The 63,713-nt window shown below is 35.0% G+C and overlaps 8 protein-coding genes and 1 pseudogene across 10 annotated transcripts; 4 read left to right on the forward strand and 5 right to left on the reverse strand.

Annotated features, from left to right (window-relative positions):
• Positions 1–523: 523 nt before the first annotated feature.
• Positions 524–2,609, reverse strand: LOC126771601 (heat shock protein 60A-like). Its single transcript, XM_050491580.1, has one exon. It carries the CDS (start codon positions 2,481–2,483, stop codon positions 756–758), a length of 1,728 nt encoding a protein of 575 aa, XP_050347537.1. The 5' UTR covers positions 2,484–2,609; the 3' UTR covers positions 524–755.
• A 2,000-nt stretch (positions 2,610–4,609) lies between these two features.
• Positions 4,610–16,290, forward strand: LOC126771632 (uncharacterized). Its single transcript, XM_050491630.1, has 6 exons — positions 4,610–4,796; positions 5,106–5,270; positions 5,397–5,540; positions 10,970–11,159; positions 11,569–11,739; positions 13,057–16,290. Exons 1-6 carry the CDS (start codon positions 4,786–4,788, stop codon positions 13,423–13,425), a joined length of 1,050 nt encoding a protein of 349 aa, XP_050347587.1. The 5' UTR covers positions 4,610–4,785; the 3' UTR covers positions 13,426–16,290.
• A 1,221-nt stretch (positions 16,291–17,511) lies between these two features.
• On the forward strand, positions 17,512–31,809 carry LOC126771572 (histone acetyltransferase KAT6B). 3 transcript variants are annotated; one of them, XM_050491519.1, is made up of 11 exons: positions 17,512–18,668; positions 19,458–19,622; positions 21,303–21,463; positions 21,573–22,900; positions 23,440–23,653; positions 23,738–24,135; positions 24,231–28,281; positions 28,396–28,526; positions 28,787–28,971; positions 29,652–29,775; positions 30,066–31,809. In XM_050491519.1, the coding sequence occupies exons 1-11, from the start codon at positions 18,123–18,125 to the stop codon at positions 30,347–30,349; spliced, it is 7,587 nt and encodes a 2,528-aa protein (XP_050347476.1). In that variant the 5' UTR covers positions 17,512–18,122; the 3' UTR covers positions 30,350–31,809. The 3 variants fall into 3 exon arrangements, with proteins under 3 accessions (XP_050347476.1, XP_050347477.1, XP_050347478.1); XM_050491520.1 differs by having other exon boundaries at positions 29,667–29,775; XM_050491521.1 differs by having other exon boundaries at positions 21,573–21,655.
• Positions 31,810–32,892: 1,083 nt separating this feature from the next.
• Positions 32,893–35,060, reverse strand: LOC126771657 (F-box/LRR-repeat protein 15). Its single transcript, XM_050491662.1, has 3 exons — positions 34,803–35,060; positions 34,259–34,725; positions 32,893–34,127 (listed from the first exon to the last, which is right to left on the reverse strand). Exons 1-3 carry the CDS (start codon positions 35,004–35,006, stop codon positions 33,974–33,976), a joined length of 825 nt encoding a protein of 274 aa, XP_050347619.1. The 5' UTR covers positions 35,007–35,060; the 3' UTR covers positions 32,893–33,973.
• Positions 35,061–36,892: 1,832 nt separating this feature from the next.
• LOC126771648 (odorant receptor 2a-like) lies at positions 36,893–38,755 on the reverse strand. The gene is made up of 3 exons (XM_050491653.1): positions 38,721–38,755; positions 37,714–37,931; positions 36,893–37,593 (listed from the first exon to the last, which is right to left on the reverse strand). Exons 2-3 carry the CDS (start codon positions 37,919–37,921, stop codon positions 36,893–36,895), a joined length of 909 nt encoding a protein of 302 aa, XP_050347610.1. The 5' UTR covers positions 37,922–37,931; positions 38,721–38,755.
• Positions 38,756–46,140: 7,385 nt separating this feature from the next.
• On the forward strand, positions 46,141–47,316 carry LOC126771647 (uncharacterized). Its single transcript, XM_050491652.1, has 2 exons — positions 46,141–46,392; positions 46,613–47,316. The coding sequence occupies exons 1-2, from the start codon at positions 46,152–46,154 to the stop codon at positions 47,314–47,316; spliced, it is 945 nt and encodes a 314-aa protein (XP_050347609.1). The 5' UTR covers positions 46,141–46,151.
• Positions 47,317–54,954: 7,638 nt separating this feature from the next.
• LOC126772027 (uncharacterized) lies at positions 54,955–56,533 on the forward strand. The gene is made up of 3 exons (XM_050492205.1): positions 54,955–54,981; positions 55,557–55,683; positions 55,830–56,533. Exons 1-3 carry the CDS (start codon positions 54,955–54,957, stop codon positions 56,531–56,533), a joined length of 858 nt encoding a protein of 285 aa, XP_050348162.1.
• Positions 56,534–56,985: 452 nt separating this feature from the next.
• LOC126771628 (odorant receptor Or2-like) lies at positions 56,986–59,455 on the reverse strand. Its single transcript, XM_050491626.1, has 4 exons — positions 59,338–59,455; positions 58,589–58,784; positions 57,906–58,123; positions 56,986–57,695 (listed from the first exon to the last, which is right to left on the reverse strand). The coding sequence occupies exons 1-4, from the start codon at positions 59,453–59,455 to the stop codon at positions 56,986–56,988; spliced, it is 1,242 nt and encodes a 413-aa protein (XP_050347583.1).
• Positions 59,456–62,856: 3,401 nt separating this feature from the next.
• LOC126772028 (odorant receptor Or2-like) overlaps positions 62,857–63,713 on the reverse strand; it is a 3,539-nt pseudogene continuing 2,682 nt past the window's right edge.

Here is a 63,713-nt window from a genome sequence, read left to right on the forward strand (position 1 = left end):
ACATCACAAGTTACGTAGTTAATCTAGCTTGAGTGAGGATAATAAAGGGTCAATTAAATACATAAAGCTTTTCGTTGAATATTTTATTCTCTGATATAACGTACATAATAATACAGACAGTATATTTTTTAATTTTTTATTACCTATAATACCTAGATAACACTGCTAATAATTAGGTCTCTATTGAGACAAATATAACGTCACGGTGCCTAAGTAGGTGCGTTTCATGTAGTTAAGTTCATGTTACTATCTCAGGTCGTTGACTTGGCTTTCGTTAAGTATTCGAGATATTACATAACATCAGATGTATTATTATTATTGAGTAATTTATTTTTATTTTACTTTACAGATAAGAGCTATCGCTGAAAATGAAGTAATTATATCGTTAAAACATTCGGTAATATTTTTAGTTTTCATTAATCTAGTAAATTTAAGTATGTTTTTCATAAAGTGAGTCTTCAAACTAAGTCTCATTATCTGTTATAGAATATTTGAAAGAAGAATAAACAAATAAAACAAAATATGAATAACATTTATTTATTTTTAAAAAATAACACCTTGCTCCACTGAAGCAAATATTAAACTAAATATTTCTAAGACAGCCGTCTCTATTCTAACACAATCAGACTCTATAATAAGAAAAATAATCATTCACTGCACAACTGTAGCTCATTCATTCATTGCAATACCTTTAACAGGTGATGTAACTAATATAGTTCTGTACACCTTAAATGCATATTAAGTCCTTAATAAATTTACATCATTCCTCCCATGCCACCCATGCCGCCCATGCCTCCCATGCCTCCCATACCAGCCATGGGGTTTGCTTCCTTTTCTTGAGGAAGATCGCAAATGACAGCTTCAGCCGTTGTAAGAAGAGATGCAACTCCACTGGCATCTGTTAGTGCTGTTCTAACAACCTTTGTTGGGTCAATAATTCCCTTCTCAATCATGTTTACATATTCATTGTTCAAAGCGTCATATCCAAATTCGGGACCAAGATCTTCTACTTTAGCAACTACTACTGAGCCATCAATGCCAGCGTTGCTAGCGATGGTCATACAAGGCATTCTAAGGGCCTTCTTAATGATGTCAACTCCAGTAGCTTGATCAGAGTTTGCAGTTTTCAGCTGTTCAAGGACTGGGATACACCTGAGAAGAGCTGAACCACCTCCAGGTACAATACCTTCTTCAACGGCAGCCCGAGTTGCATTCAGTGCATCATTGACACGATCTTTCTTTTCATTAACTTCGACTTCACTGGATCCACCGACATGTAAAACTGCTACTCCTGATGCTAATCTTGCAAGGCGCTCCTGCAATTTCTCTTTTTCATACTCTGAATTTGTTTCCTGTATCTGATCACGGATCTGCTCAGCTCTCCTGTCGATATCAGACTTTTTGCCTTTACCTTTAAGAATCAGAGTGTCATCCTTTGTGATAATAACTTCACCAACTTGTCCTAGGTCAGAGAGCTGGACATCCTCTAACCTTATGAGATTGGCATCATCTCCAAATACAACTCCACCTGCAGCAATGGCCATATCACTCAGGGTGGCTTTTCTGTTGTCACCGAATCCGGGGGCCTTTACAGCAGCAACTTGCAAGCCAATCTTCAACCTGTTCACAACAAGAGTGGACAATGCTTCACCATCAACATCCTCTGCAATGATCACTAAGGGCTTCCTCTGTTGGTTAGCTAATTCCAATGCTGGGATGATAGTCTGTACATTGCTAATCTTCTTTTCGGAGAAGAGAACTAGAGCATCTTGGAACTCGACTTTAGCTCCTTTAGAAGAGTTGATGAAATATGGTGAAATATAACCTCTGTCGAATTTCATACCTTCGATGACTTCTAATTCGTCATTAAGTGTTTTGCCGTCCTTGACCGTGATGACACCGTCGCGACCGACCTTCTTCATTGCATCAGCAATAAGTTTCCCGATGGCCGTATCACCGTTTGCGGAGATGGTGGCAACCTGCGCGATCTCCTCCGGTGTAGTGACGGGCTTTGACATATTCTTCAATTTTTCTTTTACAGAGTCTACGGCCATCATCACACCCCTACGAATTTCAATAGGATTAGCACCCTTTGAAATTTTCTCGAAACCTTCCTTTGCGATAGCTCTGGCAAGGACCGTTGCTGTGGTGGTTCCATCGCCGGCTTCTTCGTTTGTATTATTTGCTACATTTTGTACAAGTTTAGCTCCAATATTCTGGAATTTATCTTTAAGCTCTACACCTTTGGCGACAGTCACACCGTCTTTGGTTATTTTCGGTGAACCCCAGGACTGTTCCAAAATAACATTCCTACCTTTAGGACCCATTGTGACTGCGACGGCATCAGCAAGAACGTCCACGCCTTGAAGCATGAGGGCTCTTACATCAGCGCCGAATCTCACATCTTTGGCATATAATCTTGAGAACTGGTGAGTTTTATTTAAAGAAACAGTTTGTCGGACGACACGAGGCAAACGCAACATTTTTTAAGTTATATGGAATGATATATTGGACTTCACAGAATATTCAAAGTACTCTGAACTTGTACTTCTCGAAGATTCTCGTCGAAATCGCAAAACGTGATTCTTATGTGCCGGTTGTAGGTTATGTCATAGTCACAGATAAAGTAAAATAAAAAAAAAATTCAACGATTTAGCATTTTTGTTACATAATATTCTTAATTATTGTTATATGTATAGAAAGTAATTAAGATTAATTTGAATTTAAATTTATATTGAATAATGGGCAATACCAAAAACAAAAAAAGGAATGTTTTTGTTTTAGAGGACTTTTTTGCGATACGCGCATTGTTTGATAATTTCGTATTTATTTTATCCCTCTTTGTGATTTGACGTCACCCCACATACGTTCTTTCACTTATAATAATATTAGAACGATTATTAACATATTATTTTATGCTAAAATAAGAGCAATATTTTTAAGTAGACTAACAAATAATCTACCGAAAGTCGATCTTATGATTGCGGATTCTTTCACAAATCACGCGAAGTATATTAGAGAGCTTATTATTATTGTTTATTTTAATCTTTATATTTATTAATTGTTAATGCATAACTGTGATCTGTAATAAGTCCATACTCTTCATGGAGATACTAGTGCTTTCCGCTTTCGATAGAAGGTAATATTAATATAGAACATAATATACATTTTCTATATTTAATTTCACATACACAGTTCGGGGCGCGATAGTTACGATACAAAGTCACGGCTTATTATTGTAAATTTGCTTGTGATGAAAGTGCAAATAAAATTAGCAATCTCGAACGTGTTCCCGGCAAATATTAGCACAGCCGGTGTATAAGTCGTCTACAGTGCTGTCGTCTTCCAATATTGAATGTTGCTAATTTGCATATGTATGTAGAAGAAACAGAGTAGGTGATAACACACAACCTTGTGAAACACCAGAATTGACATATTTTACGTCAGAGCATGCACCGTCGACAACGACCTTGATAAGCCGATTTGGTAAAACTGGTGATCCAGTTGCATTATTTCCTGGAAAGTCCAATCAAAGGCTTTTTCTATAGCTTTTTTAAGTCTAACTACTAATTTTGTCTCTTAGACTCAACTGCTTCAGCCCATGGGTCAGGTAAACTAAAAGATCACCGGTGGTAGCTTTACATTTAATTCAATATTGTAACATGATGATTCAAAAGTGCTCTTATAAGCCAATTTGAATACAGAATTATTTGTATCATAAGTACTATATTAGACTACGTATTTGATTGCAAAGAAACATAATATGGTAAAAATAGATTTCAATGGTTTACTGTCATTAAGAATTTCAACGTATACCATTGGCGATACGGCGTTGTTCACAAATCATCTTCAAGATTAACAATAAACTTGCCATTAACGTTGAAATGCATTTTCATCGATACAAACTTTTATGACAACACTAACGATATTTAACGTATCAAGGCCATATTACGATCATTCTGAATTATGGATATAACAAACGAATACCTATTACTGCCTGTAAAAATTAAATGTTTGATCCTCAAACTAAAAACTTATAAATACGACAAATTTTACTGCTTCGGTATTTACATTAAAATGCACATCAAGAAAATATCTACTTGTTTTTGTTACTTGTTGTTTTGTATATATAGATATATATTTAAAAAGGATTTTTTTCCTTTTGAGTTCTATTCGTTGAATTAATATGCTACGGTACTGTAAAATAAATATATGAAAGATTTTTTTATACTAATCGGAATATAAATAAAATCAAGAATAACGCGAAAATACAGACGAAGTTGTATGGGCGAGCGAGCGACGTTGGGCAATGTGACATCACGCGTCGATCGGTCGCTCCAAAAAAGCATTTAAGAACTTTAAAAAATTGTAAAATAAATTTTTTGCATATATCGTAAAAAAATTCACCAGTATTTTTTATATTTTAAATATGGTTTTTTGAGATCATAAAAAATAAGCTCTTCCTAATAATATTAAAAGCAGTATTTAGGTAATAAAAAATAAAACAGAGAAACTCTGTCAGAGTTTCTCTGTCTACGATAAAAAGTCTAAAAGTGACAACTAAACGTCAATTTAGATTCACAGAATATAAATTCATATTTTTTTCCTATTGCTCGATGAGCTCGGAAAGTGTGAGCACGTTTTACTATTGTGAAGATAAACATGCGGTGATTTCTTGCGCGACAGTGTTAATTTAATTTTGCTAAAATAATACAATCACATACATTTTGTAACATATACTCGATATTAATCACAGTTTTATTTGTTGTATAATTATATTACATAATGGATTCTAGGTGAGCAAATTTTTTGCTTATTATGCTTCCTTCTCCGGTGTATTTAATTTGCATGAACTAGTGCGTCTCGAATTAACCACATTTAAACACTAAATAGGCAATAGCACTGAATTTGAATTTTCTGACAGTGTCGTTTAAATTTCAATACTTTTTTATTACTATATTTTAAATTTAATAATTCTGACTACATAATAAAAAAAGACAAAAATGCGATGTATATTATTGTTAAAGTTTCTTTAAAGTTTTGAGTGAAATAATTAAGTGCTAAACTAAATTAAATTATTATCTAAAAAACCATGTTTATTTCAGCTGCCTATGTGGTAAAGAAGGTATGCTTGTGGGTATAGGAAATCCCCTGTTAGATATATCAGCTATAGTCGATGAGGAATTGCTCAAGAAGTATGGTCTACATCCAGATGACGCTATTATGGCTGACCCTAAACATATGCCACTTTACAGGGAGCTTGTAGAAAAGTATGTGTAGATTTTATTTATAATATAATAATTATTTAAAATATCAATTTACTACACTTGATAATTATAAATATTTGTTGTAAATAAAAATTAAAAATTGTATTATGTATAATTATATATTTTTAGATATAATGCTGAATTTATAGCCGGAGGCAGTGTGCAGAACTCTCTCAGAGTAGCTCAATGGATATTAAAAAAACCTAATGTATGCAGTTACTTTGGCTGTGTCGGAAATGATGATTACGCTAAGATATTAAGTGAGAGAGCAATGTGAGTTGATTATAATTTGATATTATTATCTAATATTTTTTTAAATAATTAACGGAAATATATGAAGCATATCTATATATATATATATATATATATATATAATACTAAGAGAAGCTTGTTGGAGATAGCGATATATATATAGTATAGTTGTCTTAGTATTTAGTTGAATGAAAATGTATTTTATTCAAGTAGTCTTACATACTCGATTATAAAAAAATAAATTTATATATTCTATATGGGAGTCAAGTAATACTAATTCCATGCTTTCTTTTCATCTGTGTAATCATATTGAGTAATTAACCTACCTTTTTTTTTAAATTAATATATTCATAACTTCTTAATAGTCCTGCATCTCCTATATAATATTGTGATATAAAAGTTGATAAAGATTATCTCAAACGTAATAGTACTTGTATTGAGGTAGTTTTTATGAAGATAAAATCTTCTGAGAGTAACAGTATCTATAGTTTATCGATAAAGTTTTTGTCTCACTTATTCAATCACATGCTTGTAGTAATAGTTTAATAGTCAATTAATGATTTAGACTATTATTTAGTAACAACACAGTATATTTCGTTATTAAGCACTTTTGCAAAATTCCTTTACATTGTTTAATGTAATAAATTATAGAATACAATTATATAAAAGTAAACGAAGAATTTGCTTGCTTGATAGTTAAAAGGTTATATATAACATCTCGCTACGACTCACGAGAGCGGAACAGTCGTTTCTACGTTTGACGTAGTTGAAACCGCCCGCTTTCTTAATAAAAATAGTTTTCAGTTAATAGTAAAAAAGTAATGAATTTTTGGTTAAACTGCTATGACTGCAATAAAGTGAATTATGAAGGACTAATTTGAATTCTAGATTATTCGATTAAACCGTGATTATACGTTCCTGACTAAAAAAGGCGGTAAAATGTTTCTTTTTGTCACACGCATTTCATTACTAGCTTACCCTTTTTTTTAAAATAAAAAGTCGAAGATCCATCAGCATTTAGTGGCCTTATAACTATTTTTATATTCTTCTTATTTGTATAGCTATATCTTATCTAACGTTAAAATGCTCTTTAACGATGATGAAAAATATCAATATTTGAACGAACACAGTCAATTTTCGACCCGTAAACACGTTATGCTCTCGCTGATAGATAAGCAGATAACATTTGGCCGTACTATCGTAGCGGAGACAGCGACTATTTTATTTGTATTATCGCAATAATTTTATAATTAATAATAAAAATGTTAAATAATTGTGAAATCAGCACCAGCCCTACCTCTACGCGCTTCTTTGTTCCTCTTTTTTTATAAAAATAAATAGCCAAATGGCCAATTTGCCAACAACCTTGAGAACTTAGATGTAAAGTCCTTTGCGCCTCACTCACTCTCACTTCAAACCGAAACGTAACAATGCTAAGTAGGTATTGCTGTTTGGTGGTATCTGATGAGTGGGTGGTACCTACCCAAACAGGCTTGCACAAATCTTTACCACCAAGTAACCTAATCCTCACCTTAGAATCTTCATTATTAGAACTTTAAGTTCTGCAATAATGTATGTCTGAATCGTGTTAAATTATCACCATGCCTAGAAATGAACTCGTAAGATTTATTTCGAGGTAAGGTGATAACTGCGAATACTATGGTGACATTATTGTAGTCATATATATGTGTATAAAACATTTTTGCATCATTTTTTTTCGCTTACATTTTTAGGCCTTTTTACGCTCCATACCTTTTTGTAAAAAGGAGTGGGGGCGTTAGCCTTCGATCGGTACATCAAAGGCTGTCACTATTTTTTTTACTTTTAACGCATAAAACGTAAACGTAAAGCTCTTATAAGCAATAATAATAATGCTAGTTAAAAAACTCAAACATATACAAACTTATTTATAGTATTTTAAGTAAAGCTATTTGCGTAATAATAAAATAAATAATGACCGATATGTACTTTGCATGGAATTTTATTATCGTTATTGACTGAGAATGCTTATATTTTTAAATTTATCCTATAATTACATATCATAAGTGCTACTAAAGACTCAAATTAACAATATTAGATAACTATATTGATCCAAAGCCAACTATATGGGCAATGCAACATAAATTGATGTCATCTTTGCAATTTAATTATGAAACAGTGACATAGGGCGCAATAGAGTTAAAGAAAAAAAAATTAAATAATATTGTATATAATTATTGTGTATTTATAATTTGGTCGCTACTTCATTAGTGACTTTTCAAGTATGAATAATGAGAGTATATTAAAAATTAGGTTTAAGGCTAACTTTTCCGAATCTAATGTAATGCCGTTAAAAAATTAAAAAAAAAATCAACACTATTTTACTACTGATAATACTAATAAGGGCTGATAAATTCGAACAAACGGTGGTATAAGCTATGGAGTTTCATTGAAAATACAATAATAAGACCACGTAAAGCAAATAAATACAACTCACATTTTTTTAAACATAAAAAAAAAATACAAAATATAATCTCTTTTTTTGAAGTCGACAAAAATTAAGTCTTATTTGTATTGTTTATTTTGAAATTGTATGTTATTTTATTATTGTAGGTTTATTTTTTATGTGTTATGAGAGCGATGGAATGGAGGATATAGGAATTCTGGTAAACGTATCATTCTGTAACGCTCGACAAGAATACGTTAAGCAGACATATCAAATACATACATATATTTTGTATTACATAAAATAATAATAAATTTATAATAATTAAATGGATGAAATATTATAATAATAAACTGTTTTATTGTTATAATTAAATAGAACGTTTCGTATTGATACGGTATTTTGTAATTACCGTATAAAGTAGGTAAATTCTCAGATCTATTGTTAATATGGATGCCCTTGATTTTCATATAGCATAGTTGTTATATAACAATGGCTTATGCTATTTTAGTATTGTGGCCTTTATCCGATCTTATCGTATTATCGAGTTACAAAACTAAAACTATTTTAATAGACGATTTTATTTCATTAATAAATATAATATTCAGTGTTGGCAAAATTAGGGCTTAATCGTTTGGGTTAAAATTGCTTAAAATTCAGTTGCGAAATTTAGTCTATATTTATAACTAGCTGTCACCCGCGTGCTGGGGGGGTGGTGCTAGTACTTTGAAGACGGGTACGTCTTCAAAGTACGGGTACGTCACGTGTACGTATAAAATGTACTTATCACCAAGTAAAAAATATTATATACCACATGTGAAGTTAAATTTAGCTTAGCTTATGAAATTGTTGTTGTTTTTTTTTAAGTTGTTATGCAAACGAGTTTATTATAATACATTATTAGGTTTTTATGAATTTCCGGGATGGCAAATGTAAAAGGAAATTAAGGCGTAATATGGCGGGACGCCAAAAATTTGTCCAGTTCTATGGTTGTTTCAATAATAATTACATACCTATTGGTGTTTGTAACCCTTTGTGCGAGCCCTTCTGGCTAGTTACCAAGTACAAATATCCGCTATTCTACCATCATCGTGAATGCTTTGTACGACAGATTTCCGGTTCAGAGGACATTGCATCTTAAACCGAGGTAGCTAGAGGTACTTACCAAAAAATATATAATCATATATATTTAATAACTAAAATTCCACGAGGTCATGATTTGTACAGAAGCTATTTTTATTTATTTAGGCTTTAATAAAAATAATTCTTATTTTAAATAATTGCATACACAGATTCTATTAGATACATCGTAGTGTCGTTATCATTTTTATTTGAAATCTGATGATATGACGCGTTGATTTTTCTACAAGTGTTTCATGATTTCCATTAATAGATGATACAGCGTATGATTCTTATGATATTCAAGGTTAACAATAAATATATATTACACGTACTTTCCGTAATCCGTAACAGCCTGTGAATGTCCCACTGCTGGGCTAAAGGCCTCCTCTCCTCTTTTTGAGGAGAAGGTTTGGAGCTTATTCCACCACGCTGCTCCAATGCAGGTTTTCACTGGTGGTAGGGCTTTGTGCAAGCTCGTCTGGGTAGGTACCACCCACTCATCAGATATTCTACCGCAAAACAGCAATACTTGATATTGTTGTGTTCCGGTTTGAAGGGTGAGTGAGCCAGTGTAATTACAGGCACAAGGGACATAAAATCTTAGTTCCCAAGGTTGGTGGCGCATTGGATATGTAAGCGATGGTTGACATTTCTTACAATGCCAATGTCTAAGAGCGTTGGTGACCACTTACCATCAGGTGGCCCATATGCTCGTCCGCCTTCCTATTCTATAAAAAAAAAAAAAAAAAAAGGTTGGTGGAATAAACATGTGGCAGAATTTCAGTGAAATTAGACACATGCAGGTTTGCTCACGATGTTTTCCTTCACCGTAAAGCACGAGATGAATTATAATCGCAAATTAAGCACGTGAAAATTCAGTGGTGCTTGCCCGGGTTTGAACCCACGATCATCGGTTAGGATTCCCGCGTTCTTACCACTGGGCCATCTCGGCGATGTTACATACGTATGTTTAATACACGTACTTTACGTACGTATATTTAATTGTAAATTAAAAAAATATATATAAATAGAATTTGATACGATTATGTTTTACATTTTTTCTGGGGTACAGAAAAGAATAAAGGGTTAAAGACCCTTTATCTGCTCATCGTCAAAAGCGGGCAAAGTCGCGACGAAGATTAGTATTATTTAAATCGATATAATGTTTTGGCAGGTTCACTAATGTGTTGTGCATATGTGTTAACCTGCTGAGTTTCTTTCGCTGGTTCTTCTCAGGGCTGGATGTTTCTTTTCCGAACCGGTGGTAGTTTCTAATTTGACGTGTTTTATCGGCCTTAGGAAGGAGGTCTTTACATGTAAATTTATTGTATATGGTTAATACGATTGATGAAAAAACAGTAACTAGCTACTGCCTCTGCTACAATGAACATTTATCTCATGAAATATTTATTCAAAAGTTAATGTGAGATTCTAATTAAATGACCAGTAATTTTTATTCGTCTTCTTATTCCTTTCTTTTTTATATATTTGCTTAAACCATTCTAAGCATGACATGAAAAGTACACGTATTGATACAATCAAATTAATTGTACTTTTCATGTCATGTAAATCTAATCTAAATATACTTTATTCAAATAGAATTATATATTGCCGTTTTGTGAGAACTTTTGAATCGTCGTTTTACAAGATTAAACTAAATTTAAAGGAACTACCGAGAAGAATAAAATTAGTCAGAATTCGAACTCATCATCTATAGCCTTTTTTTTTAACGCTGGAAAAACGCGTTACGTGTTTCCCCCACGGGAACAGTGGGGGGTTATGTGGGTCTCGCCGGTGTCCAAGGCGCCGAGTGCGCCCCGAACATCGGATTACCCACTAAAAAACCAGCGGTACCCTTTCCGTCTTAACGAGGAGCGCCTAAATTCGAAAATGTTTTTTTTAGTGCGGAGGGTGTAACTGTCCACTACCAAGTGACCGAAGAGGCTCCAACAGGAACCTGTGCCGTCCTTGTGACGGGCACACATCGCTCGCTCTGTGCAAACCTGGCCGCGGCGCAGAAGTTCACTCCAGACCATCTGGCTAAAGAGGAATGTCGGAAGAGCATTGAAAGCGCAAAGTTCTTTTATGCCTCAGTAAGTTTGTATTTTTTTCAAATATTTTATTTAAAGGAAAATATTAACAAAGTCTTGAACGTATGACCTACCCACGGTGTCCAAATACCAGCCACTTGGAACATGATTGTGTTCGTATACATAGGCGCACTTTCACTTTTCCACTTGCCTGTCTCTCAGTATCCAACGGCAGTCGGACATGATCTGGTTGATAGTCGGGCCAAGAGGTATTGTGATTTGTATGTATTGACTTGAAATAAGTCGAATCCGGGACCCGAATCCAGTTAGAAAATTGAGAATCGAGCCGCTTAAAAAATTGTTGCAATATCAGAAATATTTTTCAATCATTATTAAAGTTAAAATCAATTTTAAATAACATTTATTAATAGAAAACTCTTTTTTTATAATCGTTTTTATAAATGAATTTCAGGGTTTCTTCGTAGCAGTGTCGCCAGAGTCTATAATGTTGCTCGCGAAGCACGCGCACGAGAACCGGCACACGTTCATTATGAACTTGAGCGCGCCCTTCGTGTCGCAGTTCTACAAGGAGCCCTTGGAAGAGATGCTGCCCTACGTCGACGTGTTGTTCGGAAACGAGTCGGTGAGCACGTATTCTATACATATTGTTTGTTCTTGAATAATATATTATATACATATATCACTTTACTTATATCCATTTAATTTTAAAAATCCGAGATGGCCTAGTGGTTAGAACGCATGAATCTTAACCGATGATCGTGGGTTCAAACCCGGCCAAGCACCACTGAATTTTCATGTGCTTAATTGGTGTTAATAATTCATCTCGTACTTGATGGTGAAGGAAAACATCGTGAGGAAAACTGTGTCTAATTGTCTAATGTGTCTAATTTCATTGAAATTATGCCACGTGTATTCGACCAATACGCGTTGGAGCGGCGTGGTGGAATAAGCTCCAAACCTTCTCCTCAAAAGGGAGAGGAGGCCTTAGCCCAGAATTCGATTCGAAACGCCATTTTTCACGAATACATTGATTATTATTTTAGACCTCAACAAATAATGAAAATTCAATTCAAGGTCAAAGTTGTTTATCTATTTGTCCCTATAAGGGTAATGTAACAACATTGTAACGCGTACGAACACATTCATAATCGCAATCACATACCTATAGATACCTTGTTTATGCTTTATCGTGTTTTTTCCCTTAACACTTTTACTGCCATGCTTATTTACTAAAACTATTTATTTAATATATAATAGTATTTTATTTATTTTATATTATATAACAATATATGAATAAATAATTGATGAACCTGTAACGGTCGGCTGACACAACGACATCGTCGGTCGATCGACATTCTTATCGAAATGAAAAATGGACAAATAATTTCATTATTTACAACCAAAGATATAATTTAATGTTAAATCGTGTACAGGACCATTATGTTAGTATTCATTTCTAACTCCAAAAATATATCAATTTAATAATAATAATAATGTCCTCCAGACCGATTTCGCCAACTACGCAGGAGATATTATAGTGCACAAGTGTGTGCGCAAACACAGGTGCACTCTCTATTCCCTAACTCTCATAATCCGATGGGACACGGCAATCCGACACGACCGAAAAGAGTTCAGGCGCAGGACCTACGGCTTTACGTGCTTTCCGAGGCACGGGATATCAATTTAACGCATGCATAAAAAATAAATTCCATTTATAGTTTACCAACTCATTCAGCTTGTCGCTCGTTATCTTCGCATCTAAAGCTACGTACAGTTAAGTTTTACATTTAGTTTAGTCGTGAAACATACGGATGAAATACGTTTGTGTACGGATTCGGATAGACGCCAGTGAAAGTGTTAAGTAAACATAATACCGAGTATGTTTTCTGTAGAATTCCTATATGATTGAAACTTATCAAGCTAATATTTTATATTACAGGAAGCAGATGCATTCGCAAAAGCGTTCAACATTACAGAAACCGATCTTCAAGGGGTGGCTTTGAAAATAGCGGCACTACCCAAAATAAACTCGTCCAGACAAAGAGTGGTTGTGATAACCCAGGGTAAAGACCCGGTGATCTTGGTAGAAGGAACCAAGGTGACCCTGGTACCCGTTGAAATACTATCCAGAGAGCAAATCGTGGATACTAATGGGGCAGGGGATGCTTTCACAGGGGGTTTCCTAAGTCAAATGGTCCTAGAGGAACCTTGGGAGACTTGTGTCAAGTGTGGTATATATAGTGCGACTCATGTAATACAACATTCTGGTTGTACATTTAGCGGTAGCAGTGACTTTAGAGCAAGTTAATATTCATAATTATTAGCTCAAAGACATATCGAAATGCAATACTAACGAAGAGTTATCAAATTTTACACAATTCGTACAATTATATATAACACATATTTTTTTACAGTTTATGTAGTTATTGGATGTTTTTAATTCATTTTAGTTATATGTAGATGTTCGATACATAAGATAGTTTTTGAATCATTAAGTTCAAGATTCATTAAGTAAATCAAATCCTATTTAAATCAAGAATATGCAAATTATTATTTGCACATTGTTATTAAGGGCGTAAAAGCCGAGATGGCCCAGTGGTAAGAACGCGTGAATCTTAACCGATGATCGTGGGTTCAAACCCGGGCAAGCACCACTGAATTTTCATGTGCTTAATTTGTGATTATAATTCATCTCGTGCTTTACGGTGAAGGAAAACATCGTGAGGAAACCTGCATGTGTCTAATTTCACTGAAATTCTGCCACATGTGAATTCTACCAACCCGCATTGGAGCAGCGTGGTGGAATAAGCTCCAAACCTTCTCCTCAAAAAGAGGAGAGGAGGCCTTTAGCCCAGCAGTGGGACATTCACAGGCTGTTACGGATACGGATTAAGGGCGTAGCTACCGCCGTATCAGCCGTATCAAAAACACGGGGCCCCCTAGTAAAAATTCGTAAAATGTTATCCAAAATGACACTGAACCTTTAATACCGTAGGCTAAATTTTCCGGGAAAAAATGAAAATATTATACACGTGTGAAATATAAACTTGAATGGGTAGTTTTACTCGTTGACGGAAAAAAAACAAAAAAGTCATCGCCGCGGATGAAGGGCCCCACGCAAAATTCACGCCACTGATTGTTATTGAAAATTTCAAAAATAAGGTTGCACCAAAAAGTATTGAATTGAACGTCTGGTTGAAAATCTGCATGATAGTTATAAACTAATAATTTTACAAATACTTAATTATTTAATAACCGTGTTCGAATATGTTTACCGAGAATTGAGTTTAGCGTTAGTGGCTTAATTACCTAATAATTACACATTTTATTCACACTTATAGGAATACTAAAGCAATTAGCATGTAATCTAACAGCTCAGAAATAAACATCTAAATATTAATATATGTAGAAAAAACTTTATCGACTTGTCAAGCATATTGTGCGCACTGAAGAGAGAGCGTAAGATTATACAGACAGCTAAAATTCATAAATAAAAGAAAACATAAATTGTGTATAAAACACACTGTCAATTTGATTTTTTTTTTATTTGAATTTTTTATTACTATATAAGGTATACAGGTACTATACCGCCAAGCCTAACCTAATAATTATAAAAAAAAAACAGTTATATAAGTTTATACTTGTCTAAAGAATTTTAAGTTAATTAATAGCAATAAATTTTAATCGAATTTCGGCCACTAGGCGACCATTTGCAGTATTGATACAGTCTATGTCGCCAACTTATTAAACATTTCTAATATGCTCAAATAATATAGTGTTTGAAGATGCAACGCCCCTCAGCTCATTGTAACATAATTGCACCATTCAATTCCTATTGTTTTATTACATATGATAATACCCTTGGTGAGGTATATAAAGATTCAAATACATGTTAAACCTTGATGTTTTGTGTTTCTAATAATAATATTAATCCTTATTATTGTCATATAAAAGTACTACTAATATTTGTTGTGCAAATTAAACAATTACTCATTATTGTTCAAACATTTATATAGCTTTTATCTTGTGGATACAAGAAATTAAATTTGCATATATTTTCAGTAAATCAACAAAACTTTACCATGATTAAAGCATATAGTGGTCCTTAGTTGAGTCTCAAAGCCCTCCTCGCCTTGGGTAGTTAGCAGCTTATTAAATTTGAATTAACCAAATTTTATTGTCTCAGCTAATAATTAATGATAATAATAAAAATTATTTTAAAAATAAAAAAAGGTAAATACCAAATGAAATAACTTTGAAGTTTCTTTCTCATGGGTTGCACGACATCACCCAAAGCAGCTCCTTACATTGCCTATATGGATAATCTGGGACTGCTTATATATTAGTATTGTAAATAGATCTGACATCAGAAATAACGAATAAATACTGTTTATGTGACACAATCCAGGAAATTGTTTTACATTAAAATAATAATGACATATATATTTGGATATTTAGTTTTTTTAAACAAATTTAATTTGTACTGACGAATTTCAACAAAAAAGCTTTTGACATTCATTTATAAACCATCTTTACATAAATGACTTGTCAAAAACAAATTCAAAATGGTAAATCTATAACAATAACAACATTAACAAAACAATCAACTAAAGGAAAAGTAATATATGGCTTACAAACTACTAAATGATTTTTTTTAGGTTTTTTAAGCATAGTTAACAAATTGGAAATATTTCGATTGTTAATAACCATAATAATATAACAGTTAATGTGTATCATTTGAAAGATACCTCATTTTGTTTTAGGATTTTTTACTTTAAATGTCTACCTGTGTAAATACTATAGAATATTTTATGAGATGAACTTGCCAATTTGGCACATTCCCCTCATCACCTAAGAGAGGCATACATCTATACACCTCGACAACTGTAAATTTTTTAAAAGCATTAATAATTTTACTTATGCTACGTGTTACACGAATTGAATATATGTCTGGATTTATCCTGCAGACAAAATTGGGGATTATATTTCGATCTTTAGCCTTCAGTAGTACATTCCTGTATTTCCTGTAAGGTAACAGTAATAAATATGCGTATGAATTTAATTTAGTTAAAAATTGTTTATTCGAAATGCAAAACCACTTGAAAAGTAATAATATTGTTGTACTTATGTTTATATCAATAATTAATTGATGTGAATAAAACTTTTTCTACTATGTTTTGTATTTTTTTCCCGAGCTTTATTATCATAAGTAAGAGAAGAAATTATTAAGCTTTGAGATTAAATTTTAAAATTAATAACACATTTTGAGCAAAATTATTAGTACGTGATTAAAGAAAGAATACGTATATTTAAAAAAAACAACAACTATATACATTTATTGGCCAAAATATTTATGTGAAAGGAATTAATTATAATATTCACAAAATCAAAGTAGGTTAGCAAAAAAAAGTTAACTTACCCCATTTTGAACTAAATTCCGTGTAAATTTAGTTGTAACGAAAGAATTGTTGATACAAAATATTTTTTTAATTACGACCTTTTTTTAGTATGAACTGAGGCAAATATTTAAATCGCTTTTATTTAAATTTATTATTACATACATACATATCATTTAAGGTAAAAATGCTTAATTTTGTTTTCGAAATAAACTTTCATAAAAAGCCCGCTAATTTTACTGAGAGTGCTCACAGATAATAAAATAAATTTGCTGTTTTGTATAACGAATTCATATAAATTTTGTTATACTTATCATAATTGCCGAAATAAAATGAAGAAATTGTACAGTTAAAATGATTTTTGTTGGTTTAAAATTATTTAACTATGCTAAAATAAATAAATTATCTATTAAATTATCTTACGATAATAATTTTATTGAACTGATAAAATAAATGGAAATAATCAATTCCCAAATAATAAGGATTATTATATAGGTATTACTTATTTCTTTGTGTGGAAAAATTGAGCAATTGTTTGCTCAACTTTGCAATTTTGAAGACATATATTAGAAATAATCATTTCTCTTAAAGATATATATTTGGTTCTTTTGTAATACAATTTTAATTATTTTATGGTTACATTTTCTTATTTAAATAAAATAAAGATACAGATTAACAAGTAATAACATTAAAATCAAAGTTTACTTCGTTGATTCATAAGTAGTAGTGCTAACTTTTTTAAAGTACTGTACTATATATATGTATATTAATAATACTTATATTGCAAACAATAATAAAAATGATCAGCTTAAATGTCTTAAGTATAATTAGATCACGTATTTTTAGGACATAGTATCTTTATAATTATGCTTAAACTTGAATAACCATAGACAATCAAAAGATCATTAATTATGAAGTAAAATTCAATTAAAAATGGCAATACAATTGTGACGGACAGGATATCAAAATTATTTTTTCTTATAGCAAGGAAACTGATTGATAGCCATTTTGAAGAGCCTTTTGTTAGTGTTTTGTGAATGTTTTCAACAAAATTTTGCAAAATTTGAATTACATGACTATTATTATGCATCATTATAACGCAATATAGTAATAAAATATTAATATAATAGAAACTACATAATTGTGTTGTTTGTTTGGTGAACGCGCATTGTGAAAAAAGAACCGGAACGAACTTTGCCGTATTTTAGTTTTATTTTCATATTTGTGAAACTTAGTTCGTTAATTGTGATGGTGGAAGTCTTTATTTGATAAATATAGTGAACTAGTTAATTGTAGTAACATTATTTACGTCGCGTGTATTTGTTCGCTACGTAAATTGAGATCGCCACAAGATGGCCGCCGTCGGATGCTCGCTCCGCCAAAACCCGCTCGTGAGGCCCGATGTGTCATCCACTGGCGACGATGTTTGGGACATGCTGTAAACTGGCGTCCCTCATCGCGGCCGAATTTACCGGTCGCTTCCGGCGAAGTTCCATTTTATAAAATGGAATTTCGCTCGAGGCGCCAAAATACGATGGGTGTTGACACATCTCTAGCCGCAATACCGTACCGTTACTTTGACGGCCGAACAAAATAATTGTTGACAAAAATGAGCGAACCAGACGAAGTCGGAAAAGAAGTGTGGAAGCGATGGATTCTTGAGGCGATACATAAGATAAGGTCTCAAAAGCAGAGACCGAGTGTGGAGAGGATATGTCATGCGATCAGACAGCACCATAATTATCATGAAGATGTTGTGTCGGAGCGGTTGGAGCGGGCAGTGCGTGAGGGTGTTGTTTTGAAGGTTTATAACAAGGGACAGAGTTCGTACAAGGATCCAGGAGGTTTGCAAAATAAAGTTTTGCGAATTGCTTCCGATGTGGACGTTTCGCGAGCAGTCGCGAAAGCAGTGCGTGAGTTAGGGGAGCGAGACGGTTCCAACTTAAAAACAATCGAGAAACATTTACGTCAAGCTTACCAAGTTTCAGTTGAGGACAATACAGACGTGCGTAATATATTACGGGCTGCTGCAAAGCGAGCTGTAGCTAGGGGTCTGTTGCTTCACCACGCGGGAAACTATAAAGCAACTGATCGTCCGCTCACAGCGACCGACCGAATTGCTAAACACAGGAAGTTGCAGGAAAGCCCGGAGAATGTAAGTTGTATACAAACATTATTCCTATCATAATTCAAATCATGTTAAACTATCAATTTTAGAATAATGATTTCTAATTTCAATAATATAAATTGGCATTGCATAATTTTGCTTTTGTATAACAACTATTTAAATTAAAGTTACTAATACACAAAATTTAATCCATAAACACACTTTCTTTGATTCAACCTTAACAATAAATAAAAACAAACTATAATTTATTCAATATTATAGAGTAATCAAATATAACTATTTGTAATTGCATAATAGTTGTGAGAAATAGAAAACTATTTAGAAAATATATATAAATATAATAGAAATTAAATATGAAATCTAATAATATTTAGAATATGTTTATGTTGAAAAATGGCTCAGCTAATTTGTTTGAAAAAAATTTAAATCTCAATTATGAGTCTTAATAATGAGTCTTAATAATATCGGTAGAATATTTGGGTAAAAATTAAACGTTGTTTTTAACAAAAAATTAAACATACATATTTAAACAATGAAAACACTGGACGAGGGCTTTCTTCGAAGAAGATGATTTTTGGTGCTTATTCCAACACTGCGGGTTTATGGATTTTAATATTATATTGATACTTAACAGTTTTTTCTTTAAACATCTTCTTTAAATTAAATATAACAAATGTTATAATAGCTTATTATTATTATTTGTTATTTATTTAATATGTTTCATTTGCAGATACAGATAATAATTATAATATTTATTATACCAACCAAGTATACCATACTTTGATAATAATAAAATATATACATTTCTAATTTCAGCAACTAAGTCCAGGAGGTGTTCCGGTGTGTGCAGAGTGTCTTGGTACAGATGCTAGAAACCGCCTTGGAGTGAATGAGGCTCTCATCTGCTGCTTTCAGTGCAAGTCATATGCACATCCGACTTGCCTTAATATACTTGAATACATAAATTTGACAACTTTGAAGGTGAGCAAAAAAAAAACTAAGTAATCATATAAAGGTATGTAAGTATTATTAATTTAGTATTACGTATAGATAAGCGCACTAATGTACTACTAATTAATGTACTACTTTTGATTGGTTTAGAATGTAAATTCTGCCAAGAACCAATAAGAAACTAGTTTTTTGTTCTTTTTTGTTGATCATATTGAATTGAATTTAAAAATCTTGCATGAAAATCAACATACATACTCATATTATTAAAGTATATAATTATTAATGTAATTTCTTAAATTTTATTAATTGGCACATGTGAACTACTCCTGACTTGTGTCACAGCTTGTGTATGACTGGTTATCATTATATCATGAATTAATTAATAGAAAATATTCATCCAGAGATTTTACAAGATATTCACTATTATTCTTCTCAAGGTTTTATCTTGTTTGTGGTATTGAGTTTAAACATGATTTTCCTTATTTTTTCTTTACCATTTCGAAATTGAGATGTCAGTTTATTCGATGATAATTATACTACAATAATATAACAGACAAAGGATTTTTACAGACGATAAAAAGATTTTTTTGAAAGCAATATGAAATTATCACAATTGTTATGTAACTATAAAACCTGTTTTTTTTTATTTTTTATATGTATTTTATTTGCTGGTTTGTTCTAGTTCTTCTATATTAAAGTATATATTTTTATATCTATAATTCAATCTTCTAAATTTATATATATATATAAATAATTTGGTATTTTTTTTTATACACAGTTATTATAAATGTATTTTATAAGCTTTTTATTGTGCTTTACCTATTAGTATCTGTGGGTCAAACTTGTAACTGAATTCAAAGATATTTTTGTTTAAATTTAAAATATGTAGACAGGTTGGAAATGCTACTGTCCATAGATATTGGCACTGTTAGAAATATTAACCATCTTTTAAATTGTCAATGCCCCACCAATCTTGGAAACAAAAGTCCTTGTTTCAGTTCTACATAGCATATTGAACTATAATTTTGCTATTTTTATTAATAGGAACTAGTAAAATAAATTTTGTTTGTACAAATAAACGCTTGGTTGTGAAAATTATTTAAGAAAATTTATCAGGTCAATATATATATCTTTCTAAGATCACACAATCAGACAAACTACAGTAGACATTAGTGATATGAATTGTACAAACATCCAATGAGCCCGTTTACATTGTCCAATATAAACAGTTGACAATTTGCTTAGAGGTAATTATATTTCTTGCATTGCTAGTTAAATTCGTTCTTCATATTATTATAATGACTTTTTATAGATTTGATTATGGTTTTTAGAATTAACCTAATAGCTATAAGTCAAAGATGGACTTTAATAATACAATGAATATGAAAGTAATATGAAATTAAATATATTTTAATTCACCTTTGGACATTTAAACATTTTATTTATTTATTATATATATATATATACATAAACTATTGAACAGTTCCTAGAATTTGAAGTTTATTTTAAATATTTTGTATCCTATATATTACATAATCATATAAACAATACGAGTTGTGTAGTTGTAGTTGTATAGTTTTTTAGTTGAAACTTAAAGCTAGCACCGATTTGGATATTAAATATTTTTTAAAGAAGAAACGTCAAATCATCGACGAATACAAATTCCATGCATTATTTTGAGTGCTAATGTGGCGCGCGTGGTGCCCGCAGAGCGCGCGCTGGTGCTGCGGCGAGTGCGCGCGCTGCAGCGCGTGCGGGCTGAGCGGCGAGTGGGCGTCGCGCTGCGCCGCGTGCGCGCGCACGGCGCACGCGCGCTGCCGCCGCCCGCCGTGGCGCTGCGAGCCGTGCTCCGACAAGCCGCACACGCCCCGGTGAGCCCGCCGACCTCTTCGCGCTCTTACGTTCTATTCTATGTGACGAATACCGCAGATGCGGTGTTTCGTATCGTTTAACTCTAATGGATAAATCGTTTCCTTGCAGACCGACCATGGGAGGAACGCCGAAGAAGCGGAAACCGAAGACGCCGGCGCGCCGCATCGACTCGGACGACGAGCCCTCCGACGGTAATGACTCGCCGTACGCCCGCCTCCCGTCCGAACAGAGAATGTCAAAGGAGAAGCAAAAGTTTTTCAGATTCTCCGCTTTCAATCTCGTGAAACGCCGCCGGGGTAGGGAGTCCTCGAGTGAGTGGGAGGGGTGGGAGGGGTCGCAGTGGGGTGGCGTGCATGTCACCCGTGTGCAACGACTCGAGCTGCGTCTCGAGCACCGGCAGCGTTCCGATCCCTCCGACCAATCGGAGCGCTCCTCCTCCGACAGCGACCCGCCGCTCGCGCTTCCGTCCCGCGCCTCACCGCCCGCGCCTTCCCCCCGAGCCCGTCCCGTGCCAACTATTTTTGAGCGTCTCGCCTCCGACGCAGGTCCCGATGGTACGTGGGGTTTCGCCGCCGAAGCGCAGAAGCAACGCCTCGTTGAGGAACCCGAACGGCGATCACCCGAAAAGACGCGGTCGCCTGACAAACGGAGATCACCCATAAAGCGGCTTTCGCCGGAAATTCGGCGGTTGCACGAAAAGCGCCGATCACCGGAAAAGCGGGGATTATATGATAAAAGACGCTCACCTGAACTACGACTTTCACTCGAAAAGCGACGATCGCCAGAAAAGCGGTTATTTGATAAAAGACGATCGTCTAGTAGACAGCTTTCGCCTGGAAACCGGCTATCCCTTGAAAAGAAACGGTCGCCCGAGAGGCGGCGTTCGTCCGAGCCACTTCTGACTCCCGAGAAGCGGTCACCTAATCTAAATCGCTGTACGCCCGAGCCGCCGCAAACGTCTGCAATGCAGCAGTCGCCCGAGAAAAGGCAGTCGCCCGTGCCACGGAAAACCGTTTCACCCGAGAGAGCCGGTCGTAGACGACGGAGCAGATGTGGCGATAGATTACTCACTACGCTATTCGACGGGCTCTCGGAGTTCTACTCGGTTCGGACGGCGTCCCGCTCGCAGTCGCGTCACCGGCCCGTGGAGCGCGAGCGCGAGAGCGAGAGCGAGAGTCGGCAGGTGTTGAAAGAGACTCGGAGCACGTTCAAGCGGTACCAGGCGGCGCTGTCGCGAGCGAGCGCGCGGCCCCGCGGCCGGACGCGAGAGCGCAGCGCTTCGGCGGCGCGAGAGAGCGCGGGCGGGGTAGGGCTGCGGTTGAGCGCGTCGGCGCTGGTGGTGCGCGCGGCGGAGGGCAAGCGCGGCGGGGGCTCGGCGGAGGAGGCGCAGGCGCACAAGCTGTCGCGCGCGCTCGGCCCGGCCACCAATCAGACGGGTAAGATGGGTTCGGGAGGCGCGGTGAAAGTGTCGTGGTGGATCTGACCGTCGCTCGCTCTGATTGATGGCCGGCGCTCCGCTGTCTCTCTCGCGCTCGCTTTTCCAATGTATCGAATTCTCTGTTCGGACTCGGTGAGTGCAATCGGCTTCGCTTCTCCGTTCGGACGCCGGGCGCCGACGGAACTTTCGTTATTCGGGTGTCGGCAGTATCCACACGTGCACTTTCGCTCGCGCTTCTCGCCGTCGAAGCGAATATACAATCGATTAGCTCGCTTGGTGTGCGCCCATCTCCTTGTCCCTTTTGTTTTCGTTTTTATTATATCTTTGCTGCTTTATTGTATCAATGTGGCTCGAAAATTTTTGTTGCAACATTGTGGTAACTATTTATTTAATAATGCCTCGTTTTGTATTTGTCATCCATTTCGCTTAACTCCTTTGTTTCATTTTAACAGTCTTCCCGCCCGAGCTATAGAGTATTGTCGCTCGTGTGAGTGCTCGTGAGAGACCGAGCGATCACTGTACTGTTCTCTTTCCCAGAGGGTAAGAGACTGCCCCCCGGGGTGACGGAGGCGGACGCGGAGCTGTTCTCGCAGGCGCGTGCGGCGCCGGGCGCGGAGGGCGAGGCGGCGGGCGCGCCGGGCCCGGGCGCCGCGGGCGGGCCGCCGCCGCCGCGCTGCCCGTCCGCCATCGAGTTTGGCCAGTGGGAGATCGAGACGTGGTATTCGAGCCCCTTTCCACAGGAATATGCCAGGTGCTTATTTTTTATTTCATTTTATAATTTACTAGGTACCGACTTGGAATAACATTAGTTATGATCTTATTCTTCATCTTCCAGGTTGCCAAAGTTATTCCTCTGCGAGTTTTGTCTGAAGTATGCGAAAAGTCGAGCTGTATTAATGCGGCATTTGGACAAGTGCCTTTGGCGACATCCGCCGGCCACGGAAATATACCGATGCGGGGACATTTCCGTTTTCGAAGTCGATGGGAATGCTAATAAGATATACTGTCAGAATCTCTGTCTACTCGCGAAGCTGTTTCTAGACCACAAAACACTTTATTATGACGTAGAGCCGTTTTTATTTTATGTACTAACGAAAAATGACAGCAAAGGATGTCATTTGGTTGGCTATTTCTCGAAAGAAAAGCATTGTCAGCAGAAATATAACGTGTCCTGTATTATGACGATGCCCCAGTATCAAAGACAGGGATATGGAAGATTCCTCATCCATTTTAGTGAGTGGTGGAATTATTTTTGAATATTTTTGTAACAAATGAAATATTTATGCTACTCTGTTAATTTGATTACTAATTTATATTTATTCTTTTAGGTTACTTGTTATCGAAAGAAGAAGGGCAGCCAGGCACACCAGAAAAACCACTTTCAGATCTAGGGAGAGTGTCATATAATGCCTACTGGAAATCTGTAATTTTAGAGTTTCTCCATGATCACAGAGATCGTCCATTTACATTTGAAGACATCGCATTAACAACAGGAATGCATATAAATGATGTTGCTGTAACATTTCAACTTCTCGGCTTCATGAGATATGTTCCAAATAATGAATCTGTTAAATTAGGAATATGTGTAGATTGGAATAAGGTTGATAATCATATGAAAAAATTGAATAGTAGGCCACGTCTCGAAATCGACCCAGAATGTCTCAGGTGGACACCGTTATTGGCGCCAACGATTAATCCATTCAGATCGCCGGATGAAGGTTCCTGTGACCAAGACACTGAAAATGACGATACTGAAATGAAAACAGAAAGCGAAAACACAGAAACTGAACCAGAAACTGCAATATCAAAACATGATATGAAGTCTCAACTTGATAAGGATGTCGTGGATACACCAGTTGAAGTTACTTCATCTGGTAGAAGGCGGACTCGGCCGCTTAAATACAGTGAAACTACTTATCAAACAACACCTACACTTGGCGATGGAAACCGTAAGAGAAAACGTGAAACCAGCAGAAAAATATCAGAAAACGTGGAAGAGGAAAAGAAGGAGCCTGAAGCAACTCCAAGAAGACAGAGAAGTAAGAGTATAGCAAGTAGATCAAAAGCCACCCAAGATGAAATTGTTGAAGAGACTCTACCGAGAAACAGAAGGAAAAACCTCAAGGAGCCTGCATATGTTTCAGATAGTCAGGAAAGTCAAGAGAGCAATGACATTCATAATGAAACTACTGATACACCTGCTAGCGCAATAAAAGTGAAGAGTAAGAGACAGGCTCGTTGGAAGGGTCGGAAGCGACAGAAGGGTGGTAAGCCTGCTCCAAAAATCAGTGGAACACCAGTTGCAAAGAAAGCAAAAGTCGATGATAAACAAGATCAAAATGACTATAAAACTGATGATTCTATTGAAGAGCCGGTAAACAACACCCCGTCCAAAGTTCAAAATCATACAGCAAAGAGTCAAAATGAAAGTAAACCGGATGCGACCAATAAAAATACTGGTGAAAGTTCAGAAGATTCTTCTGGGGAGGCTGACGATGAGATGGACGTAGAAGAGGGAGAGGACAGAACCAGCATTCCCAGTAAGCCGGCAACACCGCGCCCTGTGGAAGAGAACAGTACAGACCATCACACCAGCGACATGGAACTTGATAGTATTCATATGGATTCACCAAAATCACTAGCAGAAAAAGATCAAGTTATTAATGAAACTAATAAAGATAAAACTGAGGAAGAAAATAGTATCGTCGAAAATGGACCAATTGTGAGGGTAACGTCGGATGATATTGTAGAAACTAAAATAACTAAAGACAATACTGAAAACGAGAAGATACCAGAAACAAGGAATGGCGAATTAAAATCTCCTACTAAAGCACAACTCGATGATAAGGATACTATCGTAATTTCCGAATCTGATGATAATAACAGCCAAAGTTGTCCCTTACCATCACCAAAACCTAACAACTTGATTCCAGCACAAACTAATGAATACAAACCTAAAGATGTCCCGGAAAAAGAAAGTCCATCGAAAATACTACCGGTTGTTTCAACAGAAAATGCTCATATTGTTCTGGACGCTAAAGGTTCAGGCGAAACTACAATACCGCGACCGCCTGTTGATCTTATTGTACCACGTTTACATCAGATCGAGACTATAGAGGTTGAGGGAGAATCCGATAATGCCATCTCGCCACAAACAGGTGTATCTCCTAAAAAAATCGACAAGACAGTGATAAGTGAGTCTCCTAAGCAAAAGAAAATATCTGAGAAAGTAAACATCGAGATGGCGTGTGAACTAAAAAAATGTGAGATGAGAAAGGAGACCGTCATCCAGCTTCAAACTGTAGAAGAAACTAAAGTGCCAGAGAAGAAGTCGCCCACTAAAATCGAGACTATTATACAGAATTTAGATCCTCATAGAGATATTGCGAACAGTTTGAAAAAACCAGATCCACCTAAAATCGATTCTTACAATGAAATAGACACTAGGAAATTACAGATGCCAATTACAAGTAAAGAAAGTGAAATACCGTTTAGAAATGACATGTTGCATACTAGAAAGGATGAAATTGTCGTTTCGCGAAGTATAATAGAAAACACTATACCAAATTATCACAATTCCGTAAGTAATTCGATGACAATACAGCCAATAAACTCTTTACAACTACAACATCCCTACTTAAACCACAGAACTAGTGTGAGCAAAGAATCACAAGCAGTTCAAACTGACAAAGTGCTCATCAAAACTAGTGAATCTAGTAGAACAATAAACAATATGTCTGAACCTTCACCAGTGATAAGTAAGAGTACTACAAAATTAGAAGTGCCCCATCCCATAACGTCGCCTGTCGTAAATCCAGTGATACCAAAAGTACCCAATGTGACTGATATTAGTTTTTTACCGAGGTGCCAAAGTGCTAATGCAGCTGTTAATTTAGGCATGGAAAGAACTGAATTAGACCCTAGTTTCACGAGTAATGCCTTGCATAACACCATGAGCGGTTCTATGAGTATAGTTCAAACAAATACCCAAGATAACAAAAACGATCACAATCAAAAACCTAGGGAAAAGAGCAAACTACGGGATGTAAGAGTAAATTCAGCTCATAGCAAACTCGAAAAGACCGAGAAGAAATCAACAAAAAACGAAACGCCGAGAAGTACGCCGGAGCCGAAGTTGTTTTTTCCAGACCAAAATACGAATGTAAGAAAACCTGAAACATCTGTTCCTATAAATGTAATAAATACGGTCTCTGTGACTAGTAAATTAGAAACGAAAGCTAGCGAGGCACCAAAGAAACAAGATTTTTTTAAGAAAGAAAAGTCTAATGCATCCAAGTGTGAATCAAAGAATGCGTCAATTAAACACGATAAGAGTTGTTCGACTCAACTCAACTTAAAGGCGGCTGAACAGAATGATATAAATAAAATGATGCCAAAATTTAAGTATGACAATGAGCTAGTTCCAAAAGCCGACTATGGAATGAATCAAATCCCCAACTATCACACAACGCCCGCACAATATCCTATGTCACAGTGGCCGCCATGGGACCCCACTAGAACGTGGGATCATAACAGGTTTTTGGACATGAAAAATAACGACAAGAACTACCTGGATAAATTTCAAGGTTTCAATCTACCGCATTTAGATCAGATGCAAAAGTCGCCGCAGAAGTTGCATCCGAAATATGATCAAAAAGACTTCCACAACATCGCTTACGGAGCACTATCGAGTGGGATATATGCGACGACGGGTCTTCCGCATTTTAAGGAAACTAAAGCACCAACGTCAAAAGCTTCGGATTGCACCCAGAAAAACGAATGCAAACCAACAAAGCAATCAAAAACAACAACAGCGTGTCAAACTCAATGCGAGAACAAGAAATCACAGTCTCACAATACGACGGAGGCTCAAATGAAGCAAATGATGCAGCGTCAGGTTAACAAACAGCAAGACGTGGTCACGAGTTGCGCTGAATTCCGGCAGCAGAGTCCACAAGTGTTGACGTCGCCCGGTTGCAAGACCCCATTCAACCAGAATGGCCCATGTGGACAGGAGAAGGTCGAAATAGAAAAGAAGTCACGACAGCATTCCAAAAAGGATGAATCTCCAAAGGACACGAATAAAGAAGAAATGTGCGAAGCTGTCAGTCCCGCTCTACAATCAATGGGGGTTTACACACCGGACTCAACAAGCAACTCGGTGCATTCAGTTCAATATCCGGTGTGTGAGTTGGATGTTAGCCAGTTGGGTCTGGAGTCGCCCACGAGCATCGGGTCGGACCTGGCGTCGCCCTGCTCCATGATGCACATGCACCCCGCGCCCAGTCCGCAGTACCCACATTCGTCTATACACATACCTTCCATCATGAGTCAGCCGAATCAACCGACGAAGCAGCAGAAAATAAATAACAGAAATAGGTAAGTTACTCTTAGCTAATTTAGTATAATAAAAAAAGTAAAATGACTGCAGTCAGATGTAGTTCGAATTGTCCTATTGTTATACATATTACACCGAAATGATTTTTGCTACAGGAACAACACTGCGAGCAGTGCGAGCGCGGCCGACAACAAGGCCGTGCGCGGCGCCGCCACGCCGCCCGCGCGCCACCGCGCCACGCCGCCGCACCCCGCGCCGCACCCCTCGCCGCACCCCTCTCCGCACGGTACGCCCACTGTTAACCTCCTTGCTCCACGGGCTGGTTTATAGAACTCGAAGCCCCGGGCTCGAACCCATCGGGACCAGTAAAATTTATTAGGTTTAACAAGGAAAGGGAAACACATATATGAACAAAATTATTTATTGTGTGGTTTGTCTCTAAGATTGACGACAGTTGGGACTGAATTTCCAGGACACATTTAATTATTTTTTTGTCACTGGTTTATGTTGATTGAATTTATTTGCAATTGCTTATATTTATTTCAGGCGGCGGAGTAATGCAAGGCAGTTCAAGTGGAAGTGGCGGTGCAGGCTACCAGGGCGGCTACTTGTCGTTCCAGCAGCAACAGCAGTACCATGCGGGATGGGCACCTTCGTGCTCGTTGGCTAAGCTACAGCAGATGGCTGACGCGCCACAGCACCCTCCGCACACGCCGCCGGCTCCACCACAGGTACTATGCTTCATGTCGCCTAGTAATAATGTCCTTCAGACCGATTTCGGCCACGGCGGCCAATCTCAAGAGAGATTAGCCGACTACGCAGGAGATATTATAGTGCACAAGTGTGTGCACAAACACAGGTGCAACCTCTATTCCCTAACTCTCATAATCCGATGGGACGGCAATTCGACACGACCGGAAAGAGTTCAGGCGCAGGACCAACGGCTTTACGTGCTTTCCGAGGCACGGGAGTGTACACTTCCAACTTCCACACTTCGGGCTGCTACTGAGAATTTTCAGACAGAAAAACCCAATAACTTTTTTATTGGCCCGACCTGGGAATTGAACCCAGGACCTCTGGGTCTGCGGCCTTATAGGTCTGAGGCAGTGTCGCCTAGAAGCAATGATATGTGACACAAACTCACTTTCCTAGTAGCAGTGGGAGTTACAAATGGTCTATTATTGTTTTTTTTCTTTAGTCATTCCTACAACATATATTTTGAAGCAAAGCATTATTTATATTGCTATATTCACAGCAGCTATATATTACATATTTTCTTTTATAAAACACCAAAATAAAAAGTTTCTTAAACATTTGGTTTTTTTTATAACTAAAATTATACAACTTTGAATATATATTGATTGTATTTTATACTGAATGAATAATGACAGAAATAATTACATCGTAATAGTACAACGTGTTCCAGTACGGACAGCAGGCGGGTACGCCGCCGGCCGGCCACTACCACGCGCCCAAGTACTACGCGCCCGCTCACAACCAGCTTGAGTCACCAAGGAACACGCGTAATGCTACCAGTTAGTTATTTGTCCTCCATAACATCAATTATAATTTTTACTATAATCTTTGAGCTATATTATTAATATATGTCTTTATACGTTAACTGTTGTATATTTTATTTTTCAACTTATCAAATTTTATTTTCCATGTATCAATAGTAACCATGAAATTGTGTCATCATCACTTGCTGGTTCTTTTCATTTTTATTTAGGCTCGGTGCAGTATGATAACTGCATGTACAAATAATGTTAGTTGTGTATGGGCTGAATTAAATTTTATAAGTATTACATGAAAACAATATTTCCAGGTAATCTAAGTCCAATGCAGCACGTCCAGATGGGCCCTGGGTCGAGAATGTCGCCTAATTTAAATACTCACATAATAAGCCAATATGGACTCAATGGTTATCGGGTTCCACCTCAGCAGCAGTTCAACAACCTCCCCGTCCAAATGATGAATGTGCAACCTGGTGTGCAGTACCCTGGACCAGACCCGAGAGCTCAACAACCAAATGTTTATGCTTATGCAGGTTACATTAACCCTCCACCACCTCTCACGATGCAAACATTAAACTCTACTATGCGTCGGTAGCCTCGACCAAAAACCCAGTGCCGGAAACAGTGATAGTGTTTAGTGAGTGACAGATAATTGGACGGTTAATACCGATATGACTGTGAACTCACTTGGCATACTAATACTTTGGTGTTTCTATCAGTTTACAAATTGCCTTTTATGGACATAATTTTTTAAAAGAAACCCTGACCAAAAATCGGATTGTATGATAATTATCTATAAGGCATAGTACAAATAAATACATAACGCTTTTAAGAACTTGTTTGTATATAACGTTTGTGTATTAATGTAATTACCGATTAACACCACTTCAGTTGCCTTATCCTCCGCACTAGTGGACCCTTACCCTACTGTTGTGACAGTAAAGTAACGGCAGCTTTATTATTTTGTATATGGTTGTAAATGTTTTATCCTTGAGAATACATAGTGCCCGCTATTGAAGCTGAATAAAGTACAAAATTGCTGATAAAATGTATTTAGAAACTGTTGTATAATAATGAAAACTATGTCAGGGAAATGTAGCATAATAAAATAGTGCAATAAGAGTAGGATTTTTTAAAATTGCATGTTTTTTATATCGTCCAGCAATCAAGTATTGTTAAGCTCGGGTTAATCAGCACTAATACTGTGATAATCCCTCGATTGTCATCAATGTAGAAGGAGCCTGCTGATAACATGATAAATTATTAATATTAATTCTTAATTTCCCAAAGAAACAACTATTTAAGTATGTCAGAATTAAAGTGCAATTGTTTTCAACAAAAAAAATTGTATTTTGGAACTAAAAAAAATTTCATGTGAGAACGTAAATTTTGTATGTATATCATGTAATACTATTTTTTTTAATGTTAAATTATGTACAGTTTGTATGTAATTATGATTTGGATGATTTTTTCTCTTCTCAGAAGTGCCTCATTCTCGTCCCTTATGCTTAATTTCCATGTAAGATATTGTAAATGTACTGCTTTTACTTAACACAAGGCTGTATACATAGAATAGTAACATTAGTATTACTGTATTAAAAAAAATAACGATTTTTAATTTTATCAATGTGATAGTATTAAAAAGATACAAAAAGATTGATCCCTCTGGGCTCATTGCATAAACAGGCCTAAATGATGGTTATTTTTTTTTATTTAGATTAAATTAAACTGTAATTTCTTTTATATGCTTTGCACTTAAGGATTATTTTCGTGTTATCCTCGTTAATTTATTGCCAAATGTTATTAACAGTTATCTTGCAAGTTATTTTAAGTTAGTTGAGTTTAGAATCTGTCTTTGAACATAAGTTTACGTTACGAAGCAAGCGCGGGCGCCGCCCGTACTCGTTGGATCAGTAAATTATTTTTTAAGATCTGCTCCTGTATGGTTATAAATGTTATTTGTTACTAATGTGTAGTATATAAAATATTGTAAATACATAACATTAAGACTTGTAGCAGGTGTTATCACACAAAATATAATTTTGTGAAAAAATCTGCACTGTCTTTGATTTATCCTTTACAATAATTATGTTTGCAAACAGTTTGTTTTATTTTTTATGTAATAAAATTTATCGACAGTTGCTCCTGCCACTTCACTTTTTTTCTTTTTGTATTGCGAAGGCAAACAATGACAAGTGGTCACCGGCGCCTATATATAAAAATTGTTTACTGTTCGTTATTCCGTTAATACGCCGCCAATAATAGTTACTAATATTCTTACTTCCTATTATGTCACATGAGCTACCTACCTGTACTAAAATTGGCTCATTCGCCCACTCCTATCTTCCTACTTTCGTTAGATTTGGCGTTTATGTTTTTTAGAAATTTGAATTATGACTTAAAATGAAATAAAATTAATAATTATATTACAATAAATTACCTTATTTTTATAGAAATAGAGGTAACAATAAACAAATAATAATAATTATACCAACCTTAGCATAGCTCATACTTCACGTTTTTTTTTTCCAGCCTTTTGCCGTCCACTGCTGGACGAAAGCCTCCCCCATAGAACGCCAACCATCCCGATATCTATACTTATTATATCCATACTTCACATAACTGAAGTAAATCTTAAATTACATAATTGTTGTATCCGTAAATAAATGGGATCATTTCAAGAATATTTTTAGTGTATTAATATAAAATCTTTTTAGATTTATATTTAAATATTAAAAGCTCTTGTTAGGAGTGGTACTCGTATTTAAAATATTTCTAGAGGAGCTCTACACCAATTATTATTATCATACAGACAATGTAACTATATACACAATTGCAGATATAGCATTGACCAATGGCATATTAACAATAGAACACATGAATCGTTACCAAAGATTATGTGTTCAAAACCGAGTAAGCAAAAAGGAATTTTCATATGCTTAATTTGTATTAGATGAAAATCTACCAGAAGTATCCAGTAACCAGCATTGGAGCAGCATGATGGAATAAGCTCCAAACCTTCTCTTTAAAAAGGAGGTTCCTTATGGGGAGCCTTAGAAAAACGTGGAGACATTTACAACCTGTTACAAATAGCAAAAAAAAAACCCCAAAAAAGAAATAATTATAAACTAGAGAAACAAATTTATTAAATAATAAAATACATTTTTCTATGTAAAATATCAAAATTTCAATAGTAAAGCTGCAAAATATAATCCATGTACTTAATTTAGACAACGATGAACATTTACATATAGTATTGTTTCTTATCTGGGTACACAGTTTTAGTAATCATATTTTACTTGTTATGAGGGTTTGACTAGAATATAACCATTTTTATTCTCATATTTTCAATCCGTTTGTTGTTTTATTTATTGCACTTAAGTAAATAAGTCTCTATTTTTTATGTACTATATTTACATTTAACATTAATATAGTTTGTCAATAAATATTTACAATCAAAATATTACTATGAAAAAAAGATGTAACTTTTTTAAATAGTCTATATTAAAGTTTCAATTGATTTTTTCGACTTTTCAATGACTTTACTAGTATTTTCAAAAGAAGAAAGCGAATTACACCTTACTAATGAGCATTAAAGTGAACAAAATAATATTTGTATGTATGTATGTATAATGTCATTAGGATTTTTTCCTGTTTAACATTACTACAAATTATTGCACTTTTGTTTATTTGCCATGTTTAAACTAATGTTTAAAATATAAGAGGAAGTTTTGTCTTTAATATGAAATTATTAAGTGAAATATTATAGTTGGGTGGAGTTACGCAAAATATGATTCAGTCTATAAACCTATTTTTGAGCTAGTCATAAATTGTATTTATACAACAACTTTAGTCTCTATTTTCTATTAAATCAACAGTATTCACCTTTTTATATATTAATTTTATTGTAACACAAATATTTTCAAAAGTATTTTTTAAGGCTGAGAATCCATTTTTCCTAACCACACCCAATTATAAATGTTATAAGGATCTAAAATTTGTTCTTAGCTTTGTCATTAAACGATGGCTTGCTCTGAGATGACTTAATAGAGTTTGCAAGATTAATTTTTAGAACTACAGCCTCAGTATTTATAGGAGACTGCTTTTGTCATGTGATGTTACTATGAACACAAATCTTTGTTTAAGTGTTATTACAATAACATTTTGCTTATAGAATATATAAATTAACATATATACACATGAAAAATTTGCACCTCCATCAGATCTGCATATTTAAAGGTATGGGAGGAATTTCTGCAGGTCTCCTGTCTAAGTGTACTCTATTTCTCATAAGACGTAGACTGTTTTCCGTTACCTTTGTACATCCTCTTATAAGCAGACCTTCCAGTTTATGGCAGTGTAAGGCAAGGGCACTGAAAAGATTATTATAATATATTATACATAACATTTGTGCATTAGTGATACAAAAAATAATAATAATTTGAATCTACATTTTAAATGAAATGAGTATGCTAATGTTAAAATTGATAATTTCGAAACTTACATGATACCCTTGTCTGAAATTTCACAGCAACCTCCTAAATTAAGAAGCTTTAATGAATTACTATACTTGGACATTGTGTAGAGGCATTTATCAGTAACCTGCATATTACCTTCCAAATTCAAAGTTTTCAATTGTCTAAATTTTTTAATGAACACAAGTATACAGCTCTCGGAAATTGTCACACAGAAAGCCAAATCTACATCTTCTAATTGGTTTTGATGAAGAGCAAGTGCTTCCATAGCACCGGTTGTCAGCCAGGAACACTTGGATAGCTTTAGAACTTTTAATTTATTGCAATACAATATAGCTGGTTGCAGACATTTGGCAGTCAAGTTTTTACATTGGCTCAAATTCAAATTGACGAGTTCTGGATTGCGTTGGAGCATAGGAATCAGGTCTGTGTCAGTGATAGATACACATCGGCTTAAATTTAAAAGTTCTAGCCTTCTGCATGTCAATGCGAATACCTACAACAATTAATATGTAGGAAAATATCATAGTAATTACAAAATAACACTTATGAATTTGTTTTATCGAGACTCACTTCAAATGTATGCGGTGAAAATCCTTTATTCATTAATTTTAGGGATTTTAACTTGGCAAAATACATATCTATTATTTGGAGGCAAGTTCTAGATACACAGCGAAAATTAAAGCACTCTCTGATTGTTAAGAAGGGCATGATTCTTGAGACTAATATATCTTCCCAGTACAAATCGAAAAAATGTTTGTTTCTTTTTATACTCATGTTTTTATAGTAAATTTGAAATACAAATAAGAAAATATCAAAATGTTTATTTCTTCTCTGACATTAGCAGTAAACATTAAGCAAAATTTCAGGGCTGCCAGAGACAACATATTTTATACGGCTGGCTTCCTGATATTATACAAAAAGTAATCTCTTTAATAAAACAGTAGAAAAATAATCGGGATAAAATACAACTATTAATATTTTATGACGTATTTTGTTTACTAGAAAAAAAAAACAAAATAGTATTTTTACTTATTATTATTAATTGCATCCTCTTCGTCGAGGCCAGAGATCTTCATACTTATCACTCCGTAGACAAAGGGCGGATTGTTTTTATTTTTGGTCTCTGCTTTATAATATTGATTTTTTGAAACATATTAATAATGTGTTATGGCAACAAACTAATACATATCTTTTAATTTATATTAAATATTATAAAATATAAAAAATAATGGGATAAAAATGAGCCTTAAAATTTTAATGTTAACAAATTGTGTACAAATAAGTTAACTTTACCTTTAAATCTTCACTGATATATCTGAATCGTATCTCTTGTTTAATGTTAATTTTTACCATGTACACAATGCTGAATTCAACCTTACCACCGTCCCTGGCTGGGCACTGTAAAAAATGCCACTCATTTATGGAAATTTTGCCTAAAATGGATAAACTTTTGATATACAATTTTTAAATAAATACAATAACTCATTACTTAAATTTTGCCCTCTCTTACAATGATGTAAGACAACGATGCGCCATTAACCTTACACACCGATACAAAGTGCGCTGCTGCCCATTGTGGGTTCCAAATTTGCCGCCCTTTTTTGCAATTTATTTTAATAAATTTGGGGCATTGTGCAAAGAGTACTCTTATTGAAACATTAACCAGAAAAGTGAAAATGACATTTTGCTGACATATGAACAACATATATATAAAAAAAACGATTTTGTTTTGTAATATTGCATATTACTGGTATTTTTTTTATCGCCACCTGCTACGCAACTGGTTATGTTAAATTGAATTGTTGAACGTTTGAAAGAAAACATCAAAAATAAAAGCATAATGATAGGTAAATGTAGTTTAGCGAGTGTTTTGTTAAACATTACTTTCTCTCTTTCTGTCATCATTTATTCGAAATTCAAAAGAAAAGACAGAGCATTGTTTAACTATTTACAACAATATTACATTTACAGGCAGAGCTGATTTTTTTCTTTTTATAGGTAACAACAACTTATACCATAAACTGTATAAATCTATGACAGTATTATATTTATATACAACTAAAAAAAAAAGGAAGCTAATTATAGATATCTTAAAAACAGATATTTATTATAAGTATCCATTATACACACAAATAAGTACTATAAACATATATAAGCACTAAATATTGCATCGCCGTTTTATGAAGAAGCCGATGAACAATAATAATATACACACTCGTTCTGGACCATCAGCATCTTTCATCAAGCAAACCCACGACCTTACAAATTCTATGTGCCTCATGCTAGTATTAAATATGTTGTTTGTCACCTACCCTATTTATTTTATTTTACCATAAATAGTTACTTGTTTTGAACTGAGAGAATTACTATGCATAGTTAGTTTTGATTTTGTTGTTATATATAAGTTACATTTATTTCAAATGTATACAATTTTAATGTAAGCCTTTAAACGGATAAATTGTTTTTTATTTTTCAAATATTTTTCAAAAGGAAACACATTTAGTTATTATTTACGTATTGATTATAATTTATCATGTATTAGTAACGACAACAAATTACAATTTAAGAACATACTATACAATTAAAAACTACTTATAAGTAATTAATTGAAAAAAAAAATACTAAGGAATATTAACAAATACATTGTGAAATCAGAGATTTCACTTTACAGTAGAATGAAGTGCTGTGTAAGCGGAATAAGTGCATCTGATAACAGACATCAAACACACAAAACTCAGCGCCGACAAACCACCGGCTGACAGCATCAAAGTCTTCTGCGAATTCTGCAGGATCAAAAGAACAGATCTTTGATTAGCGGCATCGTAATTTTCCCATTGGCAACTATACACTGCCTTCTCGAACACGTTACTCGCATCTATCAGTCTCTGTCCAATCAAACAGTCCATAAATACTTGGTTCAAGCTGTACGGTAGTTCAAAGTAAGTGTTCTCTAAGCCACCGAGCAGTTCAGTTACAATGCCAATCATCACGAAGAGGAATTCTATCACATATATGAAACGAAATTTATTCTCGACGATGTGTTGAAGAGTGATGCCGACTATATGGAATTTGATAATCTCCCTCAGACGATGTTTAATGTATACATTTTTTATTTCATATGGCGTTACAGTTTTGATAATATCTAGCTCTTTCTCACTGAATTCTTCGTAGAATGCTTCGCTGTCATCCCATAGTTTAATTAAATCCTCACTCAAAGCTAACATTTGGGCTTCAATGTAGCCAATAGTCACACATATGAAAAGTCTGTAGTTCGCAAGAGTCAAAACACCGAATATAACGGCGAGCGTCATCAGGACTGTTGCTATTTCGAAATTAGGAGATTCAAACATTGGCTCCAGCCCTAAAAATAAATCAAAGTCAAAAGCGAGATTCTATGCTGTTACATATTACTTGAGAATAGAAAACAGACACAGAATCGGAATTATGTTATTTAAAACAGTGCAATTATATATATTTTTACCATAAGTAACGTATAAATCTTCAGTCAAATGACGCCCAGGCTTTAAAAAAGGACATGTGATGTAAACGACTCCATTAAGCGCTAGAGCGCTCCATGTCAGAATGGCTCTCCTCTTTACGATCCTGAGCTTCATTTTAAGATTTTCGGCAAAACGCGAATTGGGATCAACACGGCCATCGCATTCCAGATATTCATCTATCAAATTCATGACTGCCTTGCTGGAAATAATATCTTAATATTTAATTATATATTAAAAAAGCTATTATCAAAACACAATAGCAAAATTTTAAGATTGAAAATATAAAATTTTAAGAATTTGTCTATGACTTTGTTCACGTATGTCAGATATGCTTCGAGAAACCCTTTTATCTACCAGGATTGATAAATTTAAGCTATTTTCTTTCATTATACTCTATATTAAAATCCTAAGAAATGGCTAAGCAATTATTATATATTAAATTCATTAAATGCTAGCAAAGAGCCGAGATGGCCCAGTGGTAAGGACATGTGAATCTTAACCGATGAACCGTGGGTTCAAACCCGGGCAAGCACCACTGATTTTTCATGTGCTTAATTTGTGATTATAATTCATCTCCTGCTTGACGGTGAAGGAAAACATCGTGAGGAAACCTGCATGTGTCTAATTTCACTGAAATTCTGCCACATATGTATTCCACCAACCCGCATTGGAACAGCGTGGTGGAATAAGCTCCAAACCTTCTCCTCAAAAAGAGGAGAGGAATTTATTTATTTATTAACGTTTACCAACAGTTGTATACACTAAATATAACACTAAATATAGATAAACAAATAATAATGTCCTCCAGACCAATTTCGGCCACGGCGGTCAATCTCAAGAGAGATTAGCCAACTACGCAGGAGATATTATAGTGCACAAGTATGTGCACAAACACGGGTGCACTTTCTATTCCCTGACTCTCATAATCCAATGGGACGGCAATCCGACACGACCGGAAAGAGTTCAGGCGCAGGACCAACGGTTTTACCTGCTTTCCGAGGCACGGGAGTGCACACACTTCCAAATTCCACCGGGCTGCTACTGAGAATTTTCTAACTATAAACTATAAAGTTTATCATATTTATTTATCTGACTGCCTTATTGTAAATAACTATAAAGTTTATCATATTTATTTATCTGACTGCCTTGTTGGTCTAGTGATTTGATATAAGGCCGCAGACCCGTAGGTTCTGGATTCAATTCCCAGGTCGGGCCACTAAAAAGTTATTAGGTTTTTCTGTCAGATAATTCTCAGTAGCAGCCCGTAATTACAATAGAAGATATCAGACACACGAAAAAAAATGCATAACAAAATATATATATCTGAAAAAGTGTCATTAATAAGTTGTTTTTTGCTAATCAAATTAAGATAAGCCAGTATAAGTTAATTTCAATTTTGTGAGAGAATCGAAATGGATATCGATTTGATCACTGCAAGCATATATCATTTTACATAATCTCGAACAGGGAGAATTAGCGAATAATTATATTTCGAACCAATATAGCGATTACCAATATAGTGACTCACTATATTGGTAGATACCAACACTTGTACACTATAATATCTTCTATATATTCGCAGTCGGCTAATCTATCTTGAGATTAGCCGCCGTGGTCGAAATCAGTCCGGAGGACATTATTATTACTAGAAACATGCGACGTTGTTCTCTTACTGTTTGTTTCTATTTTGTTTTAAATTTAACAAATATATTATATATCTGATGAGTGGTTCGTACCTAACCAGACAGGCTTGCACAAAGCCCTACTACCTAGTAAATATTTACATAAATATAAGGATGAATTAATTAAATATTTCAACCTTGAAACATACCTATCTAACTTCAAATAAATAAATTTCAAGATGGACGTCCCGCTGCATACTGCGAGCGAGAATTCAACTGAAGCAGCAATATAATCTCCCGTCTGAGGAAACCTTACAAACACGAACCATACAACAGAAAATATATACACGTAGAAGTAGCAAGCAGCGCCTATGACATTCAGGACTTCAGTGATCCATGAAATGGCTGAAAAATTTAATATATTTATTATGTTGAAACTGAGAAGGGTGACCTTTAGCCCCCAGGTGGTTACTTGGCCAGCTGGATCGTGAGCTGGTCAGGGAAGCTGCTATCGTGCAGCGGTGGGGTTCCGCGGGAAGGAGGGAGGGTGCCAATGTCGACGAGCTGGCGGACCGCATGCGCAGCGCTCTAAAGGAGGTGTGCGATGCGGCCATGCCGAGGACCCGGCGCAGGGTACCGCGCTGCCAGGTATACTGGTGGTCGCCCAAAATAGCGGAGCTTCGGGCGACATGTAACCGGGCGCGGAGGACATACGTCCGCTGTCGCAGGCACAACGGCCTCGACGCGGACTTGGAGGGACGGCTGTGGGCCACTTATCGCCAGCTGAAAAAGGAGCTGCAGCAGGTGATAAGTCAAGCTAAGGAGAGAGCAAGGGAGGAGCTTCTGGTGGGCCTGAAGAGGGACCCGTGGGGACACCCGTACCGTGGTGTGCGAGGAAAGTTCCGCACACACGGTGCCCCTGTGACGGAAACGTTGCCGCCGGATCTCCTCCTGCGACTGGTTGGTGAATTATTTCCCCAACCAGGCGAACACGTCCCACCAATTATGTCCCCTCGCTCTGTAACAGATGACAGTGCGGCTCCACCACACGTTACAGAGCGAGAGATGGAGATGGCCCTCGATCGATTGAGGGCCAGAACCACAGCGCCAGGTCCGGACGGGGTTCCAGGGCGTGTTCTGCGTGACGCCCTGGAACATCTAGGTGGGAGGCTTCGGGAACTGTGTGATGAATGTCTTTCCAGTGGGCAGTTTCCGAAGCTGTGGAAGGAGGAAAAGTTGGTTCTGTTGCCGAAGGAGGGGCGTCCACTCGATACCCCTTCGGCATATAGGCTAATTGTGCTGCTGAATGAGACGGGCAAGCTCTTCGAGAAGATCCTCGCTGCCCGTCTTCGTCGTCGAGGTGGGGCCGGATCTTTCAGAGGCTCAGTACGGGTTCAGGGAGGTTCGATAAACCATTGACGCCCTGGACGCACTAAAGACCTGGACCACGGAGGCGGTGGCCCAAGGGGATGTAATCCTGGCGGTATCGCTGGACGTAGCGAACGCCTTCAACAGTCTTCCCTTCGAGACTATAAGAGAGTCACTCCGATACCACGGGGTGCCTTTCTATCTCAGAAGGTTGTTGGGGGCATACCTCCGGGACCGAGTGGTCCTCTGGGAGGGGGGCGATGGGCAACTTGTCCGGCGTTGGGTAGGCTGCGGCGTTCCACAGGGGTCGGTACTCGGCCCAATTCTGTGGAACGTCGGATTCGATTGGCTCCTGAGGGCCCCTATCCTTCTCGGGATGAGGGTGTTGTGCTACGCGGATGACACCCTCATCATGGCGACGGGGCGGACCTTTCAGGATGCGGCCCGCCTGGCCGAGGTTGGAGTCATGTCATGTCGCTGAAGGACCTCCGCTGACTCGCTTCGCCGAATAAGACCGGGGAGAAGGCGTCGGCGCTATGCGCATCTTCTCCTCCCGCCGTAAGTGTTGCCGGGGTTAGGGGGTCTTTGTACCCTGAGAACACCCTAGGATTTGGAGGCCTGCAGAGGCGGGCCAACCGTCGGGGCGTCACGGTAGTATGCGCAAGCGATCCTGTAACGCCCCTCCAAAAGGCGGTGTGGGTACCGCTGGATTTTTAGTGGGTATTTCGGCGCATGCTCGGCGCCGGCGAGTCTCACATACCCCCCACTTCAAGTGGGGGAAACGCGTAAACGCGTTTTTCCAGCGAAACAAAAAAAAAAAGGGTGACCTTTAGCCAATTAATTTTGTAATTCGTAAAACATTAAACCTTTGCATTAACGATTAAAAAAAAACTTTAATGCTATTATACAAAAATATACAAAAATAGAATTTTGCTGCTTTGGGTTATAGCCTAATTAGACAATATATGATAATAATAATAATATATATATAATAAATAGTTAATTATAACACATTACTCGTAAATTAAGTTAATCGTAAATTAAATATAAACTAATGATGAACTACTTACGTTCATGATCTCTACTGTCTATTTTTATTGATGAATATCTTAACACTCTCGCTAAGTTGTTTACCATAGTGGGATAGTCAGTGTATTTTAAGCTGTACTTTTCAAAATCTCCTAATTTTCCGTGGACGAATGCCATGATACCAAACTTTTGCTATACTAATGACATTTAAAAAAATATTTATGTATAGTTACACAATTAAAAGCAAAGGAATAAAAGTAACTATTAATACCAGTGCGGATATTGTGACACATTAGATAGCAAATTCTTGTGAAGTAAATGTTCTCGGATTAAGTATTCATTACTAGGAGATCGACGTTAAAGTTATGTTCTATAATTGGTGTAATTAAATGTACATGTATTACTTTTTAATTTTCCAAGCTAGTAAATATTAAAACAGTGAAAAGGTCATTTCTATTCTTTTAATTTTATTTCTATTCTTTTTCATTTTATAGTATTATGATATTAATTATACGTTTTTGAAGCAAAACATATTATTTATGTTTATAAAAGAGTTACGTTAGCTAGAGTCGGATGGCCGAAAAAAAAACAAAAACTATTTTAAAACTAATTTAATTAATTAAAATTAATTGTTAAATTAAACTTAATGTACAACCTACTCGATGTAAGCTTTACAATATAATAATGGTGAGAAAGTTATAATAAAGAAACTTATTTCTAAATTGCAATTTAGCGTTCCCGATAAATACACACTATTGTTTGGTTCGAGGGAAATCTACGTCAGCTATCTTCCAGAATATGGTTATTGGGCAGGACAAACTCAGGCGGTTATAATTCGTGTTAATAAAATCAAAACTAATGTAGAGAAAATAAAAGAAATCCAGGATTTTAATTAAAGAAAATCCAAAGACTGAAGAAATGTAAACTATTCTATTGAAATAAATTATAAATTACGCAAGAAGCGGCGTTAAACAAGAACTTGTTTCAACAACAATTAAATTTGCATTGGAATCAGAATTTCTTTAATTTATGCAGACAATTATTTTAAGATTTTATATCTTAAAATAATTTCTCTGTAAAATCAAGAACTTTTATCATGAGAAATGAGAATGAAAGAGATTGTCCGGTAATATGATTTCAAATTAATTTAATTTTATTCGACTCGATAAAAGATTCGGAAACCAAAATGCAATTATATAAGGAAAAGACCTTTCTAAGAAACTGGTCCACACTTCTGGAGATCATACTCTTAGACATTTATCACTTATTCATCATATATTTTACCGCCAAACAGCAATATATAGTATTGTTATGTTCCGGTTTAAAGAGCCAGTGGCGAATGAGCCAGTATAACTACAGGCAATAAGGAAAAATCTTAGTTTCAGAAGTTAGTGACACTTTGGCGTAGTAAGTGATGCTTAATATATCATACAGTGCCAATGCATATGGGAGTTGGTGACCAGATGGCGTGGTCAGGTGGCAAAAGCCGTTCTACTTTATAAAAAAACCAACATTAGTGGAATTACAAGAGACGTTTTTTTAATAAGCGTGGTTATGAGCAAGAATGTACTCCACATTCTCGGGTTGGAATTGTACGTATTTTTAAAATTCACTAAATTGTCGCTTTATAATTTCTATTAGTGATTTTGATTAAGTGAAGTTAACGATTTAATAAAATACTTAGACTTATTATTTGGATGAATCCGTGCCTGCTGTCACCTATCCCAGCCAGCATACCCGACCCGACCTTTCGTTAATGCGATAATTTAAACATATAACTTTCTTTAAATGAATCAACTGATATTATATACAAATATTTTATATTTTATATTTAAGCCAATGTGCAAAGAAATATAACATAATACACATAGATAATGTAGTTAGCGAAAAAAAACATTCATACGTAGAAAACTCAGAACCCTTTTAGAAGTTGGTAAATATATAATTAGTGTTAACGTTATCGTCTTTTTGTTTTAAATATGTAAACAAATTTGAATATCAATGTTATACAAAATAAATAACCAAACAGCAAATAACAACTTGTACTATTATTTCTTAGAACCTACCACATATCATTAAATATCAATCAAGAAGACAGTACCATTATAAAAGTCACATATAATTAAAACAAATTGATTTTAACGGAATAATGAATCGATTTTGTCATATCAAACAACACGTATATTCAATACAAATAAAAATTCTTTATTGCACACCAACGAAACTTAGATAAATTCTAAGCCAGTGACGTATGGGGTCCCATGGTGACGAGGAACCAACACTAGCAGCCATTTAGTTCCTTATCTATATTGATGAAATATATAAACTAAAATTAGCTTAAACTAAAATCCGAGGTCTTTTTATGCAGTTGACACCGCTCTATGTTATGATCATAAAATATAATTAATAATCCAAGATGCACAAAGTTATTCTTAATATATTCAGTGTGGTTTCTAAAATAACTAATTTTTGATCTGCTTCGATTATAATTTTATCATCACTAAGTCAGACTTTGAAAGTATGTTATTACTCAAGACAACTTATTATTGGTATAATAACTTGATATTTTATGATTACAGTACAGTACATTACAGTCTGTGAATGTCCCACTAAGCTGGGCTAAATGTGCAATGTGCTGGGCTAAAGGCCTCCTCTCCTCTATTTGAGGAGAAGGTTTGGAGCTTATTCCACCACGCTGCTCCAATGCGGGTTGTCGGAATACACATGTGGCAAAATTTCAGAGAAATTAGACTAATGCAGGTTCCTTCACGAGGCCTTCCTTCAGACATGATGACAGAGATGAATTATAAACAAAAGATTCACGCGTTCTAACAAATAGGTCATTTCGGCTTTTTTGACTGTGAATAATATAAGGAATCCATTAATCGAAACCTCGTTTTATTTCTGAATTGAGATCAAGTTCTTTCAAATGAAGGTTAAAAAAATAAAATAAAATATTAGTTACACATAAAAATAAATATCGAGCTTTGTTCAAATATTAATTAATACATACGAATTATACGAACTAACGACAAAATCCTCTCTATGACATTAAGCTAATTTCATAAAAAATACTGTTGTTTTTTCAGTAAGAGGCCTGCAGAATTGATTGAAACTAAAAAATTGTGTTGTACCAGTAAACAATTTAGTATTTCCTGTGAAATTACGTTCACAATCTGATAGACATTTGAGGTATAGCGTTAGTTCAAGAAACAATCATTTATTAAGAACTACAATGTTCTGGTCGCAATTAATTTAGTAAATTTAAATATTATGTTAATATTTTATTATAAAAACATATTGAATGTAGGTCTCATAACGTAACGTAGTAAAAGCAAGTAAATACCAGTTTTTTTAAATAATTGTTTGTGGTCAAACAAGCAGGCGAGTAATCTGATATTAAGTGATTATCGCTGTCCATGGACATTTGCAAAACTTCCAATGCGTTGCCGACCTTTCAGGTGTCTAAATTATTTTGTATATACGTCTATTGTGTAATTATGTAGACAAAAGCATACAATATTATTAGTCATTGCCAAATTATCAACTTTATATATTTTACCTATTATGACGACTACATTATTTTGAAATACCTAAAAAAAATGGAATTGCATATTTGGTCATATTTGTGGACGAGAATCAAGAAATTTGGTCTAAAACATGACGACTTCCCTACCATGATAGAAAATGTCGCTCTTTTATTGAAAATTTTGACTATTAACCTCTACAAAAAGTCTGCTAAAGGTAAGTAGAGTGTAAAGTAATATACGTGCCATTTTGGCTCTTACATTACTGGACATTTGAATACATTACATCTACATGAAGCATCGTTGTAAATTACGTCCTTTTTCTTTATTTGCAGGCATTCCCTTGATTTTCTACATAATGACTGCAATCGCGGGTCTCAGTTTCTTCTATGGTTACATTTTCTCCATGCTCTGGCTGGTTTGCTTCCGCTATGGCTTATCAAATTTCAAGTCGGCGTCTGCAGCCCTTGCTTATTGCACCTGCAGTGTAACTTGCATCACTAAATTTATTTACGTTAAATTGTATGCGTAAGTACTTTATAGTTAGGAAATAATATTATATTAAACTAAAAATATCGTCCCTCGCATTTACTTGATCTATACGAAATGGTTTGTATTCATTTACTAATCTCAATATGAGCTGAAAAAATGATGTATACGATTATTATATCATTAACCACAAACCATATCTAAAATGATTTGTAGTTTCATTACAATACTGTAAATAATTAATTACTTACATTTAACTAAATCAAACATACTTTATAAATTGTTTTTAATATTATGTATTTTATTCGTTATCTATCTTTTTCCGTTCATGTTTTTTACTTCTTAAAAATAACGATTAAGAGAAATAATAACATCAATAAATTAATGTTTTATTTGCATGAATTCAGGAAAGAAGTGCACGAGACTGTCGATAACTATTTACAATGTGACTCTCACGTGATACCCGACACAAGATTTGCCAAAAACTTGCGAAAGTATCTCAGAGTTGTTAAGAGACGAGCTACAGTTATTTGGGTATTTCTCATCTCTGATGGCGCAATATTTATCATAATACCATTTGTTATTCCTGGAAGACTATTTACTGTTGACATTATCTTAATTTATGGTGAGAAATTGTTTCATACATATATATATTATATTTATAAAATGTATAACAACTTGTCTTTAAAATTATATATAAAGTTATCACCACTCATCACCCATAGCAGTGAAATGGCTCTGTAAGAAATATTAAACATATCGTACATGCGCCGCCGGCGTGCACAAAGCCCAACGACCAAGTAGAAAATGTTAATATTTTATTATTCTTGTGTACGTTTTCTCAGGCTTAGAACCCATGTCGGAGTCACCCAATTACGAAATAGCAACTTTCGTCACGACATTAAGCGTTGGCTTTGCAGTTTACACAATGGTCAGTGTTGCAGTATTCGTCATAGTTATCGTTGGCTACAATGAGGCACAGTTGAAAGCCCTCAGCGAAGAATTAATTAACGTATGGGGTGATAGTCAATACTTCTTCAATAACATCAAACATAGAATAACTGATAAGGTACACGCCGTGTACATCCAAAAGCAAGTAATGAATGAATTCGTTAGAATCCGTCTGAGAGATATCATAAAGTTTCACATTTCAAATATTAATCTTCTACATAATTTAGATCATGACATTCGATCTACATTAGCTATTGAATACAGTTTTAATGCAATTTCTATTATAACTGAACTGCTTGATGGTTTAGAAAATACTTATCTCCAATTACCATATACAGTAGTTCATATATTAATGGTCTGTCTTGCTGGACAGCGGCTGATAGACGCGTGTGACCATTTCGAGAAATCCGTGTATTGTTGTAAATGGGAAAACTTCAACACAAGCAATCGAAGAACTGTATTTCTGATGTTAATGATGTCACAGAAAACTCTGGTATTATCAGCCGGTGGAGTCGCTGAATTGAATTTTACTTGCATGATGAATATACTAAGGTCAACTTATTCTACTTACACCACCTTGAAATCAATAATGAAATAATTATTGCATAAATTTAATCAACAAGAAAATGAAAGGATATAAATTACGTTTTTATTAAAATAGATTTTGTAAAATAAAATCTACCTCCTTGAGTTATTTGAAAGTTAAATTGCTATGTCGTAGTGTTTTTTATTTAAGGTTTAAGTAACGAAAATTGTAGGTATCATGTGTGCCCAGGCGATATAAAGGTCTGTGTCAGTTGGGTCATTGTCAGCGCTGTAATGTACTGTTACTCGTATCATGTACCTAGTGTATTATTTATTGATAAAAACGTACGCTTTGTCTATATATGTAAACCAATATATATATTATAAAGAAACGTGTTTAATATATTCATCTGTATTTAAAAATTACTTTAATAAAGCCTTTAAAAATGCGCAATATTTTCTTTTTACTTCAGATTGAATGACGTCATGATCGCGTGCAAATTGAAAGATTCATAAAGAAAAAAAATACGCAGTTTATTAATAAACTTTGTTTTTTGCTATACGATAATTTTTTAAAATTTATGAAAAGTAAAGATTGATATTAATTTTCTCAATAATATAATCAAGTAACTTGTTTTTGTTTTATGAGCGCACTAGAGGCTTACTTGGTGGAATGGCTTTTTACCCATCTGGTTTGGTACCACCCACTTATCACATGTTTTATCACCAAACAGCAATACGTGGTAGTTGTGTTCCAGTTGAAAGGGTGAGTGAGCTAGTGTCACCGCAGGTATAAGGAACATAACATCTTAGCTTAGTTAAGTAATGGTTAATATTTCTTGCGGTGCCAATGTCTATGGTCAGTGTTGATCACTTACGGCCCATCTGTCCGTCTTATCTATATTATAAAAAAGGCATGCGTTAATATAATAAATACATATAAATTATTAACAACACAATGAATTTTTAAAAAAACAATAATATATAATGTATAATAAATAGTGCAGATTGTTTCGCCTAAGATTGCCTTTCACGATGGAGATTGGTTGTATTGGCGAAGAACGCAAATATAACCGCAGAAATTTCTTTGACAATCAAATAATAATAAATAAATAATAGTTAGTGTCAATAAATAGTTCAAATTATAAAACAGTGAAATCATATGAACTTTTAACATCCGAATTTCATTAACATCAACGCCGCAGGACAAATATGTATACTATAATAATATGGACACTAATAATAGTGCACAAGTGAGTGAACAAATAGATCTCCCTCTCATAATCCGATTGGACGGCAATCCGACACGACCGAAAAGAGTTCAGGCGCAGATCCAAAGGCTTTACATGTCTTATTTATTAACTAATTATTTTAGCTTGGTGTTATGTATGACTTGGTTTTAATAAGGGCTTACTGTTAAAACAAGCCGCAAATATTGTTGGTAACCTAACGGACAGTATGTCTATAAAGAAAAAAACCAAGAATCGCCTTCAATTTCAGTTTGCAACTCTCAATATTATTAACTTCAACGACCCTTAACTGATATTGATGCTTTAATATATTGATGTATGTATTTATTGAACACTATAAGAATATTCTATTTAAAATGTTAACGCCGTAATAAACAAAAATAGTGTAATACAAACTAACATTTTTTTTATTGTTTCAATATTAGAATGATTTTACAAAAGATAAAATTATTGTATGTTGTATCAGCAAATGGACACAATGAATCGATTTAGCGCTCTGTAAATACATGCTTTGTATAAAAAAACGGTTTGATATTTTCTTTGAAATAACGTTTACAATTAGATACACGAAGTCTTGCGTTGGGTTAAATAGTACCTTTGGTTTTTAAAGTAGGGCTTTGTGTCTTTGTAGGTACCACCCCTGTCACTTATTCTACAACTAAGCACCATAATGATATTGCTGTGTTCTACTTTGAAGAGCGATTGAGCTACACACATGCACAAGGGACGTAACTTCTCTGTTTCAAGATTGGAATGGTTGACAGCGCCAATGACTATGGGCGATGGTGACCCATTTGCCAGTGCTACTTATTAGATACAAAAAAAAAACATTTGAATATAATATTGCTTAACAAACAACACAAATTAACACACAATAAGTAGGTACTTAAATTTGTATAAAATGTTTTCATAGTCTACCGCAGATTATAAAATTTTGAATTATTGATTTTAGTCCAGTAACTTTCATGGTTCTATTACAAGGAAATGGGATTCAGTATTTGGACCAATTTTTGGGGGACGCTCAAAAAGTTTGGTCTGGATTTTGATGACTTTCCTACAATGATGGAAAATATTGCTCTTCTATTGAGGATTATGACAATTAATATCTACAAAAATTCAACTAAACGTAAGTAAAGAATTATTATTTGTAATCCTAAAGAATTGATTGTAATGTTGCCTAGAATTAAAAAGATGGCCCAGGCCCATCAAACTACTAAACTCAAAATAATAGAGAGATACATCAAAGGCAAAAGTATAAAAAAAGTGTGTTATTATTCAAAATGTTCCGGTTTCTCTGGTTGGCGTTATTTTATATTTACTGAGGAATTTGCGGACACGGTTGCGCACAAATTCCAGGTGTCCATTTAAATTAAGCGTTTAAAAGAAAAATCCAGCATTTATCTATGAGATGAATTTCACTTTTACTGTTAATTGGCGGTAGGACTTTTTGTAAGCCCGATAGATACCACACACTCATAAAATATCCTACGGCTTAACAGCAATACTTAGTATTGTTGTATTTCGGTTTGAAGGGATAATTCAGTATATCAACATCTTAGTTCCCATGGTTTATAACACATTTGGTGAATTCCTCGTTGGTCTAGTGGCTTGGTATAAGGCCGCAGACCCGTAGGTCCTGGGTTCAATTCCCAGGTCGAGCCAATAAAAAGTTATTGGAAGTTGGAAGTGTGTACACTCCCGTGCCTCGGAAAGCACGTATAGCCGTTGGTTCTGCGCATGAACTCTTTCCGGTCGTGTCGGATTGCCGTCCCATCGGATTATGAGAATTAGGGAATAGAGAGTGCACCTGTGTTTGCGCACACACTTGTGCACTATAATATTTCCTGGGTACTTGGCTAATCTCTCTTGATATTGGCCGCTGTGGCCGAAATCGGTCTGGAGGACATTATTATTATTTCTATTTAACTTTTAAAGTTTCTCTTATTTCGAAGGATTTAAACCTAAAACGCTGGCTGCAGCCAAGCGTTAAGGAGTGTTGCTTATATTAAAAACGTTGATGATAAAGTGGATGATGATATAAACTATCGAGTGATACGGCAGGTGTTAAGGATTACGGCTTTTTGAAGTATATGGAGGACATATGTTGGCATTTGTAAGGTGTTCAGACTTTGTGTCAAGGATTTTGGCACGATACCTGTGGATGATAGGACTATTGGGACTATGTGTACTGTTTGTGCTTTCCATTGCGTTTTAATTTCTATGGCGAGATCTTGATATTTACTTAACTTTTCAGATATTGTGGTTTGTATGTTATGTGAATTAGGAACGGCTATATCGATAAGATAAGCGATTCTATTGATTTTATCATGAACGGTAATATCTGGTCTATTATAACAGATAGTTTTGTCAGTTATTATTGTTCTATTCCAGTAGATTTTCTGGTTTCTATTGTCTAATACACTTTCCGGTTTATATTTGTAATGTGGATTCATTTCTGTTGTTGATAAGTTTATATTTATATGCTAAATGTTGGTGTATGACTGCAGCCACTTGATCATGTCGATGCTTATAATCGGTCTGTGCGAGAGATTTGCAAGCTCCCGTTATGTGTTGAATAGTTTCAGAGGCTGCGTTACAGTGTCTACATAAGTCAGTAGGTTGATTATGATCCTTCATTATGTACTTCCTATAGTTACGAGTTGCTATTATTTGGTCTTGAATGGCGAGCATAAAACCTTCAGTCTCAGGGAACAGTTCACCTCGTTTGAGCCATTCGTTTGACTTCTCTTTGTCGACGTGGGGTTGGTTCAAATAGGCTCGGTGCCTCCCATGCAGTGTTTTTTCAGCCCATGCCAACATTTGTTGTTGTGTACTTATGATATGTTCGTTTACTTGAGTGTTTTTGTCATGTAGGTTTAATGGTGTAAGCTTTTTGTCTATTTCTGTTGCATGTCTATGTAGAGGTGAGTGTTCGAATTTATCATGGAAGTATGCTCTGAGTGAGAGTATCTGCTTATTGTGTAAATTGTGTATGTCTATTAATCCCCTTCCTCCTTCTTTGCGTGGTAGTGTGAGCCTTTGAATACAAGATTTTGGATGATGTTTCCTATATTTAGTGAAGTGAGTGTTTGTAGTTCGCTGCAATTTTTTTATGTCACTTTTTGACCATTGTATTATTCCGAAAGAGTACGTAAGTAAGGGTATGGCAAATGTGTTAATAGCTTTTATTATGTTTTTAGAGGTAAGGTGTGATTTAATCGGTGCGAGAATTTTGTAAGCAGTTCTTGTTTTGTCTTAGTTTGTAGTATTTGCCTAAATTGTTTTAAACCAAGGTATTTATATGTGCTTTGTTCATCCATTGATTCAATTTGTTCACCAGTTTCGAGTGTGTAGCTATTATTAAGGATTTTTCCTTTCGAGATTGACAGAATTTTGCACTTGTCGACACCGAATTTCATATGAATATCTTTGGAGAACTGTTCCGTAATGCTTGCTAACTCAAGCAGCGTGTTTTTGTCAGTGGAGTAAAGTTTTATATCGTCCATGTACATGAGGTGTGATAAGTTATATTGGGTGTTATTACCGTAAAGTATGAATCCAGTATTGGTTTTATTTAACTCAGGGGGCTCAGAGCGTCTCCTTGAAAAATTCCTCGTTGGATACGAATTGGTTCACTAGTTAGAGATTTCATGGACGATTGTTTTATTTTTAATACAGTTTGCCAGTTTTGCATACAATTTTGAAGAAATAATATGAGGGTTGGGTTTATTTTATACAATTTTAAGACATACAATAACCAGCTATGCGGGACTGAATCAAAGGCTTTTTGATAATCAATAAACATAGTATGGATATCTGATTTTGATTTTACCGCACTACTTAAAATGATTGCATCAAAAGCAAGCTGCTCCTTACAACCTTGGCTATTTTTTCTACAACCCTTTTGCTGTTCGGCAATTGTGCATTCGTTTGATGTCATCTATAAATGTTTCTATTGGTATGAAGTTGAAGTTGAATCTCTGGAATATGTGTAGTTATTTCGTTAACCCAGTCTGCATGTTTATTATGTTCTATGGGGTTTTCCCATGTCTTAGCCCAGAATTGTCGAAATTTTTCAGGGGGAGTATTTCTAGATTTTGCTCATTATCTTTGCAATTAGATAATAAATTTCTATAAAAGATTTTTTCATTGTTAGCAAATATTTTGTTTTCTATTTTACGGGCAGTACACGTCAAATATCTCTTAAGTCTACTAGCTGCTGCATTGAGTTTCTGTTTTAAGGTATCTAAGAAGTGTTCTATATGCGTGTTTGTATTTTCATATTGTGCGTGTGATTGATATTGTGTCTTTATGAGTTCTACTGCAGCTACTACTTTTCGGTTTCTATTTCCTTTAATAAATTGTGTTAACCTGCCTATATTGACTCGCAACTTCCTTATTTTATTTTCTAATCTTCTTTGCCAGCTAGGTTTTCTGTATGATTTGTTTTGATGGTTGTTTTGTGTTGAGAATGTCATTCTTGCCCCATTACATTTAGCTGCTGTCCATGCGGCACAGCAAATTATTGTCTGTAGAGTGATAAAATCAGTATCAGTGTTTACAAATTTTGTCAGTATCATCGTATCTATGTATTTCATTATTAATGAAAACTTTTTAGAAGTCCTTTGTTTAGGAATGTATGGTCTGCTAGTTGGTTCAGTATCACGAAAATGTTCTAGAGCATATACGAATGTGTTCTCTATTTCAGTGTTTACTTCTAAGGTAGTATTAAGCATTGATTGCGTGTTGTTGAGGTGCTCCATATCATGATCGTGGGTGATACTTTCTATGTTTTGTTCATCGATAGAGGTTGATGTAACGGAATCAATGCATGTAACTGTAGTGTTTTGCATTTTCCTAGCTTGTGAGTTTATTTCTGAATTCGATTTGAATGCATCGTAGTGTGTAATATTACTTTGTTCTGTTGTTTGTAAATGTTCATTATCTGTGTCTTCCGTTAGTGTGTGTGTATAATGTAATTCATCTGCTACTTGTTGTTTAATCAGTGTTAATCTATCTTATTTAATATATTTATTATTGCCCTTCGTTGATCCGCTAATCTTTGCTCTGTAATGTGTGTAAACTCTGGGTATAGGTTTATAAACTCTTCATACAAACGTTTTCTATAAGCGGTCTTATTAGTCTCTAATTGTGTTATTTTGAAATAAATCCTAATAATTGCTTCATTGCATTCATTTGTCCATTTCATACGTTTTCCTGTTCGTGTGTTAAGGGATGTTTTAAGATTTGTGGCGTTTTGTTGTATCTGAGTTTGGATTACTTGCAATTCTGTTCTAACTTCATCGTAAATCTGATCAATGGTTTCTTGTGATAATAATTTCTTTTGTATAATAGCTCTACGTTGGTCACCAATTCTCTGTCTGCTTACTTCCATATGTGGATATTTATCTATAAATTTTATATGTAATGAAGAAAGATATGAATTTGTGTCTGATTCTAAATTTGTAAGATATAGATAGGTACGTAGGATGAACTTATTCATTTCCATACTCTATTTTTTACGTTTTTTTACGCCACTGGTGGTGGGCACAGGTTCACTGACAAAATTTGTCTCCTGTGCAACATCCGCCAGTTGAGCACCGGTTGATGATGAATTTGGTGAAGATGCATACAAAATTGGTGATTAAGAGGGTATTGATGGGAATAAAGATTTGGAGGATGAATTAGAAGTCTGCGTGGACTCTTCTTCTAACGATGGCACGTTCGCCTGTATATATTTTTTGTTTTAGATCTAGTTATCATATTATTCCCACGAGTAGCTAGGGACATAAAAGTCAATCACAGCAGAGCCCTGCATTCACTGTGATAAGGGTAAATTAAATTAGAGGTCCCCTTGTCTCTAAAGTTCGCATACTAACGACTAAGCACCCCCTTAGTCATGGAGCCCTCGGCGTACGCTGTTCCACCTTGGCTTGGGTTGTATCTCTCTTGGTCTGTCTTCTCATCTTAGGCCAATCCAGCATGAGTAGCTATATTAGCATAGCCCTAAGAATCATTGAAGCGCACAAGTCCCACCACGTCGGCAACGTAAAGATACGTCGGTGGGGTTATTATTATTATTATTAACATATTTGGTATGTAGCGAGTGATAAATATTTCTTACAGTTGCAATGTCTATGGGCAGTGGTTTCCACTTACCATCGGGTGGCCCAATCTGCCTATATTCACCTACCCATATTAAAAAAAATTTTAGAATAAAATTAACTAAATCCTCTTTTCAGATATATCTTTGTTCTTCTATATAATAACATTAATCGCAGGAGTGAGTTACATCTATACTTACATTTTCTCTATGGCCTGGATGGTGTTCTTCCGTTACGGTCTATCGGATATACAAGGGACATCGGTAGCTATTGCTTTTGGCACCTGCAGTGTGACTTGCGTAACGAAGTTCATTTTTATGATAGCGTATGCGTAAGTTCAGTTGTTTTTTAGAGCAAATGTGTCACCACAATAGGTCACCAAAGGTACTACACAATAAAAACAAATAAAATAGATTTATCTAATCTTAAAAGTTTTGTATTTAAATTCTTCTATTGGATCAGGTGCACTTGCCTTATTATTGCTTGAATAAATACATTAACCGCTGGGCCCGACTTCGTACGGGTAAAATAAAGATTTTACCCCGAAATATTTTTTTAATTGATGTTACTTTAATGAATCATGAATAAGAAATATATTATTAGGTGCTGGGGGTGGGGAAGATTTTTTATGTTTTTATAAGAAAAACCAAAAAAGTCGGTCCGAATAAAAGTCGTACCTATCGTATTGTGTGTCTCAGAACCAACCAGGTGACAAAAAAAATCATTCATCAAAATCGGTTTAGCAATTTGAATTACGAACACATGCTTACCGGAATTTTATGTATGATTAATTATTGCCTTATTAAGCAATATAATGCATAACATAAAAACTGTAATTTAATCTATATTGTACTTGCAATTAACACAGAAAAGAATTGAGAAATACAGTCCACAAATTTTTAAAATGCGATTCTCAAGTAATAACCAACACAAGATTTGCTAAGAATCTGCGTAAGAAGCTTCGAGTTGTTAAGAAACGGGCCATAGCTATTTGGGTATTTCTCGTCTCTAATGGTGGTATTTTCACGGTGATACCATTTATCATTCCTGGAAGACATTTTACAGTCGAAGTCTACTTACTTTATGGTAAATTATAATTGCATATAGCAGTTTTAAACTATTAACTACTATAGACTTATTTTAAATTAAATTTTAAAATTATTATATAAATTTACATTACTAAAACATACATAATAAATTCTATAATAAATTCAAAATGTCTCATTTCCCAGGTCTAGAACCCATGTTGGAAACACCCAATTATGAAATAGCAACTTGCATCACGACTATAAGCGTTGGGTTTGCAGTTTACATAATGGTCAATGTCGCAGTATATGTCATAGTTATCGTTGGTTACAATGAGGCACAATTAAATGCACTGAGCGAAGAACTAATTAATGTATGGGATGATAGTAAAAACTTTTACAATCACGTCAAACATAGAATAAGTGATAAGGTACACGCTGTGTACATCCAAAAGCAAATAATGAACGAATTCATACGAATCCGTCTGAGAGACATCATAAAGTTTCACATTGCAAATATTAATCTTTTTCATGAATTGGATGAAGAGTTTGGATCGACATTAGCAGTTGAATATAGTATTATGGCTGTTTCTATAATAGCTGGACTACTTGGTGGCCTGGAAAACACGTATCTTCAACTACCATATGTGATTGTTCAAATATTAATGGACTGTCTTGCTGGACAGCGATTAATAGACGCTTGTGATAATTTCGAAAGATCTCTATATTCTTGTAAATGGGAAAACTTCAACGCAAGCAATCAGAGAACCATACTCTTAATGTTAATGATGTCACAGAAAACTCTGATGCTATCTGCTGGTGGAATTGCTAAATTGAATTTTAACTTTATGATGAATATACTAAAGTCAACTTATTCTACATACACAACATTAAAATCAACAGTGAAATAATTTTATTACATATTTCAATAGTTTCAATAGATTATTGAAATAATTATTTAAGCGTCAAAATTTAAAATAAATTGGATTTGGGAAAGAAATGTTTTGCTTGTTTTTTTATTGATTCGTTTTTTTAAGGGCTTAAATTTAATTTTTAAGCTTTTCCTTTTAATAGCTTCTAAAACGGGTTAAAAAATTTTTCGAATATTAGATTTATAAAAAAATTAATATGCTTTATTTATATCTTTAAGTAGACGGAATAATATGGTATCCATAAAATCTGTTAATAGTGGTTAAGTAAATAAAAGAAAGATATCACTAAGTATTTTATTATTTATATGCAAAATCACAATACACATATTAAATAAAGAAATGTGATTGATGAGTGGTATATGATTTTCGATTAAGGTAGGTGTTAAATGTGTTTCAAAAAACAGAATGCAGAACAGTTGCAGATACTGTTTTTAACTAACAGTCGATTGCAGCGTAGTGTAAAATGAATACGTGGATTTGATAAAAGACATAAGACAGACAAAATCGAGCGTGGTCAATCCTCCAGCGGTGAGCTTCAGTGGTTTCTGTGCATTTTGCAGTATTAACAAAATTGTTTTCATATTTGATTTGTTGAAATTTTCCCATTTGCAATCGTATACAGCATTTTCGAAAACACAACTGGCATCTATCAACCGTTGACCTATAAAACAGTCAACATAAACTTGAATTAACGTGTAAGGTAGTTCCATAAAAGTGTTCTCAATACGTCCTAATAGTTCAGCAACTATACCGATAATCATAAGCGCAAATTCCACCGCCATGGTGACTCTAAATAGTGTTTCAAAGTCATTCAGAAGATTAATATTAGATATATGGAAAGGAATAATTTGTTTTAAGCGATTTGCAATGTGTCCATTAATAATTTTCATTTTTAACTCTTCTTCTTGTGTCGTAGAATTATTTGCGATAGATGTTTTAGTGTTATGGTAATATTCTTCAGAATCATCCCAAAGGTTCAGTATTTCGTCGCTAAGGGCAAGCATTTGAGCCTCGATATATCCGATTATTATAAGAATAAATGCAGATACACTAGCTAAAGTATAAGTTCCCACGATGATGGTTATCGTCTCGGATATTAATGCTATTTCGTAGTTAGGTGATTCAAACATTGGTTCTAAGCCTGTTGACAGAAATTAAAATATAAAAATACTGTATATTAATTTAACTGCGTATTTTAATGGCAGCTACAAACTTTTACATTTAATATTGATATGAATATCGTTTACCCTCAATAACAAAAAGTAAGTGGCATGTCATTAGTTTTTGTATGATGATGAATGTATTGATAGTGCAATGAATTGCTTTTATATCTTATAGTGCAATGTCTTACCATAAACGACATACAAGTCCTCGGCAAAGTGTCGCCCTGGTAAAACCAAAGGTAGTAAAGAGTAGGATAAACCCGTCGTCATTAGGAAAACCCACACAATCATTGCCCTTTTCTTAATCTTAATAAGTCTCTTTTGCAAGTTATTATTGAATCGAGTTCCTGGTTCCACTTTCCGATCACAATCCAGATATCTCTGTACTATGTCTTGTATTGTTCTCCTGTAACAATAACATAATATGGAGTTATTTCGATCTCTTTATTTTTATCAGGAGTAGTAGAGCTCCTTGCATCTTCTAGCAAAATTCATACGAATCTGATATGAAATGCGAAAGTAAATAAAATATATAATAATAATACTTAATTAAGTTATTATTAAAAAAGTCGAGGTGGCCCGGTGGTAAGAACGCCTGAATCTTAGCCGATGATCGTGGGTTCAAACCCGGGCAAGCACCACTGAATTTCATGTGCTTAATTTGTGATTATAATTCATCTCGTGCTTTACGGTGAAGGAAAACATCGTGAGGAAACCTGCATGTGTCTAATTTTACTGAAATTCTGCCACATAAGAGCAGCGTGGTGGAATAAGCTCCATGCCTTCTCCTCAAAAAGAGAAGAGGAGGCCTTTAGCCCAGTAGTGGGACATTCACAGGCTGTTACGGTACGGTTATGGAAGTTATTATTACTTGTAAATGATCATGAATAGCAACTTTGTGGCCCAAGTCTCACTATTAGTTCCGAGCGAGAAGACTACAGCTGCCGCTGTGAAGTCACCCGTCTGTCTGCAGCGGACGAACACGAACCAGAACATGGAGAATATATATATGTATATATAGCATACAGCAGCTATGGTCATGATAATGTAGTTCACGAATGGTATACCTTGAAAAAAAAAATTGGGTTGAAAGGCTTTGGAAATCTATTTAAATTCTTGCAAGACATTTTTTTTATAAAGTAATAGGCGGACGAGTATAAGACCACCTGATGGTAAGTGGTCATCAACGCCCATAGACATTAGCATTGTAAGAAATGTTAACCATCGCTTACAGCGCCAAATAGGAACTAAAATGTTATGTCTCTTGTGCCTGTCATTACACTGGCCCACTCACCCTTCAAACCGGAACACAACAATACCAAGTACTGTAAGTACTTTTTTGCTGTAGAATATCTGATAAGTATGTGGTACCTACAGACGAGCTTGCACAAAGCCCTGCCACCATTATAATAGTTTATTACGATTTTTTTTAGATTTCGCTTAAAAAAAGAGATACAATTGCGAATAGGGTAGTACGCAAGTGAAATTAATGATGTTGAGTTTGAGACGGCAACAACATTTCTACATGAGTAACATCTCCTTCTTGTGTGTTTTTCAGATTTTTGTTTGTTTTTGTAAAATCAAGATGAAATACGATGGTGGTACTGGTGTGTGACTTACGTTTTTTAAAGTGCTTGTCGATGTTGATGGTTACAAATCGTAATAAAAATGCGACATTGGAGAACATTGTCGGTAGGTCGCAATGCTTCAGTCCAAATTTCCCGAGAGAGAGCTTCATTCCTTTATCATCGAATAATAAAGAAACCTTATTTATTAAATGATCAATATTTAGAAAGGCCTATTTTTTTTAAATTTTTGTTAAAATGTTTTCGTTTCGGTCGGTATTATATTAACAATTAACAGCGAATTAATTTTGTTTGTTTTAATGCGTATCAAAAAAGATCATTCGGATCTGTTTTTTTTGAATTGTTGAATCTGAAAGCTACATTTATGTATATAGACATATTTAAAGAAACATAAAATAGTACATAATATATGTACATAGTCTAAGGTACACGTATTATAACATACATACATACAATTTAAAATATCTCATAAATGTAGCATATATCTAATTTAAATCATATTTTTTGTATAAAACCACTAAAACGAATAGTAAATACCGTTGTATAACAAATATTCCTCGGTTGGTGTTGTCTCAGATGGTTGTATTTTAAATGACAATGAATTGTGACACATGCATTTGTTAGTTGCTCGATTGGCGCCACTTTGAATATTATATCTAATTATTTCTTATTTAATTACTTCATCCATTGTCACATATTTAAATAATGAAGCTATTAATATGGTTATTAATATTATATTGAAAATTTGAAATTTGTAAGTTTATATGGATATGACGTGTGATAGAAGCAGTAATAATAATAATAAAGTCCTCCAGACCGATTTCGGCCACGGCAGCCAATCTCAAGAGAGATTAGCCAACTACACAGGAGATATTATAGTGCACAAGTGAGTGCGCAAACACAGTAATCCGATGGGACGGCAATCCGACACGAGCGGAAAGAGTTCAGGCGCAGGACCAACGGCTTTATGTGCTTTCCGAGGCACGGGAGTGTGTACACTTCCAACTTCCAGACTCCGGGCTGCTATTGAAAATGGTTTGACCGAAAAACCCAATAACTTTTTATTGGCCCGACTTGGGAATTGATCCCAGGACCTCCTGGTCTGCGGCCTTACATCAAGCCACTAGACCAACGAGGCAGGATAGAAGCAGTATTTACCGGTTAAAGGCAGATTACAATGTCTTATTTTTTAGTATACTTATTACTACTATATAGTACCTTCTTTTTCTAGCAATATTGTACATTGATAGCTTGTATATTATTTTATAAACAAGAAATAAAAGTAAAAACTTGAACAATTTTTACGTTACATAAAAGTAAGAATGTTTTTTTTTTCTAAATTTATGAAAACAAAGCAGGCGAAGATTATTAGTATACTTCTAATAACTAATCAAATTACATGACACCTGTAATATATAACGAGTTATGCAGAAAAGATAATTAATCTTCTATACATAATTTATTGTAAGTGTGGTTTGATGTGGTAGATACCATCGCCATGTTTGTTTTATTGTAATAGCTTTATTAAAGTTAACTAACGCTTGATAGTTGTTTCGTTCCAAAATTAACTATTCAGGCTGTTTGTAATCTCGGAAATCAAGCAGGACTCCCTTCGGCGGTGTTGTAAGAATGAAACACGACTACTAAAGATGAACTTTAATACCAAATTCTTATACAACAAAGACAAGACACATCCGGAGATACGCTTATCTTTGCCTATTAATAAATAAGTCATAATATTAATTGTAAAAAATATATTAATTTATAATAAAAAATCTCGTAGTTTGTACTTATATATAAAGATAAATTATTATTCTGATGTTTTGTAATTTTATGGTTGTTTTAATTAGTCATTCGTTTGACAATCACCTTTATGACGTCATAGCATGGTCATACAGCTTAATTTTGATTAGTTATTATAAAATAGTTGGCATTAAAACTACTCGGTGATATATTTCCTTTTAATAAGCAGAAATATCTAAAATTAAAATATTGAGAGCCATTATATCTATTGACTTGAGTGCTTTGTGACGTCAGAATGGCTTGTAGCTAGAGGGCGGCACTTTCCTAATCTTTGAGCAAGGAACATTGTAGTTATTTTATTATTGAAAGTAGAATATCTGTCGATTTTATCTAAATTCAGTTATTTACGGGGTTTTACTTGTTTTCATTGTTAAATTATCTTACTTTTAATAATTCAATAATCCTTCATTGTCACGTAATACAATATTATTAAAACCGTTGACGTAAAAGGGATCGTTAATGTATTTATCAAGTACTGCTGTTTTGTGGTGATTATCTGATTCCAGGCGATATTGCACAAAGCCCTACGATCAGTTATTATCAAATGCCTTAAATAATTAACCAGTTCTGACAATATCATATGCATCATATAATATATGTTAAATACATAGCGCTCAAAAAGCTCATTACTATTGAATCGGCGTGTATGTTTAGAGAAGGATGCAAATTTTGGTTCCACCCTTCAATAGCTACATGTTATTACATAATATATTTATTAGATAGGTATTTTTGAACTGAACAAAATTTACTATGGCTCCAAGTTTTAAATCGTAGTCCGTTCAGTTATGCTCTTAGAGTTGAATGACGTCTATGGTGGCATAAATTAAATTTACTAAAAGACCATATGGAAATTTTTACCTTCAACTACTGAATCACTCGTTTCCTTTCCTCTCTCTCCACTCGAAGAATCTGTAGTCAAGAATGTAATGTTTGCTTTGAATTTTAGAGTGTTAATTTTAAAGAAAATCATTAAACATTAAGAAAATGCCCAATCTGTGGAAAATCTCTAGGGTAGTCAATTCAATAATTGATAATGTATCTTTTCTTGTAACTACGCCTGCACTAATATTTGTACTTGGTGGTAGTAGTGGCTTTGTCGTATTTAGGTACCACCCACTTATTACATATTTTTTTGCCAAACAACTATACCTAGTAATATTGGGTTACGGTTTTGAGGCTCATAACATCTTAGTTCCCAAGGTTGGTGGCGCATTGGCGACGTAAGGAATGGTTAATATTTCTTACATATCCAATGGTTGGTGGTTCCACCAGACCATCAGATGGCGCATTTGTTTGTCTGCCTACCGATTATATACAAAAAACATATACGTGTGTGTGGTAACTTAGTAATTGTATTCCGATGAACAAATGAAATGAAATAGTTCGTAGTTATAATGTTATGCATCTTATTATATTTATATAATAAATGATACACTAAGCAGGCAACACTACATTTTATTTAATATTTTTTTATTTTTTACACTGAAAACATGCATTATACTCTCCATAATAATCGCTTAATTATTTCAATCATATTTATTTCATTAGCATACTCGGGAGAAAACGGTGTATTGCATCGTCTTCAAACTACTTTCATACGAGTTCGTAAACGTTAAATTTCAAAGTATTTAATATTTTCTTCTTCTATTACTATTGTCACCATCTGTGCTACCTTCTGATCTAAGAATATCGCGTGCTGTTTTCGTAATATCTGTTATTGTTTATAAAAAATGTAACATGTTTTTGCAAATCACTTAATTCGGTTTTAGCCAACAGTCGAACTCAGTGTCGTGTAAAATGAATACGTAGATTTGATAACAGACATTAGACAGACAAAATCCAGCGTGGACAATCCTCCAGCGGTGAGTTTTAGCGGTTTCTGTGCATTTTGCAGTATCAACAAGATATTTTTCATATTGGATTTATCGAAATTCTCCCATTTGCAATTGTATACAGATTTTTCGAAAAAGTTACTGGCGTCGATCAATTTTTGGCCTATTAAACAATTGTTATACAATTGGATGAATGTGTACAGCAGTTCCATGTAAGTATTTTCTATTCGCCCTAAAAGTACCGCAACTATGCCAATAATAAGCAGCCCAAATTCGATGGCCATGGTCACTCGAAATAATCTCTCGAAGTCATTCAGAAGATTGATATTAGTTGTATGAAAAACTATCACTTGTTTTAGGTGATCTGCTACGTGTTCGTTAATAATTTTCGTTTTCAAATGCTCTTTTTGTATCGTAGAACCAATTAGAGTCGATTGGTTGGTTTCATAGTAATGTTTTTCGGCATCCTCCCAAAGGTGAAGCATTTCAATACTAAGGGCATACATTTGGGCTTCGATATACCCGATTACTATCAGAATAAATGCGCTGACATCTGCTAAGGTATAATTACAAACGATGACTATTATTGACTCTGCGATCAGTATTATTTCATAGTTAGGAGTTTCAAACATAGGTTCTAGACCTGTTAAAAAAAGTTACCTTTTAAGTTTATTTATGTTACTTAAGAGCTGTCTATTGATGCAATCACGGAGGGAGTACTTAGATTGAATAGAAAAACTTAAAGGTAAAGAAAGCTAAGTTTTTAAAGGTGGTA

Source organism: Nymphalis io, chromosome 11 (genome assembly GCF_905147045.1).
Source record: "Nymphalis io chromosome 11, ilAglIoxx1.1, whole genome shotgun sequence".
NCBI classification, from domain to species: Eukaryota; Metazoa; Arthropoda; class Insecta; order Lepidoptera; family Nymphalidae; genus Nymphalis; species Nymphalis io.

Bases quoted from the DNA above. Each gene is read 5' to 3' on its own strand.
- LOC126771647 (XM_050491652.1), top strand. From the start codon at position 46,152: ATGTTTTATTTGCATGAATTCAGGAAAGAAGTGCACGAGACTGTCGAT. The intron at 46,393-46,612 runs GTGAGAAATTGT...ACGTTTTCTCAG, and splicing joins TGACATTATCTTAATTTATG to GCTTAGAACCCATGTCGGAG.
- LOC126771657 (XM_050491662.1), bottom strand. From the start codon at position 35,006: ATGAGTATAAAAAGAAACAAACATTTTTTCGATTTGTACTGGGAAGAT. The intron at 34,726-34,802 runs GTGAGTCTCGAT...TAATTGTTGTAG, and splicing joins TTTCACCGCATACATTTGAA to GTATTCGCATTGACATGCAG. The intron at 34,128-34,258 runs GTAAGTTTCGAA...TAATCTTTTCAG, and splicing joins ATTTCAGACAAGGGTATCAT to TGCCCTTGCCTTACACTGCC.
- LOC126771648 (XM_050491653.1), bottom strand. From the start codon at position 37,921: ATGAATTTGATAGATGAATATCTGGAATGCGATGGCCGTGTTGATCCC. The intron at 37,594-37,713 runs GTAAAAATATAT...ATTTATTTTTAG, and splicing joins AGATTTATACGTTACTTATG to GGCTGGAGCCAATGTTTGAA.
- LOC126772027 (XM_050492205.1), top strand. From the start codon at position 54,955: ATGTGTCACCACAATAGGTCACCAAAG. The intron at 54,982-55,556 runs GTACTACACAAT...CTGCGTAAGAAG, and splicing joins ACCACAATAGGTCACCAAAG to CTTCGAGTTGTTAAGAAACG. The intron at 55,684-55,829 runs GTAAATTATAAT...CTCATTTCCCAG, and splicing joins CGAAGTCTACTTACTTTATG to GTCTAGAACCCATGTTGGAA.
- LOC126771632 (XM_050491630.1), top strand. The intron at 5,271-5,396 runs GTATGTGTAGAT...ATATATTTTTAG, and splicing joins TACAGGGAGCTTGTAGAAAA to ATATAATGCTGAATTTATAG. The intron at 11,160-11,568 runs GTAAGTTTGTAT...AATGAATTTCAG, and splicing joins CAAAGTTCTTTTATGCCTCA to GGTTTCTTCGTAGCAGTGTC.
- LOC126771572 (XM_050491519.1), top strand. From the start codon at position 18,123: ATGAGCGAACCAGACGAAGTCGGAAAAGAAGTGTGGAAGCGATGGATT. The intron at 28,527-28,786 runs GTACGCCCACTG...TATTTATTTCAG, and splicing joins GCCGCACCCCTCTCCGCACG to GCGGCGGAGTAATGCAAGGC. The intron at 29,776-30,065 runs GTTAGTTATTTG...CAATATTTCCAG, and splicing joins GAACACGCGTAATGCTACCA to GTAATCTAAGTCCAATGCAG.
- LOC126771601 (XM_050491580.1), bottom strand. From the start codon at position 2,483: ATGTTGCGTTTGCCTCGTGTCGTCCGACAAACTGTTTCTTTAAATAAA.
- LOC126771628 (XM_050491626.1), bottom strand. From the start codon at position 59,455: ATGAAGCTCTCTCTCGGGAAATTTGGACTGAAGCATTGCGACCTACCG. The intron at 58,785-59,337 runs GTAAGTCACACA...TTTTTTTTCAAG, and splicing joins CGACAAGCACTTTAAAAAAC to GTATACCATTCGTGAACTAC. The intron at 57,696-57,905 runs GTAAGACATTGC...TTCTGTCAACAG, and splicing joins GGACTTGTATGTCGTTTATG to GCTTAGAACCAATGTTTGAA.